The sequence below is a fragment of the Homo sapiens genome, chromosome Y (assembly GCF_000001405.40).
Source record: "Homo sapiens chromosome Y, GRCh38.p14 Primary Assembly".
NCBI lineage: Eukaryota > Metazoa > Chordata > Mammalia > Primates > Hominidae > Homo > Homo sapiens.
Genome location: NC_000024.10, coordinates 23,842,439 through 23,896,385, shown reverse-complemented (window position 1 = coordinate 23,896,385; position 53,947 = coordinate 23,842,439). Strand labels below are relative to the sequence as shown.

General features: G+C 37.8%; 2 pseudogenes; both read left to right on the top strand.

Moving 5' to 3' along the window:
* On the top strand, positions 33,728-34,816 carry CDY16P (chromodomain Y-linked 16 pseudogene; annotated as a pseudogene).
* CDY15P (chromodomain Y-linked 15 pseudogene) lies at positions 38,874-42,115 on the top strand (annotated as a pseudogene).

Genomic DNA, 53,947 nt, shown 5'->3' with positions numbered 1-53,947 from the left:
TTTTAAATCAAAAGTACTTTGAGACATTACATAACTCACATCGGGATGGCTATTATCAAAAACTCAAAAGATCACAAATGTTGGCTAGGATGTAGAGAAAATGAGACTCTTGAAGAGTGTTGTTGGTGATATATAGCCATTATAAAAATTGATATGGAGGTTTCTGGAAAATTAAAAATAGAACAACCATATGCCTCACCAACTCTTCCTTTAGACATATAAACAAAGGGAATCACTACCTCATAGAGGTATCTGTACTCTCATGTTCATTGCAGCATTATTAACAATAGCTAAGATATGAAAAAAATCTTACTGTCCAGTATAATGAAGTATTATTTAGCCCTGAACAAGAGTGAGATCTTGCCATTTGCCAAAACCTGAGGACCTTGGAGGAAAACATGCTAAGTGAAATCAACTAAACACAGAGAGAAAAATACTGTGTAATATCACAATATTTTTGTGAGGGAGAGTGATGCCAGCCTTTTTTTTTAAATCTGTTTTCAAAAGCTAATAGAACAAGATCTCCCTCCTTGTCACAAGAATGATACCGAACTCTTCATAAGGGATCCACCCTCATGAACCGAGCATCTCCCACTCAACCTCACCTCCAACACTGGGGATCAAATTTCAACATGTAGTTTGTAAAGGCAAATATCCAAACTATAGCAGTAACTATGTGAGATTACAAACATGTTAATTTGCTTCAGTATAGTAGCCTTTGAAATATCAAAATACATCCCATAGCATCATGTAGTACACATGAAATGCACATAATAGGATGCATTTATTTATTTGTTTATTTATTTATTATACTTTAAGTTCTAGGGTACATGTGCACAACATGCAGGTTTGATACATATGTATTCATGTGCCATGTTGCTTTGCTGCCCCCATCAATTCATCATTTACATTAGATATTTCTCTTAATGCTATCCCTCCCCAAGTCCCCCACTCCCCACCGCCAGACAGGACCCAGTGTGTGATGTTCCCTGCCCTGTGTCCAAGTGATCTCATTGTTCAAAATTTCCACCTATGAATGAGAACACGCAGTGTTTGGTTTTCTGGCGTTGTGATAGTTGGCTGAGAATGATGGCTTCCAGCTTAATCCATGTCCCTGCAAAGGACATAAACTCATCCATTTTTATGGCTGCATAGTATTACAAGGTGTATATGTGTCACATTTTCTTAATCCAGTCTATCATTGATGGACATTTGGATTGGTTCCAAGTCTTTGGTATTGTGAATAGTGCCACAATAAACATATGTGTGCATGTGTCTTTATAGTAACATGATTTATAATTTTTTGGGTATATATCCAGTAAAAAGATTGCTGGATCAAATGGTAATTCTAGTTCTAGATCTTTGAGGAATTTCCACACTGTCTTCCAAAATGGTTGAACTAATTTACACTCCCACCAACAGTGTAAAAGCATGCCTGTTTCTCCACATCCACTCCAGCATCTGTTGTTTCCTGACTTTTTAATGATTGCCATTGTAATTGGTGTCAGATGTTGTGTGATTTTGGTTTTGATTTGCATTTATCTGATAACCAGTGATGATGAACATTGTTTCATGTGTCTATTGGCCACTCAGATGTGTTTTTTTGAGAAGTATGTGTTCATATCCTTTGTCCACTTTTTGGTGAAATTTTTTTCATGTAAATTTGGTTTCTTTGTAGATTCTGAATGTCAGTCTTTTGTCAGATGGGTAGATTGCAAAAATTTTCTCCCATTCTGTAGCTTTCCTGTTCACTCAAATGTAGTTTCTTTGGCCGTGCAGAAGCTCTTTAGTTGAATTAGATTTCATTTGTCTATTTTAGCTTTGGTTGCCATTGCTTTTGGTGTTTTAGTCATGAAGTCCTTGCCCATTGCCTATGTCATGAATGGTATTGGCTAGGTTTTCCTCTAGGGTTTTTATGGTTTTAGGTCTAATATTTAAGTCTATAATCCATTTTCAATTAATTTTTGTGTTAGGTGTAATTAAGGGATGCAGCTTCAACTTTCTACAAATGGCCAGCCAGTTTTCCCAGCACCATTTATTAAACAGGGACTCCTTTCCCCATTTCTTCTTTTTGTCAGGTTTGTCAAAGATAAGATGATTGTAGATGTGTGTTTTTATTTCTGAGGCCTCTCTTTTGATCCATTGGTCAATGTATCTGTTTTGGTAACACTACTATGCAGTTTTGGTTACTGTAGCCTTGTAGTATAGTTTGAAGTCAGGTAGCGTGATGCCTACAGCTTTGTTCTTTTTGCTTAGGATTGTCTTGGCAATGTGGGCTTTTTTGTGTTCCATATGAATTTTAAAGTAGTTTTTCCAATTCTGTGAAGAAAGTCTTTGTTAGCTTGATGGGGATGACCTTGAATGTACAAATTACTTTGGGTACAATGGCCATTTTCAAGATATTGGTTCTTCTTATCCATGATCATAGAATATTCTTCCATTTGTTTGTGTCCTTTTTTATTTCGTTGAACAGCGGTTTGTTGTTCTCCTTGAACGGGTCCTTCACATCCCTTGTATGTTTCATTCCTACATATTTTATTCTCTTTGTAGCAATTATGAATGGGAATCCACTCATGATTTGGCTCTCTGTTTGTCTGTTAATGGTGTATAGGAATGCTTGTCATTTTTGCACATTTATTTTTGTATCCTGAGACTTTATTGAAGTTGCTTATCAGCTTAAGGAGATTTTGGGATGAGATGACAGGGTTTTCTAAATATACAATCATGTCATCAGAAAACAGGGATGATTTGACTCACTCATTTCCTAATTGAATACTCTTTATTTCTTTCTCTTGTCTGATTGCCCTGGCCAGAACTTCCAACACTATGTTGAATAGAAGTGAGCATCCTTGTCAAGAGAAGGCATCCTTGTCTTGTGCCGGTTTTCATAGGAAATGCTTCCAGTATTTGCCCACTCAGTATGATATTGGCTGTGGGCTTGTCACAAGGAGCTTTTATTATTTCGAGATACATTTCTGTCAATACCTACTTTATTGAGAGTTTTTAGCATGAAGGGCTATTGGATTTTGTTGAAGGCTTTTCTGCATCTGTTGAGATAATCATGTGGTTTTTGTCATTGGTACTGTTTATGTGATGGATTATATTTATTGATTTGTGTATGTTGAACCAGACTTGTATCCAAGGGATGAAGCTTACATGATCATGGTAGAGAAGATTTTTGATGTGGTGGTGGATTCTGTTTGCCAGTATTTTATTGAGGATTTTTGCATTGACGTTCTTCAGGGATATTGGTCTAAAATTCTCTTTTTTTATTGGTATCAGAATTATGTTGGCCTCATAAAATAAGTTAGGGATGATTTCTTCTTTTTTATTGATTGGAATAGTTTCAGAAGGAGTGGTACCAGCTCCTCTTTGTACATCTGGTAGAATTCAGCTGTGAATCAAACTGGTCCTGGACTTTTGTTTTTGGTTGGTAGGCTATTAATTATTTCCTCAATTTCATAGCCTGTTATTGGTCTATTCAGAGATCCAATTCTTCCTGCTTTTGCTTTGTGAGGGTTTGTTTGTCCAGGAATTTATCCATTTCTTCTAGATTTTCTAGTTTATTTGTGCAGAGGTGTTTACAGTTTTCTCTGATGGTAGTTTGTATTTCTGTAGGGTCGGTGGTGATATCCCATTTATCATTTTTATTGCATCTATTTGATTCTTCTCTCTTTTCTTCTTTATTAGTCTTGCTAGTGGTCTATCAATTTGGTTGACCTTTTCAAAAAACCAGTTATTGATTTCATTGATTTTTTGAAGGATTTTTTTTCTCTCTATCTCTTTCAGTGTTGCTCTCATCTTAGTTATTTCTTGCCTTCTCCAAGCTTTTGATTTTGTTTGATCTTGCTTTGCTAGTTCTTTTAATTGTGATGTTAGGGTGTCAGTTTTCCTGGTTTTTCTTGTGTGTTTAGTGCCACACATTTCCCTCTACACACTACTTTAAATGTGTCCCAGAGATTCTGGTACATTGTGTCATTTTTCTCATTGGTTTCAAAGAACATCTTTGTTTCTGGTTTCATTTCATTTCTTACCCAGCAGTCATTAAGGAGCAAGTTGTTCGGTTTTCACATAGTTGTGAAGTTTTCAGTGAATTTCTTAATCCTCAGTTCTAATTTGATTGCACTGTGGTCTGAGAGACAGTTTGCTATGATTTCTGTTCTTTTACATTGGCTGAGGAGTGCTTTACTTCCAGTTATGTAGTCAATTTTAGAATAAGTGTGATGTGTTCTGTAGATATCTATTAGGTCTGCTTATTGCAGATCTGAGTTCAGGTCCTGAATATCCTTGTTGATCTTCTGTCTTATTGATCTGTCTAATACTGACTGTGAGGTGTTAAAATCTCCCATTATGATTGCATGGGAGTCTAAATCTCTTTGTAAGTCTCTAAGGACTTGCTTTATGAATCTGGGTGCTCTTGTATTGGATGCATACATATTTAGGATACTTAGCTCTTCTTCATTAATTGATCCCTTTATCATTATGTAATGGTCTTCTTTGTCTCTTTTGATCTTTGCTGGTTAAATGTCTGTTTTATCAGACTATGATTGCAACCCCTGCTTTGTTTTTCTCTGTTTTTTTTTTTTCTTTCCATAGACTTGGTAGATCTTCTTCCATCCCTTTATTTTGAGCCTATGTGCATCATTGCATATGAGATGGGTCTCCAGAATACAGCACACTGATTCATCTTGACTCTATGCAATTTGCCAGTCTGTGTCTTTTAATTGGGGCATTTAGCCCATTTACATTTAAGGTTAATATTGTTATCTGTGAATTTGATCCTGTCATTATGACGTTTGCTGGGTAGTTTGCCCATTAATTAATGGAGTCTCTTCATAGCATTGATGTTGTTTACAATTTGGCATGTTTTTGCACTGGCTGGTACCAATTGTTTCTTTCCAAGTTTAGTGCTTCCTTCATGATCTCTTGTAAGGCAGGCCTGGTGGTGACAAAATCTCTCAGAATTTGCTTCTCTGTAAAGGATGTTATTTCTCCTTCACTTACAAAGTTTAGTTTGGCTGGATATGAAATTCTGGGTTGAAAATTCTTTTCTTTAAAGATGTTGAATGTTGGTCCCCACTCTCTTCTGGCTTCTAGAGTTTCTGCCAAGAGATTCGCTGTTAGTCTTATGAGCTTACCTTTGTGGGTAACTCAACCTTTCTCTCTGGCTGCCCTTAATATTATTTCCTTCATTTCAACCTTGGTGAACCTGACAATTATGTGTCTTCATGTTGCTCTTCTCGAGGAGTGTCTCTGTGGTTTTTTCTGTATTTCCTGAATTTGAATGTTGGCCTATCTTGCTAGGTTGGGGAAGTTTTCCTGGATGATATCCTGAAGATTGTTTTCCAGCTTGGTTCCATTCTTTCCATCACTTTCAGGTACACCAATCAAATGTAGATTTGGTCTTTTCACTTAGTCCTATATTTTTTGAGGCTTTGTTTATTTCTTTTTGCTGTGTTTTCTCTAACCTTGTCTTCTTGTTTTATTTTATTAATGTAATCTTTAGTCACTGATATCCTTTCTTCCACTTGATTGAATCAGCTACTGAAGCTTGTGGTATATGTCACAAAGTCCTTGTGCCATGGTTTTCAACTCCATTAAGTCATGTAAGGTCTTCTCTACATTGTTTATTCGAGTTAGCCTTTCATCTAATCGTTTTTCAAGGTTTTAACTTTCTTGTGATGGTTTTGAACATGCTACTTTAGTTTGGAGAAGTTTGTTATTACTGACCTTCTGGAGCCTACTTCTGTCAACTTGTCAAAGTGATTCTCCATCAGGTTTTGTTCTGTTGTTTGTGAGGAGCTGTAATCCTTTGGAGGAGAAGAGGTGCTCTCAGTTTTAGAATTTTCAGCTTTTCTGCTCTAATTTCTCCCCATCTTTGTGGTTTTATCTACCTGGATTTTTGAAGTTGGTGATCTACAGATGGGGTTCTGCATAGATGACCTTTTTGTTGATGTTGCTGCTATTCCTTTCTGTTTCTTAGTTTTCCTTCAAACAGTCAGGTCCTTCAGCTTCAGGTCTATTGGAGTTTTGTGGAGTTTCAATACAGATTCTGTTTGCCTGGGCATCACCAGCAGAGGCTTCAGAACAGCAAATATTGCAGAACAGCAAATATTGATGCATGATAATTTCTGTGGAAGCTTCATCCCAAAGGAGCTGCCACCTATATGAGGTGTCTGTTGACCTTTACTTGGAGGTGTCTCCCAGTTGGGCTACATGGCAATCAAGGACCCACTTCAGGAGGCAGTCTGTCCATTCTCTGCACTCAAACAGCATTCTAGGAGAACCACTGCCCTCTTCAGAGCTGTCAGACGGAGATGTTTAAGTCTGCAGAAGCTGTCTGCTGCCTTTTTTTCAGCTATCCCCTGCCTACAGAGGTGGAGTCTTGAGGCAGTAGGCCTTGTTGAGCTGTGGTGGTCTCCACCTAGTTTGAGCTTCCTGGGTGCTGTGTTTACCGACTCAAGCCTTAACAATGATGGCTGTCCCTCTACCAGCTAGGCTGCCACCTCGGAGCTTGATCTCAGAATGCTGTGTTAGCAGTTACCAAGGCTCTGTGAGTGTGGGACCCACCAAGCAAGGCATGGGAGAGAATCTTTTTGTCTGCCAGTTGCAAAGACCTTGGGAAAAGTGCAGCATTTGGGTGGGAGTGTCCTGTTTTTCCAAGTAGTTTGTCACAACTTCCCTTTTCTAGGAAAGGGAAATCTCCTGATCCCTTTTGCATCCCAGGTGGGGTGACTCCCCAACCTGCTTTAGCTCTCCCTCAATGGGCTGCACCCACTGTCCAACCAGTCCCAATGAGAAGAACCAGGTACCTGAGTTGGAAGTGCAGAAGTCACTCATCTTCTGTGTCGATCATGCTGGGAGCTGCAGACTGGAGCTGTTCCTATTTGACCATCTTGGAACACCCTCAGAAAAATAAATAGGATGCATTTTTAAAGGTAATTTTTTTTTAGATGGAGTCTTGTTCTGTCACCCAGGCTGCGTGCAGTGGCATGATTCAGGCTTACTGCAAGCTCCGCCTCATGGGTTCATGCCATTCTCCTGCCTCGGGCTCCCAAGTGTCTGGGACTACAGGCACCTGCCACCACGCCTGGCTAATTGTTTGTATTTTTAGTAGAGATGGGGTTTCACCATGTTTGCCAGGATGATCTTGATCTCATCACATTGTGATCTGCCCCCCTCAGCCTCTCAAAGTGCTAGGATTACAGGCATGAGCTACTGTGCTTGGCCCAAGGTAAATTCTCTATTTAAGTGCTCATACATCCAGTTTTGTTGAACATATACTTTAAACCTGTGTTACAGATAAACGTGAATTGCAGGGTTTTCTTGTTTTCTTCACCCACTTCCCTGTCCCTTTCAATCAGCTGGCTGTGAGATCACTTAAACCAGGGACCTGAGGCTCAGGACTGGCCCAAGGGGTGTTGTGGGTGCCCCTCTGCATTTCAAGGTCACTGTGTGGCAGGGTCAGGTCTTTGGCTGGAGAAAAGTGCATTGTGTCACCAGAGGAGGTCTTGGTCAGTTGATTTGAGAAACAACACAAGCACTAATATTTGGAATGTCCCAGGTTAGTGTTGGGGAAACCAGCCCCACATCACCTGATGGGTACCCCAATACTGGCAGAGACAAATGAGTTGCAAAGAGACAGAATAACTGCTTAAAGGTTGGGACCAGGGGTCTGGAGCATAGGAGGCTTGCTTACAGCCCAGATCTCTAGGGCTCCACCCAATTTATTGGTTTACAAGCTCTTTGTTCTCATGGTAGCTGCGAGGATGAGGAAGCGATGAGGAAAAGGATTAGCCAGTGAAGGAGAACTCACGAGTCATTCAATAAGGTGTATAGTGGGGGCAGTTTCTGTGAATTTCCTAGAGCAAAGGCGTATGTCTAAACTACTTAAGATCTTTAAATTATTGGGGCTGAAACAGTTCAGAGTGGGTTTCAGGAAGAGCCAAGATATTTGATTATACTCTACTGCTTCAAGGGAGTGTTATCTCCCTGAGCAACCTGTGAAATGCTGCTGAGCAGTTACGCTCTCAGGGCATATAGACTTGAAGGCAATAAGGAGACTTTTCTCCACAGAAGCAGCCCATGGCTCCCCATGGATGTCTCACAGAGGGTAGACCAACTCACCTGGAACCTGAGAAACTCTCTTTTCCAATTACAGATTGTTGGTTTAGACCAAAAGCAGTAAAAGAGATAAACAAAGCGTATTGGAGTGGCCCTGTGGTGACAGCATTTTCTGGCTGGGCCTCAGAGTCCCACAAAACCTCCCCTGCTATCTGATCTCTTGTAGAGGGACATGAATAAAATGGACCACTCAAGGACCATCAGAACCACTGGGCTTGGCCTTGGACTTTCCAGGAGACAAGAACATTTGAAATCCACTGACTGCCAGGTACTGTCATCCTATGGGCCATGGGACCATCTCACCTATTCAGTTCCCCTCTACCATCTAGTAGTGAGTAGAGCATGGAGTGGGCCTAGGGATGACAGGGCCCTGTCACTGTGATCAAGTCAGACCCCAGGGAGGAGAAAACCACCAGCAAGGAGCCCATGTCAGGGGCCAGGTTTGGGGAGCAGCTTTCTCTAACCTTACACTTGCTCCTGCAGCCTGACTCATCACTTGAATTCACATATATATTTGGAGAATGGAGACAACAAACTTAGAACAAGACACACAGGCCTGCCACCTAAAGACAAACCCAGCTGTCATTGTGGGGTGTTTATTTTTATTATTTTCTTTTTTTTACTCTTCTCATGTTTCTGATACATATCAGTGCTTTTTGAGCACCCTCCTTGCACTCTGTGATCTTCCTTTGATGAAGAGGATCCTTTAAGGATAAGAAAAGTATATAGGTTGGCCAGCTGTGGATCTGGTCTACATGTGGGGTAGGCCTACATCTTGGCTGGCCTTCACACCATGTGCACATTTGCTCCTTCATTTCACATAACATTATGACTATAGCATCTTTCTTGACACCTCATGTGCCTGCTTATATTTAGATCCTGCACTGCCTAGGTGTGTGACCCTAGGCAGATTCATGTGACATCTCACCTGTACAATAGGGATGCTGCCAGGACCTGCCATGGGATTGTTGCAAATGTTAAGGGGCGGTGGTTATCAAAAGCCTGAGTACCATTGAGACACAGTGAGCATTCACAAAATACCAATTCTTTTTTTATCAACTGTTGCCTAATAGATCTTTAGGATAAACTGTCGTTTATTCACATAACTAGTAAGCTCTTGTTAATTGTTTTCCTAGTTTCAAAACTGGAGAACAATACTTCATTGAAAGTCATTGTAAATAAAGTGCTAAAATATTATCGTTTTCCAGTAATAGGCTTTATTAAGTGTTTCAAGTTGGCCAGGTCAATCAGAGCCTGGCCAAAGTCTTTGCAACCACAGGGAAAATGGTAAAGGCATTGCAATTTGTGATATCCTGGAGCCCACAGCCACTAGTAGCCAAATTGAAACAGGAACCCACATTCTTAGCTTGGCTTCAGTTTCTTTCCAGGTCTTACTGAGAGGTGAAGCCAGGCTTCTGGGTGGGTGGGGACTTGGAGAACTTTTCTGTCTAGCTAAAGGATTGTAAACACACCAATCAGCACTCTGTGTCAGGCTAAAGGTTTGTAATTGTACCATTCAGGGCTCTGTGTCTAGCTAATTGGGTGGGGACTTGGATAACTTTTGTGTCTAGCTAAAGGACTGTAAACACCCCAATCAGCACTCTGTGTCTAACTGAAGGTTTGTAAATGCACCAGTCAGCACTCGGTCAAAAGGGACCAATCAGCTCTCAGTAAAATGGACTAATCAGCACTCTGTAAAATGGACCAAACTGAGCTCTGTATAATGGAACAATCAACGCTCTGTAAAATGGAACAATCAGCAGGACATGGATGAGGCCAAATAAGGGAGTAAAACCTGGCCACCTAAGCCAGCAGTGGCAACCCGCTTCATTCCCCTTCCATGCTGTGGAAGATTTTTCTCTTGCTCTTCAAGATAAATCTTGCTGCTCCTCACTCTTTGGGGCAGCACTGCCTTTATGAGCTGTAACACTCACCATGAAGGTCTGCAGCTTCACTCCTGAAGTCTGCGATACCACGAACCCACCAGAAGGAAGAAACTCGACACATCCGAACATCAGAAGGAACAAATTCCGGACACACCATGTTTAAGAACTATAAAACACACCATGAGGGCCCGCGGCTTCATTCTTGAAGTCAGTGAGGCCAAGAACCCCCGAATTCTGGACACAGTACTGCTCTGGTCTGAGAGAGCCTCTGCCCACAAAAATATGGTGTCCTCTGTGTCCCGCAGGTCACTGCAGGGTGGCGAGATGTACCAGTATGGGCACGACCATGATGCTCCCACCCTCCCCTTCATCTTTCCTGGTCCTTTCCTCTGCCCACTGGTTGCTTGCAGTAACATGCTAGAGTCCTCTATGGCTGCAACTGAATCATGGCTGAGGCCTCTACCACTGGCATCCTCCAAGGAAGTTTCCTTCCAGGCTCGGCAGTTGGTCTACAGTTAGGGGCTGGACTTCATGATGCACACTGCAGACACCTCTGTGGCTGTGTCTATTGATACCTTTGGTGATGCCTACATGTGGATCTCCTTTGACAGATCTTGATTGAGTTTTTGAGCTGGATATTGTGACTACTCAGTTCTTGTTTTGTTTTAAGGGAGAGGAAGTGGGGTAGAGCCAGGATTTCCTGCTGGAATCTGTGGTACTTAATTAGGCTTCAAACCAGTAGAGCTGGAACAAAGACTCTTCCTAGAGTCTCTGACACCACAGATTATTTCTCATATATTTCATTTTGAAAATAAAAATGTATCCACATGACTGAAAAATACAGAAGTGAGGCAAGAGTTACACAGAAGGAGCTGCCACCATGTGCACCTAAACCTAGTGCCCTGAGTTACCTGTTAACACCAGGTACAACAGAGGAAGGCTGAGCTTCTTAGACTCCTAACCTTTCATCCACCCTCAGCCAATGGTAGGCATATCATGAGTTTAGTTTCCTTCTTAGTGATCATTGAAGTTGTAAGCAATTGTAGAATATATATATTTAGATATCTATTTCATCAGTCCAATACAGGACAATCTTGAGACTGTCCTCTTGTAAGGAGTATATTGGCATTGTGAATTCACCTACGTTTCTTAGTATTCTATGGGTAATACATATTTTGTCTTTAGCTTTCTGTTTTCTTGTCATTTCTAATTGCCTTTTCTTCTTTCCATTTTAAATTAAACTGTCTACTTTTATTACATCCTTAATGTTTTCCTGCATTTCTAACCTGCCATCTGAAAAGTCACTGCTGGACGCCTTCCTTTTCCCCTTTCCCATCCAACCAACATCTCTCTAGGCCTGGGGTGGGTCTGTCATTCCCAGAGCTTTTATAATTGCCTCTCTGGGTTTTTACGTGTGAAATTCTATTTCGCTACTGCAGCTTTGGAACAAATCTCCCAGAGAGCTAGACAATTTTCTTATGATTTATTTTTTTAATTGTATGTGCTTTTGAAATATATTTCAGATTCTCTCTTCCATTTTTTTTTGAAAGCTACACATTTTAAGAGAATTTGAAGCTATCTTTCCTAATCTCTGGATTTTCCTCTTATCTTCCTAAATTTTGTTTTAAAGAGGGTCAATTTATCTATTTTTTCTTTTGTTTTCTGTGCATTCTCTGTCATACCCAGGAAACTTGATGAATTCAATGTCAATAAGTCCATAAAAATATGTTTGACATCACTAGCCATTAGGTAAAGGAATATCTAAACCACAATGATATTACCACTTTTTACCCACTAGAATGTGATTTTTATTTTTTTGAAGAAGGGACAACTGGAGAGTATGTGGAGACAATGGAACCCTTGTGCATTGCTGGTGAGAAAGTGAAATGGTGGTGATGGTTGCACAATAACACAAACATACTTAATGCCACTTACGTATACACCTACAAATGCTTAGATTGGTAAATTTTATGTTACATTTCTTTTACTAAATACAACAAAGTCTTCCTGAGAACTGGTCCTGAAATAGTTCCATGTGAATGAAAGAAGACCCGTCTCTCCTAGAGGGAGTAGAAGCTTTTATTTATTTATTTACTTTGAAATTGAGTCTTGCTCTGTGGCTCAGGCTGGAGGAAAGTGGTGCGACCTCTGCTCACTGCAAGCACTACCTCCCATCTTCACACCATTCTCCTGCATCAGCCTCCCGAGTAGCTGGGACTAAAGGTGCCCACCATCATGCCTGGCTAACTTTTTGTACTTTTTAGAAGAGACGGGATGTCACCATGTTAGCCATGATGGTCTCGATCTCTAGACCTCATCATCCACCCTTCTTGGCCTCCCAAAGTGCTGGGAATACAGGCTTGAGCCACCACACCTGGCTGAGTAGGAACCTTTTTATCCATGCTGGTACCACACACTCCTGGCTCTTCCACACACAAAGCATGACCTCACAAATCACAAGCAGTCCAATTCTAACTGGTCTGTTTGCACCTCTTTCCAACATCCTATTCCCCTATTCAACTTACTCCCTGCCCCGCTACAAGCCACTGTACATCACAGGTTTGCTTACCTTCTCTGTAGACTTTTCTATAATGTCATAGGAATGCTATCATACAATATGTGATCTCTTCAGACTGGCACTTTTTGTTACTAATGTTTTCTCGTTATTCCATAATTGCTGCCAAAATAAGCATGCATGTCTTGTGCCACAGAAAACTGATCACACACTAAGCTCTACTTAGTAAAAACTAAAAAAAAAAAATGCTAGTACATATTGTCACATTTATACCCTTATTTTTTTAATTCATGATTTCTACAATGAATAAATGGATGAATAAAGTACACTGACACACAAATATTCTGCCTTGCCAGTCCAGCTGAGCATTGGGCTGATTACAGACCCCAGGCAGAGTGTTGTAAACAGTTTTGACTGTGACCCGTACCAGCTAGTGAGACTCGCATTTATTAAGTAAAGATTAATTGACCAAGGCTTTAAGTCAACACCACTAAAGGGTAAATGACAGTGTGGACTTCCCAATTAGAAAGCAATTAATCACTGTGGTAAGTCAAAGATTAGTCTTAGGACCACATGAACAAACAAGCTATTAAGATAAACACCCCATATTCCTTTGTTTCTACTCTAACTTATTTAACTAAATGGAAAAGGCTGCCTTTAGCCAAGTTTATTACTGGAGCTTATGCCAATCCCCAAAGCCTTCCAAGAAGGTTTGCATCTGATAATTTTCCCCACCATCCTGACTGAACCCACACAGATGTCAAAGCTGCAATAAGAATTTCTGGAGTACAAACTAGTTTCTCTGGGAATTGAAAAAGCCATTGATTTCAATTTCAGTACATATATTCATTGCTTAATACATGATACAGATTAGAACTCTGGAGGTTTACCTTCTTGAATCTGCTTTTTCAAAAATGAGACAAAGTGTAAAATCACATGTATTTGGTCTGTTAGTTTTTCTTCACCTTTCAAAACATGGCACTTCCTTTGATTGATATTTGAAGACAGAGACTAATTTATTAAAATATTTTTCACTGTCCTTTTCATTGTTGCTTTTACACATTACATGTGAAATTGCTGGAAACTTCAACAGTGCACATTTTAAATAAGAATAAAAGACAGTTGGCATCTAGCAAGATGGTTGAAAAAGAGCAGCTCTGGTCTGCAGCTTCCAGTGAGATCAACACAAAAGACAAGTGATTTCTGTGTTTCCACCTGAGGTACCCAGTTCATCTCATTGGGACTGGTTAGACATTGAGTGAGGCCCACAGAAGGCAAGCAGAAGCAGGGTGATTGTTGCCTCACCCAGGAAGCGCAAGGGGCTAGAAACTTCCTCCCACAGCCAAGGAAAGCCATCTGGGGCTGTGTCATCAAGCCCGTATCCTGCACTTTTCACAGGGTTTTTGCAACCCACAGACCAGGAGATTCCCTAGTGTGCCTACAGAACCACAACCCTGGATTTCAAGCATGAAACTGGGTGGCTGCTTTGACACATACTGAGCTAGATGCAAAAGATTTTTTTTGTACCCCAGTGGCACCTGGAACCCTACTGGGACAGAACAATTCACACCCCTGGAAAGGGGGCTGAAGCTAGGGAAAAAAGTGGTCTCATTCATCAGGTCCCATTCACATCAAACACAACAAGCTGAGATCTACTGGCTTCAAATTCTCACTACGTGCATAAAAGCCTGAAGTCAACCTTGAATGATCAAGCTTGGTGGGGAGAGGGTCGACCACCATTACTGAGGCTTACATATAAGGGTTTCCCTAACAGTATTAAGAAAGCTGCCAGGAAGTTTGCAAAAGCATGCAAAGCAGCTGTGGCCAGATTGGCTCTCTAGATTCCACCTCACTGATTATGTCATTTCTGAAAGAATGGCAGCAGCCCCAGTCAGGGGATTATACTTAAAACTCCCATCTCCCTGGGACAGACCACCTGGGAAAAGGGATGGCTGCGAGTGAAACTGCAGCAGACTTAAACATTCCTGCCTGCCTGTTGTGAAGAGAGCTGTGTATCTCTGAGAACAGTGTTCAAGCCCTGCTCAGGGACAGATTGCCTTTTCAACTATGCCCCTTACCCCTGTGTCTCCTGACTAGGGAACACATCCCAGCAGGTTTCAACAGACACTTCATACAGAAGAGCTCTGGCTGGCACCAGTCAGGACCCACTCAGGGCAAAATCTTCCACTTATTGCTGTTCTGCAACTTCAGATGGTCATACCCAGTAAAGCAGCATCTGAAGTAGACCTCTTGCAAACTCCAGCAGACCTGCAGAAGAGATGCCTGACTGATCAACATCAACAAAAAGGGCGCTCATACAAAAACCCAATCCAAAGACCATCGGCATAAAATATCCCAGGTAGATAAATCCATGAGAAATAGGAATAACCAGCACAAAAGAGCTGAAAATTCAGAAAATTAGAACGCTTCTTCTCCTCAAAATGATTGCAACTCCTCCCCAGCAAGGGCGCAAAAGTGAATGGAGAAGGAGTTTGATGAATTGGCAGAAGTAGGCTTCAGATGGTGTGTAATAACAAAATTATCTGTGGTAAAGGAGTATGTTCTAACCCAATGTTAGGAAGCTGAGAACCTTGATAAAATGTTACAGGAACTGCTAACTAAAACAACCAGTTTAGAGAAGAACATGTATTACCTAATGGAGCTCACAAACACAGTGCAAGAAACATTGTGAAGCAAAAACAAGTATCATTGGTCGAGTCAATGAAAAGGAAGAAAAGATATCACAGATTATAGATCAACTTAATGAAATTGTGGGGAAAAGAAAGAAAGATCAGACTGTAACTCTATCTATGTAGAAAGAATTAGACATAAGATACTCTATTTTGTTCTGTACTAAGAGAAATTTTTCTGCCTTGAGATGCTGTTAATCTGTAACCCTAGCCCTGACACTGTGCTCACAGAGACATGTGCTGTGTTGACTCAAGGTTTAATGGATTTAGGGCTATGAAGGAGGTGCTTTGTTAAACAAGCTCTCGAAGGCAGTATGGTTGTTAAAAGTCATCACCATTCTCTAATCTCAAGTACCTAGGGACACAATACACTGTGGAATTCCACAAGGACCTCGGCCTAGGAAAACCAGGTATCATCCAATGTTTCTCCCCATGTGATAGCCTGAGATATGGCCCCATGGGAAGGGAAAGACCTGACCATCCTCCAGCCTGACACCCTTAAGTGGTCTGTTCTGAGGAGGATTAGTAAAAGAGGAAGGCTTCTTTGCAGTTGTGATAAGAGGAAGGCATCTATCTCCTGCTCATCCCTACCATCACCCTCGCGAGATGGTAGAGATAATGATTAATAATACTGAGGGAACTCAGAGACCAGTGCTGGCACGGGTCCTCCATATGCTGAGTGCTGGTCCCCTGGGCCCACTTTTCTTTCTCTATACTTTGTCTCCGTGTCTTATTCCTTTTCTCAGTCTCTCATTCCACCTGATAAGAAACACCCACAGGTGTGGAGGGGCAGTCCACCCCTTCAGAAATAAAGCATGAAGACAAGATTAGAGAAAAATGATTGAAAAGGAAAAAACAAAGCCTCCAAGAAATATGGGACTATGTCAAAAGACAAAACCTACTACTGATTAGTGTACCTGAAGTGAGGGGGAAAATGGAACCAAGTTTGAAATTACGCTTCAAGGCATTATCCAGGAGAATTTCCCCAACCTAAAAAGACAGGCCATCACTCAAATTCAGGAGATACAGATAACACCACTAAGATACTCTTTGAGAAGAGCAACATCAAGACATATAACTGTCAGATTCTCCAAAGTTGAACCAAAAGAAAAAAATGTTAAAGACAGCCAGAGAGAAACGTGAGGTTACCTAGAAAGAGAAGCCCATAGTACTAACAGTGGATCTCTCTGCAGAAACTCTACAAGCCAGAAGAGAATGGGGCCAACATTCAACATCCTTAAGAAAAAAAAAATCAACCTAGAATTTTGTATTCAGCCAAACAAATCTTCCTAAGCCAAAGAAAAATAAAATTGTTACACACAACCAAGTGTAGATGATTTATGTAACCACCATGCCTGCTTTAGAAGAGCTCCTGAAGTAAGCACTAAATATGGAAAGAAAAAACTGTACTCACCACTGAAAAAAATAGCAAAATATAAAGACCAACAACACCAAGAAGAAAGGGCATCAACTGATATACAAAATAACCAGCTAGCAATGCCAATGCAGGATCAAATTTACACATAACAATATTAACCTTAAATGTAAATGAACTACATTTGCCAATTAAAGTACACAGACTAGCAAATTGGATAAAGGGACAAGACCCTCTGGTGTGCTATATTCAGGAGACTCATCTCATGGGTGAAGACAGGCATACACTCAAAATAAGGAGAAAGTCAAAAAAAAAAAAAAAGAAAAAACAGGGGTTGCAATACTAGTCTATCCTAAGACAAACTTTAAACCAATATAGATCAAAAAAGACAAAGAAGGGAATTACATAACGGTAAAGGGATCAGTGCAACGAGAAGAACTAATGATCCTAAAAATATATGAACTTAATACAGGAGCACACAGATTTATAAAGCAAGTTCTTAGAGACCTACACAGACTTAGACTACTACCCAATCATAAAAGGAGATTTTAACAGTCAGATATATTATGCAGATAAATGAGACAGCATATTAACAAGAATACTTAGGACTTGAACCCAGCTATTGACCAAGCAGAGCTAATAGACATCTACAGAACTATCCACCCCAAATCAACAGAATATACATTCTTCTCAGCACCACATAGCACTTATTCTAAAATTGACCACATAATTGGAGGTAAAACACTCCTCAGCAAGTGCAAAAGAACGGAAATCAAAACAGTCCCTTATGCCAAAGTGGAATAAGATTAGAACTCAGGATTCAGAATCTCATTCAAAACTGCACAACTAAAAGAAAACTCTAAAACCTGCTCCTGAATGTCCACTGGGTAAATAATAAAATAAATAAAGAAAGAAATAAGTTGTTTAAAATCAATGAGAACAAAGACACAACCTACCAGAATCTCTAGGACACAGCTAAAGAAGTATTAAGAGAGAAATTGATAGCATGAAATATTCATATCAAAAAGTAGGAAGGATCAAAAATCCACACCCTAAAATCACAATGAAAAGAACCAGAGGGATGGACATGGTGGCTCATACCTCATATTTCAGCACTTTCAGAAGGTGGGCCAGGAATGTCACCTGAGTTCAAGAGTTCAAGAGCAACCTGGCCAACCAACATGGTGAAACTCTCTCTCTACAGAAAATACAAACAAAACAAAAAAAAAACCTGGCCTGGTGGCACACACCTGTAATCCCAGATACTTGGGAGGCTGAAATGGGAAAATTCCTTGAACCCAAAAGATAAAGGTCACAGTGAACTGAGGTTGCACAACTCCCTTCCAGTATGGGTGACAAAGCAAGGCACCTTCTCAGAAAAAAAAAAAAAAAAAGAAGACAGAAAGAAAAGGAACTAGAGAGGCAAGAACAAACAAATTCAAACAGTGACACAAAAAAGAAATAACAGATCAGATAATTGAAGGTGATAGAGTCAGGAAAATCCTTCAAAAATCCATGAATCCAGGAGCTTTTTTATTTTTATTTTTGTAAAGTTTAACAAAATAGAGTTGTAGCCAGAACAATAAAGAAAAAAAGAGAGAAGAATCAATTAGACATGGTAAAGAAAGATAGTGGGGATGTAACAACTGATCCCACAGAAATAAAAACTACCATCAGAGAATACTGTAAACACTCTACGCAAATAAATTTTAAAAATCTAGAAGAAATAAATAACTTCCTGGACACATACACCTTACCAAGACTAAACCAAGAAAAAGTAGAATCCCTGAAGAGACCAACAAATTCTAAAATTGAGGCAGTAATTGGTAGCCTACCAAACAAGAATGCCCAGACCAGACGGATTCACAGCTGAATTCTACCAGATGTACAGAGAAAACCTGGTTCCATTTCCTTCTGAAACTGTTCCAAACAATACAAAAAGAAGGACTCCTACTGAACTTCTTTTATGAGGCCAGCATCATGTTAATACCAAAGCCTGTCAGAGACCACCACCCAAAAAAATTAGGCCAATATCCCTGATTAATATCGATGTGAATGTCCACAACAAAGTACTGGCAAACTGAATGTAGCAACCCATCAAAAAGCTTATCCATCAAAATCAAGTCAGCTCCATCCTTGGGTTCCAAGGCTGGTTTCAACATATGCAAATCAATAAATGTAATCCATCACATAAAGAGAACCAATGGCAAAAAACACATAATTATCTCTATCGATGCAGAAAAGGACTTTGATAAAATTTAACATCCCTTCCTACTAAAAACCCTCAATAAACTAGGTATTGATGAGATGTATCAGAAACTAATGAGAACTATTTGTGACAAACCCATAGGCAATATTATACTGAATGGGCAAAAGCTGGAAACATTCCCTTTGAAAACACAAAACACAAGGCACAAGTCAAGGAAGGCCTCTCTCACCACTCCTATTCAACATAGTATTGAAAGTTCTGCCCAGGACAATAAGGCAAGAGAAAGAAATAAAAGGTATTCAAATAAAAATAAAGGAAATCAAATTTTCCCTGTTTGCAGATGACATAGTTGTATATTTTGAATACCCCATTGTCTCAGCTCTAAAACTCCTTAAAAATAGAGAAGCAACTTCTCTTTTTTGTAAGTTTGCTTAAGCTTATAAGCAACTCCAGCAGTCTCAGGCTACAAAATCATTGTGCAAAAATTACAAGCATTTCTATAGACAAATAATAGATGAACAGATAGCCAAATCATGAGTGAATTCAAATTCACAATTGTTCCAAAGAAAGTAAAATAACTAAGAATAAAACTTACAAGGCATGTGAAGAACTTCTTTATGGAGAACTACAAATCACTGCTGAAGGAAATAAAAGAGGACACAAAAATGTGGAAAAAATTCATGTTCATGGATAAGAAGTGTCAATAGCATGAAAATGACCATACTGCTTAAAGTAATTCACAAATCTACAATGATCTGATCTTCAACAAGCCTGACAGAAACAAGCAATTGGGGAAAGATTCCTTGGTACTGAGAAAACTGGCTACCCATATGCAGAAATCTGAAACTGAATCCCTTTCTTACAACACATACAAAAATTAACTCAAGATGAATTAAAAGACTTAAACATAAAACCTAAAATCATAAAAACCCTAGAAGAAAACCTAGACAATACCATTCAGGATATAGACATGGGAAAGACATAATGACAAAAACACCAGAAACAATTGGAACAAAATCCAAAATTGACATTTGGGACCTAATTAATCTAAAGAACTTCTCCACAGCAAAAGAAAATATCATCAGGGTGAACAGGTGACATACAGAATGTGAGAAAATTTTTTCAACCTATCTATCTGACAAAGGTCTAATATCCAAAATCTGCAAGTAACATAAAAACATTTACAAGAAAATGAAATACCCCATCAAAAAGTGGGCAAAGGATATGAACAGACACTTCTCAAAAGGAGACATTAGATCAGCCAAAAAACATATGTAAAAAAAGATCAGCATCACTGGTCATTAGAGAAATGCACATCAAAACCACAATGAGATATCGTCTCACATGGTATCTGCGTGTCAGAATGGTGACCGTTAAAAAGTCAGGAAACAACAGATGCTGGCAATGATGTGGAGAAATAGGAATGCTCTATACTGCCGGTGGGAGTGTAAATTAGTTCAATCATTGTGGAAGAAAGTATGGTGATTCCCCAAGGATCTATAACCAGAAACACCATTTACCAGGAATCACATTATGTGGTATATACCCAGAGGATTATAAATCATTCTACTATAAGGAAACATCACATGTACATTTATTACAGCACTATTCACATACAAAAAAGACATGGAACAAACCCAAATTCCCATCAATGATAGAGTGGATAAGAAAATATGGCACATATACACCATGGAATACTATGCAGCCTTTAAAAAGAAGAAGTTGTAATACACATACACATGCACGTGACCTTGTGATAGAATGACTTATTTTTTTGGGGGGTGCTATATACACAGTTATGAAATTGCTGGGTCCAAAGGTATTTCTCACTCTAGATACTTGATGAAACGCCACACATTTTTCCACATTGTCTATACTGATTTATATTTTGAACAACAATGTAAAAACAATTTTATTACTGCACTACTTCACTACCATTTGTTATTTCATGGGTTTTTAGTAATCACCATTTCCACTGGCCTAAGACGGTATCTCCTTGCCATTTAGATTTCTTTTTCCTTCACCATTAGTGATGTTGAGCTTTTTGACATGAAGACAGAAGACCAGTAACTCTTTTCTTACCCCAGTTTGGCCTTTTTATATCAGCTCTTCAACACCCATTTCACCTATTTTTTAAACACTATCCTGCAAAAGGAAAAGTATTATGTGTTTAACTTATATGATAAAGATAGTCATCAAATTCATTTCCACAAGACAGAAACATATTTGGGTATTGCTTCCATGGAAAAAGGAGTTTACAATTGCACTTAATGTAAGAGGCCAGAAATTCTGCTCATCAACATACAATGCACAAGGAAAGCTCCTCACAAAAAGAAATTATATGAGTACAAAATGTCAAAATCCAGGGATCAGAAATTCTGCTCCATTAGTAAGCTTCGTAATCTATTGGGAAAATATTAACCTTAAGCCCAATGCCATGAATTAGAGAAGTACATTCTCACAGAATATATGTCTGTGTAAGCAAGTGGGATAGGGTGGTACAATGTAAATACCAACTTTTCAACTTTAAGTTCTAAAAGATTTTGAAACAAAATAATTTTCAAATAAGGTTTAAAAATTCCAAATGTGGGAGACTGAATTTTAAGTATTTCAAGATCCAATAGAAGTAACACATTTAAACACAACTAGCTATGCTCCTTTTTTCATGGGATTTTGGGAGAGTCACCTTGACAGTTGAAAACCTCTGTGGCCAGTGGTGCTTTTGCCTGAGTTCTGCTCAGGCCTGCTAAGCTTGCTCTACCCACTCTGCCTGACAGGCGGCACTCAGCTTGCATTATGGGTCAGGATTTCATACCTGCCAAGGGCAAACATGAGGTAGAGTGGCAAGTGGTGTATGAGCAAGTGTGGGGTCTAGCCGCTATACACAGCCAGGCCTGCCGGCAGTGGCAAAGCAGGAAATTTTAGGTGCCAACAGAAGTGCCATCTCACTGAGACACAGCAGCTGGACCAGGCATACTGCAAGCAGCTTCCACAGCTGATACTGGGGAATGTAGTGGTGCCCAGAAGTTTCGGGATGCCAAAAACAGCAAAGCCCTAAAGAGGGTGTCATAGCCCTGTCTTCGAGAGACCCTAGGTCTGTGCACCCTGAAGGGCCACAGCTGTCCTCTTATTTTTGTCTTTCAGAATGTGATGATCAAGAGACATCTTTTTATCCCAATTTTTGTTACAGTTCTTTCAGCTCCACCATTCAGTGATTCTCAAATAGTTGTTCTGCAACCAGGAAGAATGAGGTAGACGGACACGTAGAGAGTGAGAAATGTATAGATAAGATTTACTCAGGAACAGAACTCAAAACAGATCCCCATTGGGTAACTCCTCTCCACAGGCTGGATGTTCTGATGAGTGTCCAGCTCTCAGCAAAGAGATGGCTTTAGAGCGGGCAGCTCTTTCCACAGGCAAGGTGTCAAGGATTAGTATCCAGCTCTCAGCAGGAAAGAAACCCTGGACTTGGTAGCTTCTCCATCCAGCTGATCATCTTATGAGGTGTTAAGTTCTCCACAGAGAGAAGATCTTGGAGTGGGTAGGTCCTCTTCACACCTTGTGGTCCTAACATTGGCTAAGCCTTCAGTCAAGAGAAGACCTTCAAGTGGGTATCTCCCTTCTCTAGCTGATCATCCCATTATCTCCCCAGCAGAGACTGTGGCAGGTAGCTCTAGCCCACCACTGACAGTCCTGAAGTCTCCTCAGCTCACAGCAAAGAGATGGCCCTTGAGTGGGTAGCGCCTCTCCACAGTAGGTAGTCTGAAAAGTCCTCAAATCTTGTTGAGTCCAGGAATATTATGTGCTTCAAAGGAAACAAAGTGCTTGCTGATTGGATTATTTGGCAAAAATGCGTGCATTTCAAAAAGCACCATTGGTTCCCATTCTTGTCCATCAGCCTGAGATCCAGACTTCAGGCCATCACTGGCTTGAAGGTGGAGATTCAGTGGGACCTCTTTGGGAGCCAGCAAGTTTATTGCCATGAACCTGTGATGGCTAATACTGAATGTCAACTTAACTGGATTGAGATATACAGAGTATTAGTTTGGCATGAGTCTGTGTGAGTGTTGCCTAAAAGAGATTAACACTTGGGTCAGTGGGCTGGAGAAGGCAGAACAGCCCTTAATCTGGTGGGCACAATTCATTAACTTCCAATGAATATAAAACAGGCAGAAGAACGTGAATAGATGAGACGGGCTTAGCCTCGCAGCCTACATCTTTGCCCTGTGCTGCATGCTCTCTCCTCTCACATGTTGGACTCCAAGTTGTTCAGTTTTGGGACTCAGACTGGCTCCTGTTGCTCCTCAGCTTGGCGACAGGCTATTATGTGACACTGCAATGGTGTAAGTTAGTATTTAATAAACTCTTCTAAAGTACTGTCCCTTAGAGAATCCTGAGTAATACAGATTTTGGTACCAGAAGTGGTTCTAGGAAAACAGAATATTGAAAAGGAAGTTCTTTCATTGGTTTTGGAGTTTCTGGTGTTGCCTGCTATATATAATTTGATGTGAAAATGCTAAGGATTCTACTTCTAATTATATGGAGAACACTGATAATCCTTGGTGGAAACCGTTCATAGAGTTATGCAAAGTAAATGCATTTGACACTTCTGATTCACCAATTGTGAGAGGCAATGAGTTTTGTTTACTCTCTGCATAATAATTTTGACATATATGGAGAACCAAGGATCACAATGAAGCAGGTTGGTAGCTCTTAAGTTCAGTGGACACAATGATCAGAGGTAATGATGCACTCAGAAATTCTGTCTCCCAGCTTCAGAAGCCCCAAATCTGTTAATTTTGTCCTGAGTGAGAGTCTTATCACCTGTAGAGAAAGAGCCAAAATTACAGGCTTTTATCATGTAAGTGACTGACCTTCAATGAAAGTTGCATGCACATTCTCAAAAGGTGTCTACTGTTAGAGTGAGGCATTGATTGAGTAGAATGGGACCCTGCAACTCTGAAAGGATGAGTCAGAGGACCCTGATGAAGCAGGGGATACTGAGTGTGTAAACTCTGATGAAGCTTTTTGCCAAAAGAAAAGCTTTCTCATTTCCAGAAGGGGCAATGTCATCTTTCTGATCCGTGCTGATATCAGTCTTTCCAACTCAGTCTGAGGTAAACAAACCCTGCACTGGTTGATGCAACAGTTATGGCCTTCCCTAGGACAGTTGCCAGGAAAGATAATGTTGATTCTTCTCAGAAGCCATCCCGAACACCTCTGTTTTTTTCTAAACCGGGCTAGAATGCTGTGGTGGGCTCCTAGAGGTGAGGTAGAGAGTGTGACACATCAGGTAGTGTGCCACACACACACACACACACACACACACAAACACACATACACAAATAAACTGTTCAAGTTATCTCATTTATATGAACATCAATCTGGAGAACAGGCATGGGGATGGATATTAATTGTATGAGATTATGGTGTAAGGAACATAGAGTTGTATCAGGCTGAATTTACTGATTAGGACCATCAAGGTAGTGACTTTGTGTTTAATATGGCAGCTTGGCGAGTTAAAAAGAAAAAAAAACTTCCAATAGTTTACACACTTAGTTAGCTGAAATGTGGATTAAAAGATGACCTGCTGTGAGTTAGCTGGAAATGCCTGGCCTACACTGGTTTAATGGAGAGGAGAAGATCCAAAAGCTTTGGAAGATTGGGATGGTGAAGTAGACTCATCCTTTCGACTTACTCATCCAGACTGGTAGGGTCCAGAACACATATCCTTGACCAATGCCTTGTGAAATAGATTGGGTGGTCAGCACCTGCATTTTTGAATAGCCCTGTAATTGCTCTTCTCTTTTGTCAGATCTAATGGTGGAAACCACAATCACTCAACTACAAAATTTAAATACAATGAGAAAAATTGGATCCTGATGTGACAGGGGCCAAGCAGCAGCACTCAACCATCAAAGGCAATGTGGGCACAGCTAAGGGATAGTGGCAGTCAGAATAATGTGAATCCTGTAGAGCTCTATCATTGGTTAATTAATCATGGTGTTCATGGAACTGATATTGATGGAAAACTACTGCGTTCATACTTAGGTTACACCTACAAAAATCTTTTGGCCAAAAGGACAAAAGACTATTTTGAATGATGAAAACAGAGAAGTACAGTCTCTCCATGAATTTCCAGATGAGAGCCAGTTTAAAGACCTAGAACCCATTGAATGAAGGGGAAGCTGGGTTCCCTGGACCAAGAAACCCACTACATAAGTATTTATGCAGTGAATTTTTACACCATCTTTCCCCAAGGAGATTTTCAGGCTTTTATCAAGGTGACTGTGCATTAGGGAAAGGGAAATAATCAGACTTTTCAGAAACTACTGGACACTAGCTCTGTGCTGATGTGGGTTCCAAGGACCCAAAACATTATTATGGTCTTACAGTTGAAGTAGGAGCTCAGGGAGGTCAGGTAGTTAATAGAGCTTTAGCTTATTAGGTCAGATTTACACAGTGTTCAGTAAGTCCCCAGAGTCATTCCGTGGTCATTTTCCCAGTGCCAAAATGTACAACTGGCATAGACATACTTGGCACCTGGCAAAATCCCACATCTCTCTGACGTGTAGGGTGAGGGCTACTCCAATACGAAAGGTCAAATGGAAGCCACCAGGGCTGTCCCTACTTAGAAAAATGGTAAATAAGAAAAAATACCAAAACCCTGAGAAGATTGCGAAGATGGGTGCCATCATAAGATATTTCAAAGTTGCTGGGGTGATAATTACCAGCACATCCTCATTCAACTTTCTTATTTGGCCTGTGCAGAAGACAGGTGGATCTTGGAGAATTACATTGGAGTATCATAACTTAACCGAGTTGTCAGTCAACTTGCAGCTGATGTACTAGATGTGGTTTATTGTTTGAGCAAATTAATACATCTCCTGGTATGTGGTATGCAGCCATTCACTTAGCAAATGCCCTTTTCTTTATTCCTGTCTATATGGACCACCAGAGGCAATTTGCCTTCAACTGGCAAGTCCACCAATTCACATTCATTATCCTCCCTCAGGAATATACTAATTCTCTGGCTTCCTGTCATAATCTTATTCAGAGATCTTGATTTCTTTTCACTTATGTAAGATGGAATATTGGTCCATCACATTGATGATATTAGGCTGATTTAATGGGTGAGCAAGAAGTAGCAAGCACACTTGAATTATTGGTGAGACATTTATGTACCAGAGGATAGAAAATTAATCTCACCAAAATTCAGAGAACTTCTACTTCCATAATATTCATAGGGGTCCAGTATTGTGAAGCCTGTCAAAATATCTTTTGTAGGGTAAAGAACAAGTTTTTGTATGACCCTCTTATATCCAAGAAAGAGGCACAATACCAGCTAAACCTATTTGGATTTTTGAGACAACATATTTTTCATTTGAATATGTCACCCAGGCCCATTATTGAGTGACCTGAAGGGCTGCCAGCTTTCAGGGGCATCCAGAATAGGAAAAGACTTTGCAGCTACTGTAGGCTGCAGTGCAAACCCCTCTACCACTTGGGCCATATGTATTTTAAGTATTTATCTTAAGTATTTCCTCCTTCTTTTGTTAAAAAAAGTTTGTGCAGATAAACGCATGTACTAAGAAATTATCTTCCTTTTTTATTTTCCTTTATCATATTACATAAGATTTACTGAGTTCTTATCAACATTGGCGTATTGTAAACTTTATGAAATATGGTTTGATTTGGGGATTGCTGCATTCCTGGTTGTAAGAGGATAATTGTATTATGTTAGGTATGATTATGACCTCATTTTTGTCTGCATTTGAAGATTATGTATTATAGCAGGAGATGTGTATTGATTCAAGTTGACAAGGGGTGGACTTTGATGGTTAATACTGAGTATCTAATTCATTGGATTGAGTGATATAGAGTATTAATCCTGGGGGTGTTTCTTGGGTGTTTCCCAAAAAAAGATTAACATTTGAGTCAATGGGAAGATCTATATTAATCTGTTGGGCACAATCTAATAAGCTTCTAGCAAATATCAAGCAGACAGAAACACATCCAAAAGTAAGATGGGCATAGCTTCCAAAGCTTGTATCTGTCTCTCATGCTGGATACTTCTTGCTCTTGGACACCGGACTCCAAGTTCTTCAGTTTTGGGACTCCAACTTACTCTCCTTGTTCCACAGCTTGCAGGCAGCCTATTGTGATCATGTACGTAATTACATATTTTTATATACATATGTACACACACATACACACACACATACATATATATGTGTATATATATAAATATATAAAGGGATGCCAAATTAAATAGTTTGTAAGTATTCTCAAAAAGCATTATTTGAATAAATACTGTAACTGTAAACCTTCTTTTATTAAGTCAGCTTATTTGATGGTGATATCATAAACTAATACCATACAAAAAATCTTGACATATATATATATATGTGTGAGTGTGTGTTTCTGTGGCCCATACAGATCTCTGTAAAACAAACAGTTTTAAAGTATTTATTTTTCTATTTACTTACTGCCAAGGCTATAAAACCTACATCAGGTTAGTTACTTAATAAATGGTTACAATTTAGTAAATACTCTATTTCTTTGAAAATAAAAGTGTATTATGTCTCCTTAGAAAATGACAATTTAAACTTTCACAAGGATTTAGTAAATACTGGCTCTATATTGTAAAATGTAGCCATTAAAATCAGGTTTAAATTTAAATAATCTATAAAGCCTAACTACCTCAGTGAAAAAGCTTTCACAAGTAATGATAATAGTAATAATATGAAGCAGTGCCAGCACTTTGAAAAATCAGAAGGTCAATCACAGACTTCCATAAATATTCCTCTTTCACTACAAGATTGGCCTGAACAACTTGGTTTCTACAAATAATGCCAGCTTCTGTACACCACTTAATGTCTGCCAATGCCTTGACTTGAACTCTGCATTGTTCCAAGAATGTGTCTAAACAGCAGAGCTCTCTCTCAGCATATTAAGTAAAAAAACAAAACAACAACAAAAAAAACTTGCCTTTTCATTTTAGGTATTGAATGGCATTGTATTAATCTTGGAAAAAATGCAAGCCCTATATGGGTAGGAGTTCTGCCTTGTAGACTAGGCTCTAGCATCGATAACAGAGCTTACAGGTTAGGCGCTAAGTGGGAACAAAGTATGCTCTGTAAGTGTGGATAACTAACATGTTGTTACTTGCTAAAGTCCTGAAACAAATTTTTTATTCAAACTAAAAGGATTTTACGTCGTCGAAATTCAACTGCTTTTGGATTTATCTTAACATTTTCAAATATTGTTCCCTATTACATCAATTTCTTCATTCATTGATCTTTATTTTCTCTTATTGTCTAATATGTATTTTTGTGAATGCATTTTTATTACGTTGGAATAAGGCAGAGCACAAATAATTCTGATCAAAGATGCCCACTATGAAAAGTTCTATCAAATAATTTTTTAAGAGGTGAATATATTTGAGCATTAGTTTTACTCAACAACTTTAGCAAAAGTGAAAATCCTCTAAACCCAGCTATAGTCCTTGAAAACTTGGTTTTCATTTAGCTTGCTTATTGTAATATCCTAGGAACTTTCATGTCATAACACATACTGAAAGCACAATGTGTATCCATAAACAATGCACATGTGTGCATATGTATTATTTATGACTTTTCAACTGCAGCCAAGATTAGCTCTATCCCAAATGCCAGGGATTGAGTTTTCTCCCTTGGTACCTCCAAAGTTGAGGCTGACTAGGGCTTTATTTTTTTGATATTAATGTTTTACAAAAGATTGAAAAACTAATAGGAAGGAAAAGCAGAAAAATAGAAAATATATGGCTTAGTTTCTAATCATTGATTAACTGAACTGACCTTACTTTACTAATGCTTACCCTAAGTTGAATCAATTGAACTTTACATAGGCTTTTTCAAATCCTTCTGCTTTATGGAAAACAAAGTAGGAGTTAAGAAATCTTCAAAATACAATACCAAAGAATTCTAAATGTGTATTTTTAAAAATAATTTTCTCCAGAAATGGTTCAACACTGTTACTTTCTCAAAAGCACCTGAGACTCAAGATTTTAGGATATTTAGCAGCATTTCTAACCTCTCAGCAATAGATACTAGTAATGTACCAGCCTCAAAACTTCAACTTCCAATCATGAACCAGGCTTAGGATGAAATTTAAAGTAAAATCTACAAACGTATAAAAACCCTAGCCAATCACATGGACTGTTGGTTACTTCTATGAACTCATCCACTGTAATTGTTTCCCTTATACTGTCTGTGGCAGCCACAGTTAGCTGGCTTTTTAAAAACAATTTAAACAGGCTTCCACCAGGGATCATCGTACTTGCTGACTTTGCTGCATGCTTACATAATTTTTTTTATTATTTTATTTAGATATTTACTTGAAAGTTACTTTTTAAGCCACTTAATTCATATTTGTTTTACATAAAACCAAAATGAAGTTTATAACAGAGAACCTTGCCTCATATATTTTATATGAAATTAATCATTTCAATTAATTTAAAAAACCAAAAACTGCATAACATAAAAACTAAAACAAAAGCCTAACATCTTGGATTCTAAATTGGAAGTGTAACATTCAATTTAAGTATTTTAAACAAGAGAGAAAACATAAAACTCTTAAATAAAAATAATCTCAGAAATTAGAAAACACTCAGTGCTTCATAGATAAAAATAAAAGCAAAACTGCAGGGTTGGTAGTTTCAAACTATTTCAAAAAAAAAAAAATCAAAAACAGCCTGGACCTGAAAATCCATAGTTTATATCAACCAAGTAAACATTTAATCAAGAAAAACAATTATAAAAGGGTAAAGATTTTAGTTTTTTTTTCTCTTTGTGGATTGCCATATCACCTTCAAGTCATGGATGAAGCCTTCAGAATTGATAACCACATTGTCAAAGTGAGGACCTGATTCCTGCTTCTGGAAAAAGCAAAGAAACTCTTATGTGCTAAATTATTGTGTTGTTTTTTTCCAGGATTTCTAGAGGATAAATGAAATTTCATAAAATAATTCTGTATTTCTCTTTTGCCTAACTCAAAAGTCACTCTCTGTTGGAAATGACAGGAATAGGTCACAAATATTTAAGTTTTGGAGAATAAAAAATATAGTTATTTTATACAATAGGTAAACTATAAACAGGAAGAAACATTGGAGAGATTTGTATTTGCAAATATCTGAATATTCAGAAGAAGTTTAATACACTGAAGCACTTAGAAAATCATGCATATGCTCACTATGGAAACATCCTAAAAATTAACGTAAAACAATTTGCATTAACCCCCAAGTTTATCTACAGCTCAAAGTGAGAAGAAACTGAAGGTTAAGACAGAATTAGCAAAAACCCCCATGAGGGTTACAAGAGAGTGTTAATACATACCCAGTATTTAAAAGTGATAGGTTTTATATTGCTCTTATTCATTTTAGTAACGAATAAAACACTTTTCATTTCAGAAATAAAGAAAAGCATTCAGAGTTAGCATGTTATGACATTTCTAATACAGAGTTAGCATTCGGTGTTAGCACAGTATAACATTTGAAATATAGTTTTCTGAAAAGCAAAAACACAAAAACCAAGAGAAAATTATGACCAATGTAAACTAAATGAAGGAATTAAATGTGTCCCAAATTTTACAGACAAATAACTTAAAACAATTTTAAGTAAGGCTAAATAGAAATGACTGACAAATGATGAAAGAACAACATGAGCGCATCACTGAGACAAATTATAAAAGAAACCACAAAAAGGGGAGATAATGACTGAAATAAAGTCGACCATAAAGGTATTTAAAAGCAGATTTGAGCAGGTAAATATTCAGTCAGTCTGAAGGAATAAAAACTGAAATAACCCACTTTGAGAAGTAAAATAAACAAAATTATGTGAAAAAAAACTAAAGAGTAAACAGAACACTGCGAGGTATACTGGTGCATGCAATATGAGCATCTGATAAATGAAGAAAAACAGAGGCCAAAAAGTTTAAGGCAAAAATGGCTGTACATTTCCTGAACTTGAAAATCTGTGTCTAAAATTTGAAAGAGAACAAAAATCTTTAACCACAATATAGTTAATGATAGCCACATCAGAAAACATTACAGGCCATCAAGAGCCAATGCACAGAAAAGAGTAAAAACAGAAGGGGAACAGCATCTTACTATGTGCAAGAAGGTCTTGATTAAAATTAACAGATGACAGTTCAACAGAAACCTCAGAAGTCAGAAGGTGGTGGGATATACAAATTTTAGCAGAAAAAAAAAATGCTATCAAGCATGAAATATATAGCTGGTAAAATGACATTCAAGCAAAAATATCTAGATAAAGAAAAGCTAAAGGAAATTGTGACTAATGCTTCTCTAAAAGAAAATGATATTACTATTAAAACCCTGGCAAACATAACTATTAATGAACACTCAGTGTGCACAGATATAATCAGAGACAATAATATAAATTGAGAAGGATGGAAAACTACAAGAGCAGCATATTTTTATATTGTTGACCTTAAACATTAGATTATTCACACAAGTTAGTATTGTTCATAGTAGGTTATTTTAAGTTTTCAATAATAATTGAAGTCCCATATATACCTAATTGTAATATAAAAAATACAACAAAGTTTTTAAAAAATTAACCAAATTTTTTTAAATTAGCCAAAAAAATAAGGATCAAATAAGAGAAAGAACACATGGAAAACAAGAAAGTCAATGTCAGAGTATGTAATATTTTACTTGTAACAACTTTAAATGTGAGCTCTTGCTTAAAAAGTCACACACTGGTGCCAGTGTACCCTTAAACAAAGGAGTCACTCGGTGACTGCTATGCAAGGCATACTTTAGGTGCAAAGACAAATAGGCCAAAGTAAAATGATAGTAGATTCTGGGAAAGTGTTGCAATGTACTACAGAGCACTCTACTTCCATCTCTTCAACTATACAATAGGTGCAGTGGCAGGATTAATATGATGCAGTTACTGTAGAATTTGAGAGTCTACCTGAAGCTTACAGCTTCCAAAAAATTTTGTATAGTAAAAAAATTAAATTTTATCAATTTTATAGCACAGATCAGCAGCAGCTACTTATTTTTATTAATGAAGGGATGCTGCCTTGCAAATATTTCTGGAGCAGCTTACAAGAGCCATGGTAAACAAAAAGGACACTGTCCTCCAAATTGCAGGAGGACTCATTCACCAATTGCTGTTTCTGCTTATGGATGTCCCAACAGAGGTGAACAGCCATTGTTTTATACCCCAAACATTATTCAGTCTCTTTGTCCCTCTGCACAACAAACTTTCAGAAGATTAAGAAGTCAGAACATGTTTTCCTAATTGTTCTTCTTTTTCTCTTAAGAGGTTAGACATTTGTGGACAAAAACATTCAAAACTAAACACACACACTCACACAAACACACACACATATATATGTATGTCTGTGTGTGTATATATATATATATATATATATATATATATATATATATATACACACACACATATATATATAATGAATTGTGGCTTTAATGATATGTGCCCCAAAACAATGAGGCTCAAAAAAGACCCAAGAAGAAGCTCAGTAAGGCTGACTTACAGGAGAGAAAAAGCCTATATAATAAACAAAACCTTACCAAACCATAGAAGAAGAAAATGGTATTTTCAGTGTTACAGCACTTTAAAATTTAAATGCTCTTTTTCAGCGCAAGCAAAATCACAAATTACAGAATGAAATAGACAAGTATGGCTTATTTTAAGAACATAAAAAAATTACGAAGGAGGTTTTTTTAGACAGCCCAAATGGCAGTCTTACTAAAACATTTTAGTTAACAATTAAGCTTCATGTTAAGATAATATAATAAACAAAAGAAGCTCAAAAAATATGAACAAAACTTATTAATAAAAAGAGTAAAGTTATTTTATAACCTAAAAAGTCTAGAGATAAAAGTAAGAAAAATTTGCTACAGATATTTAAAAGCAGATATGAGCAGGGGAAGAACAAAATATCAGCATAGTAAAGAAAGGGTAGTTGACATTATTTATTACATTATGAAAGGAAAGAAAAAAATAAGGAAATGAGAACACAGCCTAGAATGCTGTGGGACACTATCAAGCAGCCATATTTACACATAATGGAAGTGGAAAGGGTGAGACAAAGAATCAGGGAGACTATTTAGAAACAACAGTGGCAAAGAATACCAAGATCAAAAAACTCCAAGTTAGAGAAACTCAAAGCAACAAACTCAAATTCTATGATAACTAAACTCTGTAAAAGAAAGAGAGAGAAAATCTTGAAAGCAGCAAAAGAAGTGACTAATCATGTTCAAAGAAACCTCAACAATAATCAGCAGATTTCTTATCTGAAAACTCAGAAGACAGAAAGCAATAGACTAACAAATACCAAATGATGTAAGAAAAAACTTTTGAACGGAAATCTTATGTTCAAAAAATTGTCATTCATAAGTGAAGGAGAAATTATGACATTTCCAGATAAAAGCTGGGACTTTTACCAGTAGACTACTTTTTAAAAAATGCCTTATGGGGTCCTTCATGGTAAAATGAACAGACATTCAACAGTAGCAAAAATGAGTATATATAAAGCAAAGATAAATACCTTAACAATTACAAAACATAAAAAATTAGCAATGTGCACCTCCACAGTTTGTTTCCCATATAATTTAAAACACTAATATATTTAAGAAAAATACTATCATCCAGTTGTGTTTTTGACATACAATACATAAAGGTATGATTTTGAGAACTCAATAAGTGAAATAATTGGGGTGAAGCTATACAGAGGTAAGAGATTTGTATGTTATTGAAGGTAAGCCAGCATAACTTTAAAAGTGGAATAACTTTAAAATATTGAATGTAGTCATATTATCAATGACAATTAAAAAAGTAAAAGGGTAAAAGGCAGGTAGAAAGCGTTCTGTACTACATCAGAGAGTAGGAGCTGTGGATTTAGCTCCTCTCACCTGAGGCTACTGAGCCACCTATCATGGCACCATGACACAGAGCCCAAGCTGTCACATCAGGGAGTGAGTGTGGAGACTTTCAGGCAGAGAGCACAGCTCCTATTTTACACAACTTTCACTAAACCAGTGGCGACAAAGTGGAAGGGGCTCATCCATACACAGAAACTGGTGAAGCACTGGAGGCAGAAACAAGTGGCTATGTGGAGACAACTGAAAGAAAGTTGGCACAGCAACTGCTCCAATCCTGTGTCTTTCTTCATGGCTTCCCAGGTGTTTGAGGTTGAACCTCTTGTTGACACAAAACAAGACAAAAATGGGAATACAGAGAACTGGAAATGTCCAAGCTATGTATTTAAATTATCAAAACATTTTTAAGCACTGTAACTTTAAAATAAGTAATAAAACAGCTTCATTGCCTAAATGTGATTATTTCATGCATACACAAGCCCAAATATAAAAGCAGACTGGTGAGCACTAAACTGTTCTTGCAAGATCTAAATTTTATCTATGTCTACTATGATATATAAGACCAGAATTGTGTTTTATTAGATTTGAATGGCAAAAATTTGTGTAATAATGTTTGTTTTTATTATTTATTTTTACCTTAGAATGCAGATGCTACTGGGGTATGAGGCAACCTCTACTCCCTCCCACAAAAACAAGACACAGAATTATCAGTAATTGTGTCTTTGACTTTACAGTGTCACACATAACTCAGAGAAACAACATTCTAAATTAAAAGACTTGTCTTTTAGGATAAATATTTCTGACACAAAATTCACTGATGATCATTCTGCCAAACTCAACATATGGTTAGAATTTATGTTGAGATATAACTTTTCTTTTATTTTATAAATGTCTAGTTCTTACTCAGTTAACATAAAGAAACCTTTATCTTTCTAAGTGTAAAACATATTGCACTCTATTAGTGAATTATGGAATCATTTTTGTGGAAATATCCATGTTTTAATGTTCATCCTGTGCAGACATAGATTAACTTAGAGTATGTTCTAGTTAACAAGTTAAAATTCTGGACACATTATTAAAAACAGAAACTTCTTTCAAAGTAAGGAAAAGACTCCTACACTCAGCATGACATTTAAAATTATTGGTGTCTGTTTTTACGTGCACACAATTTTATAGAATACTCTACCTGTTCAGCTACCAGAAGCTTTCTGAATCCTTTCCTGTTGGTTTCTATGGAAGTTCCATTATATAGGCATAATTGAATAATCCACTGGCCATTGTTGATGAATGACATTTGTCACAGGATCTCTAGGGTATGGCTTCACCAGCAAAGAAACTGTGGATGATGGCACATTTGCACAATGTCAGAGTGGGCACTGGGAGCTTGGAGAGGCCAGGCAATGGGAATAGGAACTACAGGGAATTTGTTGGAAGGATGGCTTCCCACACCTTGGAAAGTAGATGGGTGCTTGAGTCTGCAGCTGTGGTGGGGCAGCTGCCACTGTTCCTGAGTAGGTGGGGCTCCTTATAATTCCACTTGGATGTGAGTGTGGTTTCTGCCTTTTCTCTGTTTCCACCAGTTTCACAGAGTGTACAGCTCTGGCTTCACCTCCCTCATTGCACCTGAAATCTTTGCAGCAGCCTCTCTAAATGGGCTGCTGCTGCCATTACCTGCAGCATCTCTCCCATTTCAGAATGATGCAGAGTTCATCTGAGAGTTCCTACCATTAAATCATGCCTTGGATTTTCATTGAAAAGCCCCAGTGTGCAGATCTACATCAATATTATCATATTAACAGACAGCACTTTGGAGATTCCAAAGGTTTTAGGAGTTTTATAGCAGAAAGCAGACAAACATCAAACATGCTTTACAAACTTACAGCTACTAAAAAGAAAACCCCAGGACTAGAGTTTCAAATTTTGAATTCTAAGCATTAAAACAATGTACTCCTTTATTAAAAACATTTATTTTAAAAGAAGAAAGTACAAATTGAACATGGCTAACACAAAAATTTCAAATGTACTCTAATGTGAACTTTGATAGATTCCATGACAAAAGTAAAAAACTGCACAGAAAAGCCCTTAACACAAATGTTGTTTAATCTACAAAATATACAAAATTACCTTCATGAAAGTGTGAGAGAAAAAAGAAGTGAGGAAGCTAGAAGCAGTTTTTGGAAAAACTCTTTTACACAGGGGAACAGCCTGAAAACATAGGATGCAGACACTGATAAAAAAAAAATTTAAGATGATGATAGCCTTAAGATATATCCACAACTGCACTAATAAGGCAACAAGGCAGAATATAGAAATGACTTTGTCATTTTTGCCTAAAACATATTCATGGCTGTAAAGATAAAGGAATGAGGCCAAAAGAATAAATGCCTTTGCCATTCATATAATCAGCAGACTTCAAGAAAATACACACTCCTCCATTTGTGGGCATGACACACGGTAGGCTCCAGTGGGTTCTGATGTAATTTTTTCTCTATTTTGGACATATGAGCCAAGCATTTATGAATTATCTCTTCAGCTTCTGCTTTTCCTCAGCCCAATGTTCCAGACAAAGCTTTTACTTTAGCCTCTCATTTTTCCCAGACCAGGTACTGAAACTAGCTAAGTAGTGCTTTCTTCAAGACAGCTCAGAGACACCTCAGAAAATTTTGTTCTTTACAGTTCATAGAAAGCCCTGACCAAGCTTTACAGTTGGAAACTCTCTCAAATCCCTTCTTCACTGTCAGGAGTTTTCTTCTTTTGCTTGTTAACCTTTTGTTCCTAATTGAACTTTGCATCATGCAGACTCCTTAATTATTGTGGCCACGAGACATTACTTCAGCCTGTGATTGGTCCCAAGCCAAGGTCTCAGGCTGAGTTGTCACTTCCTTTTTTGTCCAGGGCCAAGTTCCAAGGCTGAGCTTAGTAGCTTCTATAAATCATAACTTCAGTTCCAGATGAATCCAAGAAAAATGTTCAGGGCCAAGCCAAATAACACTTACTCTAAGACCACTAAGCACATTATTTTACTTCCCTGCCTTTAGAAACCATAAATCCCAATCTCATAGTAGGTAAACCATTTGCATTCCACCTCCACTGTGAAGAGCTTTTTTACTTTCACTTATCAAAATTTTGCTTCAAATTGTTTGCATCCATTCTCCTTAATTTTCTTGGCCATGGGACAAATAGCTCTGTGTGATACCTCACAATTAGAGACTTTTATATTGTGGTGTATGAGTGAGACTGAAATGATTGAAGTATTGGAATTGAGCTCTGGGATGCATTAGCCTTGAAACACTGTAATACACAGACTTGGGGGCAGTCAACCATGTACTGGTCACCAGTACAGGTTGGAAAGGGTCAAGGTAGCTTCATGCAGCCTAGAAACCTGAGGGACACCATCAATCAGCCATACTTATGCAATTTGGAAATTCGAAAGAAGAGAGAAAGAATCAAGGACACTACTTAACAAAATAGGCATAAAGAAGGTAACAATTTAAGACAATAAATAAGCACCCAAGAATCTCAACAAACTCCAAGTAATAGAAACTCAACAAACAAACTCAAACTTACCTGATAATTGAACTGTCTAAAACAAATACAAAGAGAATCTTGAGGATTTTCAAGGGAAGCAAGGGAAGTGGCTAGTCATGTAAAAGGGACCCTCAAAAATAACCAGTGAATTTCTTATCTGAATAACCACTGAATAACTGGTGGATTTCTTATCTGACAACTAAGATGACAGAAAGCAGTAGACTAATATATTCCAAGTGATATCAGAAAAAACTGTCAAACCTAAAACTTATGGTCCAATAAATTGTCCATCAAATGTGTGGGACAAATTATAACACTCCCAGATAAAAGCTGGCACCCTTAACCAGTAAGCTACACTTCAAGAAAACACTCATATATTTAATAAAAAAAAAACTACCATTATTGGGGGAACCACCACTGATAATTCAATGTAATTTATTTTCTATTTTCCCTAAATGTCAGCCAGTATGAGAAATAAAGGGAAAGAGTACAAAAGAGAGAAATTTTAAAGCAGGGTGTCCAGGGGAGACTTCACATGTCGGCAGGTTCTGTAATGCTCCTCAATCAGCAAAACCAACAAGTTTTTATTAGCGATTTTCAAATGGGAGGGAGTGTAAAAATAGGGTGTGGGTCACAGAGATCACATGCTTCATAAGGCAATAACATATCACAAGGCAAATGGGGGCAGAGCACTAGGGCAAAATTAAAATTGCTAATGAAGTTTTGGGCACATATTGTCATTGAAAACATCTTATCAGGAGACAGGGTTTGAGAGCAGACAACCGTTATGACTAAAACTTGCTAGGCAGGATTTCCTCATCCTAATAGGCCTTCGAGCACTATGGGAGACTGAGGCTTATTTCTTCCCTTATCTGCAACCGTAAAAGACAGACATTCCCAGAGCAGCCATTTCAGAGTCCTTCTTTTAAGAACACATTGTGTTTCTCAGGGCTGTTCCTTGCTGAGAAAAAAAACAAAACAAAACAAAACAAAACAAAACAAAAAACCAACCAAACAAACAAAAAGTGATATTTCTCCTATTCACTTTTGTAAGAAGAGAAACGTGACTCTGTTCTGCCTGTCTCTCAGGCAGTCAGACCTGATGGTTATCTCCCCATTCCCTAAACATTGTTGTTATCCTGTTCTTTTTTCAAGGTGCCTAGATTTCATATTGTTTAAACACAAATGCTTTACAAACAATTTGTGCAGTTAACTCAATCTTCACAGGGTTTTGAGGCAATATAGATCCTCAGCTTAAAAAAGATGATGAGATTAAGAGATTAAAGTAAAGACAGGCATAGGAAATCACAAGAGTATTGATAAGGGAAGTGATAAATGTCCATGAGATCTTCACAATTCATGTTTGCAGGTTGCAGTAAAGACAGGTGTAAGAAATTATAAAAGTATTCATTTGGGGAACTAACAAATGTCCATGAAATCTTCACAATTTATGTTCCTCTGCCATGGCTTCAGCAGGTCCCGCCGCTCAGGGTCCCTGATTTCCTGCAACACTACCACTAATTTGTGTTTTTGACATACAATGCATCAAGGTACAATTTTGAGAACTCAATAACTGAAATAATGGAGTTAAGTTATACAGGAGTAAAGGTTTTGTATGTTACTAAAGGTAAGCTAGTGTAACTTTCAAAATGTTATAACATTCGAATGTTCAATTTAATCATCATAGCAACCACAACTAGTCAAAACAAACAAACAAACACAAAAGAGTAACAGGCAGAAAGAAGGCTTTCTGTATACCAGAGAATAGGGGCTGTGGATTTAGCTACTCTTATCTGAGGCTACTGAGCCAGGTATCATGCTCCATGAGATAAAGCCCAAGCTGTCCTACCAGGGAGAAAGTGTGAAGAGCCTAAGGCACATAGCATAGCTGCTATTTCACACAATTTTCACTGCACCAGTGGCAATGAAGTAGAAGAGGCTCATCCATACTCAGAACCTGGTGAAGGACTGGAGGCAGAAAGAAGTGGCTGTGTAGAGATGCAACTGAAATAAAGCTCACAGCAACTGCTCCAATCCTGTGTCTTTCTTCATGGATTCCCAGGAGTTTGAGGTTGAAACTATTGTTGACAAAAGACAAGGAAAAAATGTGAATATAGAGTATTTGGTTAAGTGGAAAGCTTATGACAAGCAGTATGACACTTGGGAACCAAAGCAGCACCTCATGAACTGTGAAAAATGTATGATTTTAACAGACGACAGACTGAAAAACAGAAAAAAAAATACATGGACCAGAGCAAGTAGAACTTTTTCAAACCATACTAGAGGAACTTCCAGATCTACCAACCCCAAGTTTTCTAAGAACTCTCCTAACATGCTAGTGACTGGCAAACACCACAAATCCAAAAACAGCCAGTTATTTGCTGCCAGCAAGAATGTTAGGAGAAAGGCAGCTTCACTTCTCTTTGACACAAGAATATGGAGCCAGTAAACTCAACTATGAAGACATTTGCACCTCACAGTCCCTTTAACAAGAAAACTGTGAGTGGCTTTCAGGAGCTTGAGAAACTGGACCCCTTTATGGTAGATCTGCAGGACACAGTGGTCTTCAAGGGGATAGAAGGGAAGCCCATCAGGACTTTATCAGGTTCTGGTGCAGAACAGGTTGGAATAGAGAACAGGACCCAGATACACCTGCTAATGTCTCAGATGTCTGGCTCACTTACTGCTTCCTTGGCCACAGGCTCAGCTACCAAAAAAAGGTATAGTGACATTAACAGACCCATTAGCAGCCAATAGAACAACAGACATGCATACATCAGTTCCAAGAGGGAAATGAGGGCAAATAAATGTCACTGATGATGGCAGAGACCAGCCTTTTATCAAGAAGATGTACTTCACTATAAGGCTAACAGAAAATTCCAGCACATACAGACACATTCTCGTGAAGAAAGAGGATGGATTCACCCAAATATCGCTATCAACTCAATCGACAGAAAAATATGCAGTGAATACAGAAGTACTTAAAGAAATGGTTAATGCTCTGAATAGGGATGTTGTGGATGACAGCAAGCTTGTGCTGTTCTGTGCAGCTGGAAATGTCTTTTGCTATGGTCTTGATTTTGGGTACTTTGTGAAGCACTTAAGGAATGACAGAGAGCAAGCCTTGAGATTGTGGACACCATCAAGAACTTTGTGAATACTTTTATTCAATTTAAAAAGCCTATTGTTGTATCAGTCAATGGCCCTGTCACTGGACTAGGTGAATCCATACTGCCTCTTCGTGATCTCGTGTGGGCTAATGAAAAGTCTTGGTTCCAAACCTCTTATGCAGCTTTTGGACACAGTCCAGATGGCTGTTCTACTGTTACATTTTCAAAAATGATGGGTGAAGCATCTGCCAATGAAATATTAATGCTGGGCAAAAGCTGACAGCATGGGAGGCATGTGCCAAACGCCTGGTCTCTCAAGCGTTTTTGACTGCAACTTTCACCCAAGGGGTTGTGATTCAAATTAAGGAGCTTGCCTCATGTAATCAAGATGCACTGGAAGAATGTATGGCTCTTGTTCACTGTAATATTAAGATGGAGTTGGAGGTGCTGAGGAAGATATGGGGTCAGCACAAGGGATAGAATCCATGTTGAAGTGGCCGGTCACGGTGACTCACGCCTGTAATCCCTGCACTTTGGGAGGCCAAGGTGGGTGGATCATGAGGTCAGGAGATCGAGACCATCCTGGCTAACATGGTGAAACCCGGTCTCTACAAAAAATATGCAAAAAAATTAGCCAGGTGTGGTAATGGGAGCCTGTACTCCCTGCTACTTGGGAGGCTGAGGCAGGAGAATGGCATGAACGCAGGAGGCAGAGCTTGCAGTGAGCCAAAATCGCACCACTGCACTAAAAAAAAAAAAAAAAAAGGAATCCTTGTTTAAGTATGTGTAGAATAAAACTGATGAGATTTAGTTGTCAGTCTGTCTGCTCAGGACACAAGAACTAAGCTGAAACAAATGCATAAGGATTTGCTGTCTTCATTGCCCAAAACAATTTCAATCACAGCTAAGGCTTGGAAAGAGAATTGGAAAGATCCAAGCTATGTATTTAAATTATCAAGGCATTTTTAAGCACTGCAACATTAAATGAGTAATAAAACAGCTTATTTGCCCAAATGTGATTATTTTATGCACATATAAGACCAAATACAAAAGCAGACTGATGGGTACTAGACTGCCCTAATTTGTGTCTATGGCTACTACTATATATATAACCAGAATTGTGTTTTATTAGATGTGGATGACAGATAATTCTGTAATAGTGTTTATTTTTCTCATTTTTATATCCTAGAATACAGAGTCTACTGGGGTATGAGGCAGCCTCAGCTTCCCTACCACAAAGAAAGGCACAGAACTATCAGAGATGGTGCCTTTGACTTTATAGTGGCACAAATACTTCAGAGACACAAAATTATAAATTAAAAATCTTATCTTTTAGAATAAATATTTCTGACACAAAATTCACTGATCATTCTCCTAAACTGAACATATGATTCAAATTTTTGTTGAGATATCACTTGATTTTCTTTTCTATTATAAATGTCTAATTGTTACCCAGTTGACAAAAGAATATTTATCTGTCTAAAGTAAAACTTGTTGCACCCTATTAGTGAATTATGGAATCATTTTTGTGGAAATATCCAAGTTCTAAACTTTATAATGTACAGATTTAGTTTTAGGTTAACTTGGAGTATGTTCTAGTTAATAAGTTAAAATTATGGACACATTACTAAAGGCAGAAACTTCCTTCAAAACAAATAAAAGCCCCCTACACTCTGTATGAAATTTGAAATTATCATTGTCTGTTGTTATGTGCACACAATTTTCTAGAACATTGTATGTGTTCAGCTACCCAGAAGCTCTCTGAATCCTGTTCTGTACGTTTTTATGGAGGCTCCATTGCATAGGCATAATTGAACAATCCAGTGGCCACTGGTGAGGAATTTCACCTTTGGCTCAGGAACTCTAGGGTGTCACTTCGACAGCCAAGAATCTCTGTGGATGATGGCACCTTTGCGCAAGTTTCTCTTGAGCCTGCTTTCTAATTGTGCAAACCCATCTTGCAGGCTGCACTCAGCTCAAACTATGGGCTTAGGTTTCATTTCACTATGGATGCGCCAGGCACAGAATGGAGGCAGATGTATGAGTAAGTGATGGTTGAGCCCATCCACTTCACACAGCTAGGCATATTATCTGGTATCAGACAAGCAGGTCAGGTGCTGGTACAGGTGACAGCTCCCTGCAAATTTTTAGGTGAATCAGCCATACCACAAGCTTTCTTTTCTGCAGGCACTGAAGAAGGCAGTGGAATCCAGATACATAGAAATGACAGAAACTGCAGAGATCCAAAGGTGTTGTCACAGCCCTGGCTTGGGAAAGGTTTGGATCTGGGCCCTTTTAAGGGCCAAAGCCCTGCTTTCTTTTTTCTTTCTTTCTTTATTTTTTTTAACTTATCTATGGAATCACTAGGGCTCAAATTAAGGCTTTCAAAGGGCTCTCTGTCTTGCTACTGGAAATTAGGATCTTATCTTTTCTTCACTCAGTCTCTCTTTCACTGCTTTGCATTTATTATGACATGCTATAGAACAAATGCTGTTTGCCACAGCATCTTTCTGTTGCCTGCAGGGCTGTCTATTTCACAGAAGCAGTAAGATTTTGGCTTAGGAATAACATAACATCTTCCTATGGAGGATGAGATAAAAAAGCTAGATATTAGAAAGTCTCTCTATATAAACTGAGGTATCAGAAAACTTCCCCACATCTTAATTTATTTGTTTAAGGTACTGTAATGAAAAAGAAACTTGCACTTTACAGACAACTCATTCATTGGGCATTTCCTATAGGGGTAGTAATGGACTTGGAGGGTTGGATGTTAAAATTGGAAGATCTGATGATGATGTGACTAAAAGGTTCTCTAGATCAAGAATATGAGAAAAAGTGGGGCAACAAAATTTGCTTTTGAGAGTTTCCAGGGTGAATGTTTCTCCGATGTTTGGTAGCTGCTTACTGTGGGCTTTTCTGATATAACTGCTAAGAAGGCATGAACAATTTTACAATAGTTACAAAGATTTGGGTTGCTTCACAGGGCAAAAATGCTTTGCACATAGGCAACTTCAAACAATTTGCCTTCCCACCCTCAGAAACTATCTAGGTCTTCAATAATATTGAGAATGAAAAGCTACATAATTATCGATTACTGGTAAAATTTTGACAAGCAGAGAAACAGCCTGAAAAATCAGGCTGCAGACACAAATTGAAGAATCCTGCACAATCCTGTGGCCCATGCAAATAAATAAAATATCCAACTTTGTGTGTGTGGGGGCTTAAGACATGCACACAGTTACTCAGATTAAAAAAACAAACAAAAAAAAAAACATGATCCTACATTAAAATGCTGTTTTTTGTATAACCAGAGGGCTTCCAGGAATTACTCTCTCTCTCTCTCTTTTTCTGGACATGTACACATTGGCCTCTAGTGTGTTACAAAGGGTACCTTACATTAGTAAACATGCTTTAGACTCTGAGCCAAGTTTCTTTAAATTATCAATTGAACCTCCGGTCCTACGCCAATGTCCCAGCCATGCTTTCACTTTACCTCTTGTGTGGCTCAGGGCCAAGTTCCTGACCCACGCTGATTCATTACTTCAGCTATTAATAGTTCCAGGCTCAAGGTCCCAGAAAAGAAGAGTAGTGCTTTCTTCAAGACTAGTTAGTGCATTTTCTTTCTTCCATAAAGATATCAGACTCTCCATCAAAGTGGGCAACTAAATCTACTCCTCCAGAAGTTAATGTATTAAACATTTCCTATAATCTCACCTTTTGCATTCATAATTTTTAATTTTCTTGGGGTTAAAAAAATTCTGTGTGACACCTCAAAATGAGAGAATGATACATTGTGGTGCATTAGGGGACTGCAAGGTTTGTTTTTGGTTCATGGACCTGGAAAGGGCTTAATTAAAAAAGTCAGTAGGGGATGGGCATGTGGACTCATGCCTGTAATCCCAGAACTTTGGGAGATCAAGGTGGGCAAATTAAGATTAGGTCAAGATCCAGATCATCCTTTCTAACATGGTGAAAACCCCTGTCTACTAATAATACAAAAAATTAGCCAGGTGTGGTGGTGGGCAACTGCAGTCCAAGATACTCTGTAGGCTAAGGCAAGAGAATGGCATAAACCCAGGAGGCAGAGCTTGCAGTTAGCCAAGATCACACCACTGCACACCAGCCTAAGTGACAGAGTGAGACTCTGTCAAAAAAAAATAAAATTAAATTAAAGTCAGTAGGAGTGCACTTCCAAACTATTTACATTCATATCTGCAGCTTGTCCTCATTTTTTTTTATTTTTAATTTTTGAAGAGCAAGAAAATTCTGGGCCAGTGTCAGGTAAAATCTGATATACTGCCTGCCATTCTTACAAAGCTTAGGAGAAAGCGATGCCGGGAGACACATTGGCAGTCTCCTTTCACCCTCCGCTGTTGAAAATATTGCCTCTTTTCTAACTGTTTTCTTTCACAGAGGATTTAAGTGTCACATGGGACTGAGAGGATATCTAAGGTAGCTGAAGATTTCTGGTTAAGACTGCACTATGGTGTTATGTGAAGTCCCAAAAGTAACTCCAGTTTCTGACAACCCATCAAAGTGGTGCCATTAAAACTCCAGACTTTTCTGTTGCATTTTTTTTTTGTCATTGTGTGGCTAGTGTGTCTCCTATTTCTTCTTTGTACGCAATATTGTGACCTGGAGATATAATCTTACTGGGAAAAGTAAGTGGATGTCATAGTAATTAGAAATGTAATTCAAACACTTGCAAAACAAGAAGAATCCAAAATTGTAGTTTAAAAATTTTTATTTGGTAAGAGTCTTTTTGTTCCCTGACGATAGATATTCATGCACTGTATGGAATGGCAAACATTTAAATAAAATTTCTCTTTTTGGATGCTTATTTGTCTTTAAAAAGCTCAGCACTGCCATATATATCTAAACAGTTTCTTTTTGAGACACATGATTTTTTCTGCACAGACATACTGTGGGACAGGTGATAGAGTGTTAACTTTCTTTTTCTAACTTTTGACTATATAAACCTAGGATTCATCACTTTCATGTGACGTTTTAGATCTTAAAATGCCACCTACTGAGATGAGATTTTTCTCTGTGGGAAGCCTTGTCAGTACTTTGCACAAAACTTTTGGTTTTTTAACTCCTCCCTTTCCTGTGTCTTTCTAACAGTAATAAGACTCTCTGCCCTATCTGAAAACAGAAAATTTCCACTTTCACTAATCGGAAAGAAGGTGCCTTTTAGAGACATATTCTAGCTAAGTGCTGTCTTATGAAAGCCAGCCATGCTAGCTTTACATGTTTTGAGTCACACATTCTTCTTCCAGCAGCACTGACGTTTAAACTAAAAGAGAATTTTATGTTTCAAAGTCAGTTGATCTTATTTCCTGGAATTTCAATGTTTTTCTAGGGCCATATCAAAAGAAGCCAGAAATAGTACTAAAAGTCTTACTCTATATAATGGTCTTGCTCGAATCCAATAACTATATAATCTTTTTTTAGGTTCCCAAGTTACTTTGAGAATCTTCTGGGTTGAATAGGCTTAGGAAACCAACAAAGAGTCACCAGTGGAGAGCTAAAGCCCCGCAGGTAAACATTACTTGTCCTGCTGTCTAGCTTCTCTGGAACTGTGGGTGAAGGTTTGGCTTGCCTCCATGGGGGACACCTATGTCAGTCACCAGACTCAGGAAAGACAAGACGAACACAAAAACAAGGAACATCCTATCTATCTTTTTATTCAGTGAGAGCTACTTCAAAAGGGGGAAAAGGAGTATGGGATGCTTTCTCTATATATTTCTTTAGAAAGTTCACAAACAATCTGCAATGTGCAACTCTCTAGATTACATTTTGAAATACAGACATTTAATTGACTATGAGACTCTGAAAAAGAAAGTGGCTTATGTATTTCTTTGTTTATTTATTGCTGAAGGGCACGACAATCTTACCAGCTCCAGGACAGACAGGCCTAGCTTTCTGAAGGAAGTGTTCATTTTAGTACTATTCAACAGTTACATCTTTTCTTCAGATGGCAAAGAAAAGAGTTTGATTTTTTATTTTTTTTGTACATGCTTACTTCTACTTGGGAGAATCCACATCTTTAAGAGCATTGTAAAACTGACTCTGCCCTCTTGGCAGTCATATCAGGCAAGTTTCAAGGAGATAATTCATTAAAGTCAGAGACCAACCCATGAGGAACACTCAAATGTAACTTCCAAATACCCTAACTGCAACCCTTATTTAGAACCTCCAATAGCAATTTTATCAGCTTGTCTTATTTTTGCCACTAAAGAAACCCCCAACTTCACTGTTGCCCCTGCAGGAAATACTCCATAGAAGTGATACTAGTAGAGTACAAGTTTTCTACTCATTTCAGGGACTTAGAAAAATAATGGAAAACCTAAGCAAGTATCTCTGATGAACCTGATTGATATACAGAGGCATTTCAAAATCTAACTCAAGTGTTTAATCATAACTGAAGAGATGACACATTATTCCTAAACTAAACCATAACCATTGCCCTAAAGCAGACGTTTTTACAGAGAGTAGAATTATCCATGGATGAACCACATGTCTTTTATAAAATCTTGAAAAATGGAGGGTGTAAAGGAAAAAAAAATGTTGAACCGGTAACAGAATACTTATAAAACTCCTCTATTGTTTATTGTTTATATATATATACACTCCTGTATATATATATATATATATATATATATATATATATATATATATATATACACTCCTGTATATATATATATATATATACACTCTTGTATATATATATATTCCTGTACATATATATGTATACTCTTGTATATATATATACTCCTGTATATACATATATATACACTCCTGTATATACATATATATACACTCCTGTATATACATATATATATACACTCCTGTATATATATATGTATACTCCTGTGTATATATATGTATATTCCTGTATATATATACTCCTGTATATATATATACTCCTGTATATATATGTACCCTGTATGTATATATATACTCCTGTATATATATGTACTCCTGTATATATATATACTCCTGTATATATATATACTCTTCTGTATATATATATACTCCTGTATATATATATATACTCCTGTATATATATATATATATATTCCTGTATATATGTATATATATATTCCTGTGTGTGTGTGTGTATATATATATATATATATATATAGAGAGAGAGAGAGAGAGAGAGAGAGAGAGAGAACATACATGAAGGCTTATGAAGAAACAGAACAAAACTTCTTAATTACTCTAAACTACTCATAATATGTTGAAACTACATAAAAATTACTTAGTCTTTTTTAACATCCCGAGAGATGCTTTAGTGAAACACATTTTTCTATCTCCCTATTGAGTTAAGAGAGAGTTAATCTTTAGAGAAAACTTTATTACTCAAGCAGACCCTGACATCAAAAGAAAGCTGCAAATCATGTCATAGGTTCAGATAATATTGTGGTTTTAGCAATGCATCAAGATATAACAGCCTTTCTTTCATTTGAGATAACACCATGAGTCTTTTATTTTACATTTAAAATTAATGACTGTAAACACGGGAAAATGTTGGGAGCAAAAGTTTAAATAAGTGGCAAAATAAGCTGTCAGCAGAGCTATAAGCTTGAATAAGTCATCCACTGGAGTGTAAGGTTTTTATGGCCTAAAAAATAAAGATATATGCTTAGTTTGCAAGTTGTCTTGGAGAATGTGTGACTTAGCTTTGCCCAGGCCCAGGACTTGTTAGCTTAGCCCAGGAACTCTGCCTGGGAGCTGTCTGAAGGAATAATTTGTAATCACTGCTTAGCTTGGCCCAGGACCTATCATGAGCTAAAGTAAGAACTTGTCCTGGGATGCTGGCTCAGGACCAATCAGGGACAGAAGTGATGATTCACATGGGTTGAGTAAACAGTCAAAAACAAAAAGAAAGAATCCAGCTGGTACCCACTAGATCCCACTGGATTTATGTCCACAGGAAAAAAAAAGAAACTTTATTTTTTGGAAGCTCTCTGAGTATACAGAGAACAGCATTTCTATGCCAGGCATTGTTTCCCCATCTGAGTGAGTCAGAGTTTTGTAAAAGCTTTTATCTGAATGGATGGCAGGTTCTATTATCTGTGTCACTGCAGCCATGTTATCAGGCATAACCTTCTGTGTTAGATCTCTTACTGGTGCCCACACCTTTTTTTTTTTTTTGGTCTGATTATAATGTTATATTGGAATCAGGCCCTTACCTATGGACTTGGGTCTTCCAGGGACCTTTTCCTTGCTCTTTACACAGGGAAAGCTAGCTAAGTTGTCTTTGTACTCCCACAGAAATGAAAACTTTAACTGCTCTTAGGAAATTGGGCATTGGTCTTTCCGGCTACTTGTTACTGGAGAAGAGTGTCATGTAGAAAACAATAGGTAGGATTCCACTGAGAGTTGGTTTAGGTATTTGTAGAAGAAAGGCATGCTAATGCATGGTTTTATTTGCATTACATATTAAAGCATGATAGACTTTAGGCAATAAAAAGATAGTTTGGATTATTAGAAAACACATCACAACTAGACAAGGAGAGTGAGAATACCTTAAATACCTCAAGGCTGCTGACGTGCTCAGATAACAGGCTGCTTTATTTATCCGTGTTAAGATTTGATTACATGAGACTTGGGTTTACTTACCTTTCTTGACTTTATTTTCCAAAATGAAAATACTGTGTTACAGGTACCCTATTTTTTAATTACCTGAAAATATTTGTGGAATGCTTTCATGCTTGCACAAAATTAGAATATTGTTATAGATTTATCTATTACTCATATTTTTTCTGTTTTCCAAGAACTGTAGCTGGACATCACCAGTTGGCTCAAAGAAACAAAAAGATTCATTAAAATTGAAAGATGAGATGAGAAGTTAGTGACAGAGGTGTAGTAGACTGTGAAACATATATATTTCTTATAGTCCTGATTTTTGTTAAAAATAAATCACGATAAAAGAAAGTTGTTTGCAAAACAGACTTGTCTACACTTAGCCAGACTATTTTTGTATAGTGCTGCAAGAAATAATTTTACATGTGCTTTCCTCATTGGCTTTTTATGAAACTCTATCTTACAGGGAATCTTAAATGAGACATTATAAAACTGAGCCCGGCCGTAGGTTTGTACCCTTAGATACATATCACCTGGGTAAGCTCCTCTATTTTGTGAGGCTCCAAGTGCATGAAGTTCCTGGGCCTGAAACAAAGTGGCAGTTTTGTTTGTTTGTTTGTTTGTTTTTACTTACAAAGTGGTTAGAAAACCTGTATTGGGATTGTGTAAACAAAGTATATGGCCAGTTTTCCCAAGGGGCTTTTATTGTTTCTAGAGGTCAAATTTAATTCATTTAAGAAGACACACTCTTCCAGTCAAACCCTGAGAAAATCAACCAGCTTTTTCTATTGGGTTATGCTGCAAATGAAAATACATTTTTTGTTGCACCGATTCAAACAATTATATTGTTGTAAGTTAAGAATAATCACACATAGTTTCCAAATTTTAGAGGAACCAGGCACAGAGGGAAAAAAAGTATTTTCCAAGTTTTATTAACAACAGTCTATCAATGACAGTGTTAAAAACTGTAGCTAGTTTAAAAGAAAGTGTTCCTGACTTTAAAACAAAAAACAAGAGTCAGAAATATTCCAAACAAAAGGTAAAGTGATTGCTTCATTATTCTGCCGCTTTAGTCTATTTTAACATTTGTCCTGCTTGACATTTATAAACATTTTAGCTATTCCTAAATTCTGTGCATTTTTCTGTTGTAAAAAACCTGCAGTTGAGACGACCTGGAAAACTTCTAGAGCTAATTATAAACCCTTATTCTTGAGGGAGATTAAATGTTTATAAATGACAACATATCTAGGGTGGTTAGAAACAGAATAGACAAAGACACTTGGTTATGTCTGTGGTTTACAAGAGCTTAACATAATAATTTTAATTAAAATTGATAGCACATATTCAGAGATTAAGAACATTAAGAACACTATATGGTTTTGATACTTGTGTTAATATGACTCACTGAAATATATTCTGAAAAAAATAAAATATTACCATCAAAATTACATGTATTTAAGTATGTTTTATAAATATGTTTAACTTTTTCTTTTATGCCCAGGGGCCCTCTGAAGCACCCAAAATATAGGTTTCGGAAGATTCATCCTTGAAATTAAAATTTTATGCCTGGAAGCCTGCCAAACATTTTAGAGGATTAAGACACTTAAGATTATGAAATACAATTCCAGATTTCCATAAGTCATTTGTTTTGCCAAAATACAAAAGGTAGAAATGTTTGAAAGGGCAGAAATGTTTTATCAGCCTTCACTATTATGTAATAATCTCTTTCAGAAAGACAAATTTTACCCTTGAATTAATCTCCTCCTAATATTAACCCTAAATTTAATGAAACCTTATGTAAAATTATGTTTAACCTTAGAAAGTTTGACCATGAAGTGAGATTTTCACAAGGTTACTACAACATTTTAATAACCTTTTACAAATTTGCTAAAGAAAGATTAGTGTTTCAAGAAATTTTTGTTGTGCTTTCATTTCAATGCTTAACTGAAGAAATAAACATAATACACTTATGAATCTAGTTACTAGGTTACAGAGGTTTTTTTGGCAATATCGAATTTTTGACAGTTATTTTTCACAGCTTGTGTAAACATTTAGATTTACTTTAGTTAATTAAAGAAAATCCTTTAACTCTAGCAAAATGCACATTTCCATGCCTTTCTATAATTTATTTTTACTACAAACACATTTTACTCTTCTACCACACCTGGTGATTAAATTTACATTCCATATTCTCAATTACGCATTATAATAATACCTTTTAACAATTAACTTGAATGTAAGACCTTATGAGTTTATAAAATGATGGGCTGGGTGCAGATAAATCTGATTTGTGACAACATTATTAAGGGAGTGTTTATTTTTATATGTCTTCGGGCCTTAGGTTGTTTTTGTTTTCCATAAGTTAAAATCACGTGAACTGAAAAGTACAAAAGCCTTTATTTTCTTGTTCAGCAAAATATTTACTTCAAGTACTTATTCTTCACTGAGTTAATGAGTCATATTTTTTAAAAAAAATACACATAACACATACATAACAATACAGAGAAACAGAAGTTCCAGGAGCTATAAAATTTTATTTTACCAGTTTTCCAATTGGATTATTGACCTCTGAGGCCCTTTAAGAAGTGCGCTATGAATAGTTTCCAGGGCCTAATAAAAAAGCCTCACTGAGGCTGGGCACGATGGCTCACACCTGTAATCCCAGCACTTTACGAAGCCCAGGTTGGGAGAGCAGAAGGTCAAGAGATTGAGACAAACCTGGCCAACGTGGTTAAACCCCGTCTCTACTAAAAACACAGAAATTAGCTGGGCATGATTGTGTACAATTTTTAGTCTCAGCTACTCGGGAGGCTGAGAGAGGAGAATCACTTGGAAACAGGAGAATCCCTTGATCCCAGGAGGCAGGGGTTGCAATGATACAAGGGTGTACAACTGCACTCCAGCCTGGTGACAGAGTGAGACTCCCAAAAAAAAAAAAAAAAAAAAAAACACACACACACACAAAGAAAAGAAAAGAAAAGAAAAAGCATAGCTTGCAAAAGAGATAGATAAGAGAGAGATTTTGAGAGGTATTATTCACTTCTAATTCCAAGGCCTACATAAGAAATACAGATTTCTCACAAAAGACAATTTGTGGTAGAGTGGATAAAGGTAATTTAGCTGACAGAGAGAAAAAACTTTTTCAAGAAAACAAGATTTATGAGGAGAAAAACATAAATGTCTTTTGAATATACCTATAGCATAAATCTCCACTTTTAATTAAGCTGATAGCTTTTTAACATTTTTTATTAATTTTACCTTACAGAGAATATAAACAGGGATGTGTATAATTTATTTGACCAGTTTACACCGCTACCTGTTCACAATCATGTTCATCTTCTCAAGTTTCCCCTGGTAGAAAGTCGCTGGGTTCAGGCAAGGACAGGCTTTCAAATGGGCTGCAGCTCTCTTTAGCATCAAAGCCTGACATTTGAGGAGGCGATTGTCAGTTCACAAGAGACTTTTTTAAGGAAACAGCAGTCCTGCTATGCTGTGTGGTGTGCCATCAGGCATGTTATTTTCATAGTGAAACTAATGACTTCTGACACCAACAATGTCACCGATGCAACTGCTGAGAAGTAGGCTGTCCATTTTATTAGAAACCAAGCTAAATTTCTTCCTTAAGTAAACCACTAGTTGTGGAGCTGGACCTCGAGCCTCATCTCAGGTTTCAAGGTCTATTTTCTCTCTTCCTGATACACAGAGATTAATGCCTTTACTATGGAAAAACCTAGGGCTTGTGCTTTAAGTAAGGTTTGTTTAGCTGGTTAAATTTTTGTGAGTACCAGGTTCTTAAGTTAAGCAGTGAGTTTTATCTGCTTTAGTTTCTACTATGACATGGTATAAAAGATTAGCTACTTCTCTGTACCGAAGTACCTGCCATCTGAAAAATCAGGTAATGCCCAAGAATCTTCTTAACTGTCAAAAAAAATGGGATTGATTCCTGACCTTGTGTGTTGGTCTCTTCTAATAAGACTAGACTCAGGTACCATACTGAAGTCTGAAAGAGTTGAGCATTAGATTTTGATAATCAATAGTTTTGTTTTGTTTTGCTTTGTTTTTTAATTTTTGCCAGATAGTTTAGCAGAGCATTAGTGCGTTCCCAGGAAGCCCATCACAATCTTGCTATTGTATTTCACCAGTGCACAAACACTAACAGTCTCTACTTATCTAAGTTAATACTGGATGTTTCTTTTCTATGTTTTAGAAGAATAAGAATCACAGACACATTTTAGAAGACTAAAGAGCACTAAGGTTGAAGAGAAAGTTTAAGAAGCAAAAGAAAACAGCTCAATGACGGCAGTGATGTGGTCAAAATGGGTTAAGCAATATGAAACTTGGGTTCAGCATTTTTGTGTTGTGAGTGGTAAGAAATGGACTTAGTCTGTAGGCTGTCTTAAAAAATGTGTGGCTTAGTTCTGCCTGGGTCCTTAGATCCTAGCCCAATCAGAAAGCTTAGCCTGAGACCTTGGCTCAGTACCTATTAGTTGCAAAAGTCAATATTCATAAAGGCTACTCAGCTTAGCGAACAACTCTTCAGAAGCTGAAGTGAAACCGTGGCCCAGGATTTTGTCCAGAACTAATCTGAGGCTGAAGTAATGATTCAGAGATGTGGGGCTCACAATCCAAGAAGAAACTAAAAGTGTTCCCTGGAAGGCACTTACTCCCACTCTCCCACTCTCTTTATGTTCACAAAATGAAAAGAAACATTTCTGGAAGCCCACTGATTATAAAATGGACAAAGCTATTTCTATTGCAGGCCTTGTCTTCCCATTTGAGTAAGCTTGAAGTTTCCAGAAGTTTCTGAGTGAGCTGGAGGTTCTTCTATCTGTGCAGCTGTGGGCATGTCTTCAGACACAACTCTCTGTTCTAGTTCATGTATTGGTGCCTTCAGCTGGAATGTTTTTTTCTAGGCTGCTTTTTATCTTATGTGGAAATGAGGCAGTGACCAGTGGGCTCAGAAGTTTCTGGAGATACTTGTCTTTCTGTCTGTATAAG